This window comes from Quercus robur, chromosome 11 (genome assembly GCF_932294415.1).
Source record: "Quercus robur chromosome 11, dhQueRobu3.1, whole genome shotgun sequence".
In the NCBI taxonomy this organism is placed as follows: domain Eukaryota; kingdom Viridiplantae; phylum Streptophyta; class Magnoliopsida; order Fagales; family Fagaceae; genus Quercus; species Quercus robur.
The window spans coordinates 39,213,167-39,285,255 of record NC_065544.1 but is presented as its reverse complement, the minus strand read 5'-3'; the positions used below and the strand labels follow the sequence as shown (position 1 = coordinate 39,285,255).

The following is a 72,089-nucleotide window of genomic DNA, read 5'->3' as shown; positions in this document are numbered from 1 at the left end:
GAAATAATAATTTTACCATCTATATTTTGTGTGGGGGCAATAGTCTCAAATTGCCATCTGTCAGTCCATATACTATTAGTCCATGCATGTTGATTACAAAAGACTATATTCATATCTCTGTCTTTTATGGATTCTTCTGTAGATTGGACTTTATGTAAGAAAGCAATAGGAAAATAAGAACGTTTCTGTGTCTCTTTATCTTGTCTATCTTTCTTTTTGTCATTTTCTGTTAATTGAAAACAAAAGGACATAATCATTAAACTGATAGAAAATCTACCAAATCACTATAAAGCCAAGAAAGATTATTTATTAAAATTAAAAGACACTATAGAAATACCTATTGCTTGCATTAGGTGCAGGAAATATGGTCACCATGTTACGGATTGTAGAAAGAAAGAAAAAGACCAGAAAGAAAAGGTAAAAATGAAATTAAAACAAGATAGTGTAGAGATAAAACCAATAGCTCTACTGACAGAAGAAGAAATGGTAAAAAATGAAATTAAAGAAATTAAAGAAAAAAATCTGACAAACATAAATGAACATAATATTGTAGAAATAATAAAAGAATTCTCTAATCCCATGATAGAACCCCTTGTTCCTCCTACAGATAAAGAAGTTATAGATATTAATGTTTCAAACAATAGTAATAAATTTGATAGACAAAATTTCTTAAGCATAACTGATAGAGTACTTTTCAAAAAAGAGTTTTCCTTGACAGAAATTGCTTTGACAGATTCAGGTGCTGATATGAATTATATAAAAGAAAGATTAATACCCTTAAAGTATTATAAAAAATCATCTGAAAGATTAATTCAGGCCAATGGAGAAAGACTAATAATTAATTATAAAATACCCAATGTTCATATATGCCATGATAGAATATATTTTGAGACAGCCTTTGTTTTAATTAAAGACTGGTGGAACTATTACTAACCACTGGTATCCTTGCTATCGGGACCACCTCCTCGGGAAACTCCATTGCGGGACCACCCAAACAACGCCTGTCCGTCGGCTACAACAAAGGGGCTGACCAACGCGAAACTATGGTTTGCCAACGAGTCTGTAGGCTGACCAACGCTAACAAGGAGCAAGTAGTGGCTATGTAGTAATATAAGTTCCTAGTAACGTCTTAATTGCAAAGAAATAAAACTCATACACCTACCATCCATGGCTCTGATACCATTGACTACCCAGGAGTGAGCACAGCAGTAATATAGAAGCATAAACAATGATAAAATAGTTGATAAAGAAGGGAATAGCAAAATAGATATAGTCAAAAATAGAATTTGAGAAAGATATAATAAATGAATTAATGGAAATATTTAATGTTAGTCAAAAAGAAGTAGATCAAGTTAAGAAAAAGTTAAAATCAACCAATTCTAATTTACTAATTTGTTTAATAATTCTATTATGTCTGTCACATTGTTTTTTAGTATGTCCATAACCTTTGCATTTATGACAAATAATTTTGTTAACATGTCTGTCAGCTTTCTCAATATCTGATGACTCTGTAGTATTTAAAACTGTTATGTCTCTTTTTCTGTCTGTCTCCATTGGTAAACTTAAAAGTTCTATCTTTTTAGCCAATTCTATTAAACTGTGGTTTTCAAAACCTTCAGCAGGAAGGCTTATTGGGAAAAGAAGGATTGTTAAAGATCCCAGATTGATGACAGCCAAAGATCATGTTCCTGTTTTCGTTCCTATTTCATATTGTGCCCTATGTAATGATTATGGAGTGCTCCACAAGCATGAGCAGTATGTAATGGAATATAACTGGCATACAGGAGATACTTACTTACCACTTGATGATCCAGGTGCTCTGGCTCAAGAATGGTCCAATTTCATGAGTAATAAGATTTATGAAGAACAGAAAGAATTAGATAGAAGTTTTCATTTATATGACTACACCGACAGGATAGCTGTGTATGGCCCAAAACCTTCAGTAGGAAGGCTTATTGGGAAAAGAAGGATTGTTAAAGATCCCAGATTGATGACAGCCAAAGATCTTGTTTCTGTCATCATTATTTAAATAATGATCCCACCAGCCTTTCAACTGGCCAGTAAAACCAATGACTATTAAATGAGCTATCTGATGATCCTGTTTTCCATGATTTTTATAAACATTAGTGAGCAAAGTCATCTCATGTAAAAGGTTTATTATTTCATATTCTGACATTCCATCAATATTCCATTCATAAATTAAATCTGGTGAATAAGATGAATTAACATAAGTATGTCTTTCTTCAAATTGTAAATCAGGGGGAGTAGGTTTAGGATACCAGTTCTTTCTGGGGTATAAGTCGTCAATTCTTCATTTTTTACGATCTTGTGATGAAGATGCTAAAATTAATTTACTAATTCGTAATTTATCTGTAAATTGTGATTCCAAATTATTTATGTCTGTCAAATCCGTCAATTGATTGTCTTCTGATTCTTCATCCTTTGAAGAGTCAGTTCTTCCTTTTGTATTTAATGTTATAATATTCTTATTTTTTAATGGCTCCATATCCTTTGATGATTCTAATTTCATTAAGTCTAATTTTTTATTTATTTCATTAAGTAAATTATCAGTTTTTTCTGTCATTACTTGTTTCAAATGTGGGAAAAAGGGACACACTAGCAGATACTGTAACTTTCAAAGACAGATAAATAAACTCGATATATGAAAAAAATTAAAGGATAAATTAATGAGTATAACAGAACTGACAGATAGTGATGAAACAGATAATGAAATTCACCAGATAGATAATAGTAACAGTACTTCATCCTCCTCTACAGATGTTTCTTCACATGATAGAAATGTTCAATTATGTAACTGTAACAATCCTGATAATTGTTATTGTAAAAGAAAATTAAAAATATGTGTCTTAACAAAACAAGAAGACATAATAATGGATTTGATAGATAAACTTCCAGACCTACAATCTAAAAAAGACTATTTATCTAAATTAAAAGAATCTTTAACTGAAACTGATAGATTTGAAATAGATCTAAAAGATTATAAGTCAACTTATAATTTTACTGAAATTACTAATAGATTTAAACCCAATAAACCTATAACTGTGACATACCTACAGATAGACATTAATAACCTAAAAAATGAACTGAGAAAATTAAAATCAGAAAATTTCATATTAAAAGGCATGGTTGAATAGATAACTGCGCAGGTAATTAGCATAAAAGATAGAATTAAATATTGTAATGAGCCTCTAACAGACTCCTCTCTTCTTGACAGACATAATTATATCGGTGAAAGTTCTCATAAAGAAGACGATAAAGATGAATTTTTAAATATAATTGACAGAATGATATTTCAAAAGTGGTACACAGAGATAACTTTGGTAGTTCATAAAGAATTTTCATTAACTGTTATTGCCCTTGTTGATTCAGGTGCTGATATGAATTGCATACAAGAAGGATTAATACCCTCTAAGTATTATGAATCAACAACAGACAGATTAACTCAGGCTAATGGTGATAGACCTAAAATAAGTAATAAACTAACTAAGGCATACATATATAATAATGGAATCAAGTTCAGAACACCTTTCTTCTTAACAGATAAGTTATCTTCTAAAGTTATATTAGGAAATCCTTTTTTGGCTTTAATCTACCCTTTCTTCACGACAGATAATGGAATATGTACTAATATTTTAAAGACAGAAGTTTTCTTTAAATTCCTCCTACCCCCATTCCCCAAAGATATACACTTATTGAAAGAAATTTCCATCTCAAAAGATAAAAGTGATGATGAGATTCCTACAATGGCAGACTTAGTGATAGATGATGATGAGATTCCTACAATGGTAGATAATACTATTCTACCCAGTAGCAGTAGTACTTAAGTATATATATACTTAAGTATATATATATATATATATATATGTATATATATATATATATATAAAATTTTTCCTACTTTTGTTGACTATTCTAGTCTTTCTTTTGTTCCTACGTATCTTTTGTTCCTATGTATCTTTCTATCATTTCTCCTATCCATTTGCCAGGATATTTGTCTTGTACTATAGGTTCATGACTTTAGTTTATTCTTGTCCTTTCTCATCATATATTATACCATTTCATAATAACCTTTAAATAGTTAATTTTAAAATTAACGGTCAATTGCCTGGCAAGCAAGATAGCCATTCTAAGGCTAAAATCTCAGACCAAATTCTGCCAAAAATAGAAATCTTTAATACAGATTTCAGTTAAAGAATGAAGGTGTCTCAATAGAGATAATATCCCTTCAGAATACAAGGTCAAAAATGATAGTGTATTCAAGTGGTTAGACAAAATTACAGACAAGATAGACACTGTGCCCCTGCGCCAGAATAGTTTCCAACAGATACAGACAGATGGAATCCTCCTTTATCCTCCTTTCCAAACTACAGGACTCATGTGACAGAAGGAGACAAAAAGAAGACAAGAGACAGATAAGGAGACAAAAAGAAGACAAGAGACCAAAAGATAAGATAACAGAATGCAGACAGAACCAGAAAGATATTTTAGAAGAATATTATTCATACGGAGATTCTCACAGATAGAAAAGTTACTATTCACCAGCATGCGTACCTGGACAGACTGCCAGATAGACTTTTACTGTTCAAGATTCTACCGACAGAAAGACTATTACTGTTCAAGATAGACTTTTACTGTTCAAGATTCTACCGACAGATTAACTTGAGTTCACTTCACTTAACTCAAGTTACTTTTAAAGACTTACCATGGTTCACTTCATCTATAAATAGACAGACTCCGAAGACAGAAGACAGGTCCATTTCCAAGGTCCAGATTTTAGGTCCATTTCCAAGGTCTAGTTTTGACAGAAGACAGGTCCAGATTTTAGGTCCATTTCAAAGGTCCAAATTTTAAGTTTAAGTTTCCATTCCAAGGTCCAATCCTCAGAAAGACTTTTAGCTTTCCTTTTCCCTCTCCGAAAGACTTTGGTACTTTACTTTATCTTTTTGTAATCTTGTAACCTTTCCTTCAGACAGATAATCTTGTAGCCTTACCTTTCCAGACAGAAAATCTTGTAACCCTTTACAGATTTTACTTTGTAATCTTGTAACTCTTCAGACAGCTCTTATTTTCAAAGCTTGTAAGAAAGACAGTTTGTTTTCAAGTATAATCAAAGACAGAAGTATTTTCAAGTAAGATTTTATTTGTTTCAGTTTTATGTTCCATACCCTGTTTTAATCTATTTTTGACTATATCTATTTTGCTATTCTCTTCTTTATCAACTATTTTATCATTGTTTATGCTTCTATATTACTGCTGTGCTCACTCCTGGGTAGTCAATGGTATCAGACAAAGGAGCCTAATAGAGACAGACAATAAAGAATCTTTACATGAGAAGTTGATAGACAATGAGAAAGAAATAATAAAAAAAGGAATGGTAAAAGAGATGAAAGAAATGTTTGAACGACAGAATAAAGAAGATGTAGGAAAAGTGATAGACATAGTAAAACAAAGAAACATGACAATGCAAGAGAGAAAAGATGATAGTTTAAAAGATGATAGTTTTAGAAATAATGATGATAGCTTGAAAGAAATGTATGAAAGACAAAACAAAAGACAAAACAATGAAATGGTACGTAGGAATTTAGATACAAAAGAGATAGAAGTAGAAGAAAAGATAAGACATGAAAGAGACAAAGTCAACAATGGTGGGAAAAATGGTATCAGAGCCATGGATGGTAGGTGTATGAGTTTTATTTCTTTGCTATTAAGAAGTTACTAGGAACTTATATTACTACATAGCCACTACTTGCTCCTTGTTAGCGTTGGTCAGCCTAGAGACTCGTTGGCAAACCATAGTTTCGCGTTGGTCAGCCCCTTTGTTGTAGCCGACGGACAGGCGTTGTTTGGGTGGTCCCGCAATGGAGTTTCCTGAGGAGGTGGTCCCGATAGCAAGGATACCAGTGGTTAGTAATAGTTCTGCCAGTAATTATTAATTGCTTAGAAAGAGAATAAATACATTTATCAGTTCATCATCTGTTTGCTTGTTCACACTTAGGCTAGGCACACACTAATTGAAACATGGACTATGATGATATAGTTTATGATGAAGGTTGTAGCATGAAAGATATAGATGAAAATTGGTCAAATAGTGATATGGAATATGAAACAGATTATAATCAAAGACATAAGTATTTTCAAGTAAGATTTTATTTGTTTCAGTTTTCATATTCCATACCCTGTTTTAATCTATTTTGACTATATCTATTTTGCTATTTTCTTCCTTATCAACTATTTTATCATTGTTTATGCTTCTATATTACTGCTGTGCTCACTCCTGGGTAGTCAATGGTATCAGAGCCATGGATGGTAGGTGTATGAGTTTTATTTCTTTGCAATTAAGAAGTTACTAGGAACTTATATTACTACATAGCCACTACTTGCTCCTTGTTAGCGTTGGTCAGCCTAGAGACTCGTTGGCAAACCATAGTTTCGCGTTGGTCAGCCCCTTTGTTGTAGCCGACGGACAGGCGTTGTTTGGGTGGTCCCGCAATGGAGTTTCCCGAGGAGGTGGTCCCGATAGCAAGGATACTAGTGGTTAGTAATAGTTCCACCAGTAATTATTAATTGCTTAGAAAGAGAATAAATACATTTATCAGTTCATCATCTGTTTGCTTGTTCACACTTAGGCTAGGCACACACTAATTTGAAACATGGACTATGATGATATAGTTTATGATGAAGGTTATAGCATGAAGGATATAGATGATAATTGGTCAAATAGTGATATGGAATATGAAACAGATTCTGATTCTGACAGTGAAATGGATAATTATAACTATAATGGTAACACAAATAATTGGTGTAATTTCACAAATGATAAAATCAACCGACAGACTAATAACCACAATAATAGTTTTTTAGACAGAATTAATAGAAAATTGGAGTCCTTGGAAAATATTGACAGATCTACTATATATACTAAAGTTGAAAAGAAAAATGATAGCTTTTTGGACCTCTATGAAAGAATGAAAGCTTTAAATTCACATTTTAAAAAAGAAATAGAATTTGAACCCCATCATAGATCATCTTTTACAGAAACCATGACAGAAAAATGGTATATAAATAGTAATTCAAAAGATATAGATAAAAATTTACAGATGTTAAAAACAACTGACAAAAGAGCTGAAACAGAAATTAGCCCTATTAAGGAAAAAGTAACATGTATAAAAGATAAAAGTACTGTAGAAAATGACAGACTAAAAGAAATAGTGAAAAAGCAAAATAATAGAGAAGTTTCAAGTTCAATACAAATCATATGTAAAGAGCTAGACACAGATAGACAAAAGAGCCTAATAGAGACAGACAAGAAAGAGTCTTTACATGAGAAGTTGATAGATAATGAGAAAGAAATAATAAAAAAAGGAATGGTAAAAGAGATGAAAGAAATGTTTGAACGACAGAATAAAGAAGATGTAGGAAAAGTGATAGACATAGTAAAACAAAGAAACATGACAATGAAAGAGAGAAAAGATGATAGTTTAAAAGATGATAGTTTTAGAAATAATGATGATAGCTTGAAAGAAATGTATGAAAGACAAAACAAAAGACAAAACAATGAAATGGTACGTAGGAATTTAGATACAAAAGAGATAGAAGTAGAAGAAAAGATAAGACATGAAAGAGAAAAAGTCAACAATGGTGGGAAAAATAGTTATGCTAATTTAAAAGAAAAAGCAAATAGTGATAGTGTAGTAAAAGCAAAAATGGAAGTAAAAGACAGAAAGAATTAGATAGAGGTTTTCATTTATATGGCTACATCGACAGGATAGCTGTGTATGGCCCAAAACCTTCAGCAGGAAGGCTTATTGGGAAAAGAAGGATTGTTAAAGATCCCAGATTGATGACAGTCAAAGATCATGTTCCTGTTTTCGTTCCTATTTCATACTGTGCCCTATGTAATGATTACAGAGTGCTCCACGAGCATGAGCAGTATGAGGATAACACTAATCCGCTAGATTATGATAACTACACGGATACAGATTGATAGACAGATAGACAGAAGGCACAGACAGACAGAATACTCTTTCGACAGACAGCGGCGACAGATCACTATTCACCAGCGACAGATCACTATTCACTAGAGACAGATCACTATTCATCGACATGCATGAATAGCTTCCAGACAGACCCATTACAGTCCAGACAGACCCATTACAGTCCAGACAGATACAGACAGATCCAGAAAGATATTTATTTGGACAGAATATTATTCACATGCAGACAGACTATTACTGTTCAAGAAAGACTTTTACTGTTCAAGATTCTACCGACAGATTAACTTGAGTTCACTTTACTTAACTCAGGTTACTTTTGAGGACTTACCATGGTTCACTTTATCTATAAATAGACAGACTGCGAAGACAGAAGACAGGTCCAGATTTTAGGTCCATTTCCAAGGTCCAGTTTTAAGGTCCAAGTTTCCATTTCAATTCCAAGGTCCAATCCTCAGAAAGACTTTTAGCTTTCCTTTTCCCTTTCCGAAAGACTTTTGTACTTTAGTTTCTTTTGTAATCTTGTAACCTTACCTTTCCAGACAGACAATCTTGTAACCCTTTACAGATTTTACTTTGTAATCTTGTAACTCTTCAGACAGCTCTTATTTTCAAAGCTTGTAAGAAAGACAGTTTGTTTTCAAGTATAATCAAAGACAGGAGTATTTTCAAGTAAGATTTTATTTGTTTCAGTTTCCATATTCCATACCCTGTTTTAATCTATTTTGACTATATCTATTTTGCTATTCTCTTCCTTATCAACTATTTTATCATTGTTTATGCTTCTATATTACTGTTGTACTCACTCCTGGGTATGTGCTCACTCCTGGGTAGTCAATGATTCTTTTTGTTTTGAAATTTCAAAATTTATGCAAGAGAGACAAGTAGACAACCCACTTTCCTTGGCTTGATGCAGTATTTAAAGTAGGGTTGTGTCAACGGGTACCGTACGGTGGTGCCCGTTAACCAAATAATTTTTTTACTTTTTCCTGATATAATTTTTTTCTTTTTTTTTTTTTTTTTTTTTTTTTTTTAAATTTATGTCATTTCTTCAGTTTTGCATGAACTATTCAGAGTTTTTTTTACTTCTTCTGACAATTTTTTTTTTTTTGGGTCTTTTCTACACTTAACCAGCACCACTTGGTGCTGGTTAACATTCTCCTTTAAAGTATTATGTATTTGCAACATCTCTCTCGTTTAGTGTGGGCCTTCCATGTGTATGAGATCTACAGTATATAAGAAATGTGCTACATGTAGTGGATATATAATATACTTTTCCTTTCACTTTGCATGAAAGTAAAAAATCTCATGATCCATATATCTTATTTTACAATTTAAAAGATTTTCTTTATTAAACATTAATTTATTCAAAGGGGTCAGATGCCATTAAAAAAAAAAAAAAAAACAGCACAATATTCTTTTTTTTAGAGACAACATCACATATAATTAATGGTGGACTTTCATATTATAAAATAATTAGTATCATAGCTATACAAAGAAGCATCCACTGTTGATTCAATTGGGTTTAAAAGTTACCACTGGGCTTGCTGGCCCAAGTGGTATCTAGTCAACTAAGTGACTTTAAGCTCAGGGGTTCTAGCCCCTGTATAAACACTTACCCAGCCAAAAAAAAAAAAAAAAAAAAAAAAAAAAAATTGGGTCTAAAAGTTGTTTAAAAAAAAAAATTAAAATAAAATGGAAGAAGAAGAAGGGTCTGAAAGTTTGTAGAGTTGCACTTGCATGCATTGTAAAGTGCAAAACTTAATTTAGTGCCAGTTGTAACTTGTAAGAGCTAGAAATGTAAGCTGTAAATCTTTAATTATAGAGCTTTTCAACTAAATAACTTTAATTGAAAACGTTTATATGACACTTTTGTCAGGTTCTCTTTTGTCTCTTGCCTCTTTGGTAAAAGACAAAAGAGAACCTTACAAAAGTGTCATACTTTTACAGTTTAACGTGAATCCATTTAACTATTACTATTACTAACGTGCAACTCCGTGCTTCATCAAATGATGGCAGACTGTTAAGCATAACGGTGATCATCAAAAATGGTAAGGGAGAAGCATGGTTTTAAGCATAGGTTTATAAAATATAAATTTTATTTGACAAAAAATAATAATATGAATGATCAAATTATATAGATATTTGTGAATAAATGTTTGTTACTTAAATTGGATAATTTTTTTGAGTTTTTATTTGTTAAAGAAAATATTAATTACACATTGAATTACCTAAGGTAAACATGAAGTGTAATATGTACATTTTACGAAGTTTAAAAATAAATTATAATAAATAATCAATAGACCAAATGATTTTTCCAAGTCTTGACAATAGAAAAGATGATAGATAATTTCATCTGATTGGGTGTCGTATATTCCTATAATTTAATTCTAAATAATTTTTTTTATAAATATTGTTCAAGATAATATATGTTCATAAATTTTACTTTAAATCATGAATAAAGATGTAAAAATTGCACAATTTTGATTATGAAATTAGGACAAAAAATTATAGAAAATGTAATTAATTCAAGGAGGAATAAATAAAATAATTAGCATAATTATATAACTTTATATTTATAATATCATGTTAACTTTTATAATTCAATTTCTAATATTTGACTATCTCACAATAACATTTGTAATTACTTTGTAACAAAGTGTTTGCATATCGTAAGAGAACCACTATGAAGATTTGTGTACTTTAGTATTATATGATTCTCATCTTACTAATTTACCAAAATGCAAAGCTCAACACATAATTTACCAAAATGCAAAACTCTCTATATAGAATTTTACTAACTCCATCACTCAAATTCCTTATATATTGTTGATACTGTATTTTATCCACCCTCGATTTGCGTGCGGACCCCGAAAAATTCAAAAATATTATTTTCTCTCCATGGGGCCGCGAGAACATCCAGAATGACGTGACGCAACCCATTCGGACACCGGAGCACCTAGAGTGCCTCTTTTAGCCAAAATGACTAAAACGCCCCTAGTGGGTCCAAAAACCCTAATTTTGATCCGACCGTCGGAACGGGTTGAAACTAATGCCATTGTGAAGATAATCAAATTCTCATTCTAAAGAATATTCACAGGTTGAAATCGGAGTTAGAAGGGCTGAGATATCATGAAAACCAGGATAACGCACCGATCGATGCACCACTAACTTCCGAAAGCTATAACTTTTGATCCGACCGTTGGATTTTCTAGTTCCATACCTTTTCAAAATTAGGAAGTCAAGATATTTCCAACCATGTCAAGATTAACCCAATTAGAAGAAGATGAGGCTGGCGGCCCCGCCACCTCGAAAAGCGTGTCGGGGTAATAAATAGCCCCAAGCACCCCTTAGACCAAAAAAAGGACTTTTAAGAGGTCTCCCTATGTTCTGCTCTCTGCCTGGATGTTTTCCACTCTCTTTTTCTCTCTTCCAAACACAAAAAACACAAAAAAAAAAAACACATAAAAGCCTTTTCATTCTTGCTTCTTCACAAAAAATACAAGGTAGTGTTCTCGCATCCAATCTTTTTTTCCTTGGTTCTACACCTTGGATTTGGAGTTTAGGGGTGTGGATGTAGCTTTTTAGCTACTATCCACACCCCTAACTTCTAAATCTTTTTCTAGCATGTTTCTTGCTCTTTTTGCCATAATAACATGATTTGTTGCTTTATCTAGAATGATTCTTGCTTTATCTTGTTTCTAGCATGTTTTTAGCTTAGATCCATGTTCTTCATGCTTGTTTACATGCTATTTTTGTTGACCTGGATGTTTTATACTTTACGCCATGCTTTCCATGCTTAACATTTACAAAGAATAGGAAAACATGGCATAAAGCATAAAGCATGCTGTTGTCGACTATGTCTCGCTTGGATCTATGTGTTTCTGTGTTTATTTCCATGCTATATGGTTATATCCTTGTTTTCACATGCTTATATGCTTGGATTCATGTTCTTCCATGTTTATGCACTAGGATCTACATGTTTACATGCATGTTTCTATGCCTATATTACTAGATCTATGTTTTCACATGTCCACATGCTTAGATCTATGCTCTCTAAATGCTTTATGCTATATTTCATGTGCTTGTGCGCTCCATGCCATGTTTGTGTGCCTAAATCTAGGCTATGTTTTTCATGCCATGTGCTATTGTAGCCCTTTTGTCGCTTTGGTCGCATTTTCTTGTGTTTTGGCCCATTGTTTCGAACTTGATCTAGACCCTATGGTCTTTGTCATCGTCCATAAACCTTTGCCCATATCAAAGGGTTTGGATCATCCTTTTTGCATATCTATGCTTGCTTGCTTATATGTTTTATCTTCCGTGTTAGCCTCTCTGGTTCTAGGCTTTGCCATGTTTAATGCCCTTAGCGGGTTTGTGGTTGTGTGGTTACATCCAACGCCATGTTTGGATGTGACCACTTGGGATGCGTCTCCAGATGCCAGGTTGCTTCGTGCATACCTTTCCCCTTTTTCGCTCCATGTGATGATATGCTTACCATACTTGTTTGTGCCACTCGTTGGCTTTCTATGCATCTTTACATGTTTGCTTACATGTCCATGCATGAGTCTTGCTTGCTAGTGTGTCGTCCATACTTCAACACAATGAAGTTATGGATATACGATCCAAACCTAAATTTGTCCCTCGCGGACACCATCTTTTGTTTGCTTTTTTGCTTTTTTTCTCCTTTCTTGTTCGCTTGTTTGCATGCTTCCTTGTTCTTGTGCTTGCCACGTCTACCATGCTTATCTGCTTTATGCCTCTTTCATATGCACTTTGCATCATTTCCCTTCCATTGCTTGTCTGTTGGTTTATTGTCTTTGCCTTTGCATGTATACACATGGAGCAAGGACACTTGGAGCTAGGGCACAGTCTCACAGGCACAAGAAAAAAGGGTGTAGAGGCAAGCATGTAGAGTTAAGCGGCTGTGTTCAGTAGGTTTAGGAGTTTAACTTATCCCATTTAGTATGTACTCTTTTAAACCCCCTTCCTTCCTCCCTCATTTCTCTCTTAGATGGGTTGTATTAGGTATATCATGCCATGTACCATTCGTCCTCATCTCTAGAGTATGGCGACCCCTATTTATTTTCCTACACTTATATATTGGGCCATGCTCTAGGGACGTAGGCATTTACTTTCCTTCTCTGTGTGTTTGCATTGTGCATGATGTATGTATATATATATACTTGCTAGCCCCTTCTAGTGTGATTGTCATAGTCCATGTCACCTAAGGCAAGCATTGCCTAATTTCCGCTGCGAAAGAAAGGTGACATATCATAGAATTTTCATCTAGTATTTGCCTGAAAGCCATAGGAAAGCATAGATTGGGACCATACTCATTCAAAAGCCAAACCTCAAAGCTCCCATGCATGCTAAGTCCCGAAAGCCAATGCCAAAATCATGTTATTACTACCAATCTCCAAAAATTAAGGTTTTATTGAAACAAAGGACTGTCCTTGGATAGGCGTTGTGGGGTGCCTAACACCTTCCTCACACATAACCAAACTTCTAGACTCAAGAATCAAGATTTTTTGCCATCCACATTAAATTAGGAAAAATGTCATTATTCTTAACCTAGGATTCGTAATAAAATCAACTAGAAACAGGTGACCAATCACACCTTAGAAAAACCCAATAATTGGTGGTGACTTCACTTACATTTGGTAATCACCTAAAATTTGGCCTAGATTCCTACCACACCGCCAAAGGTAGACACCTACCCTCCTCTGCACAGAGAGAGAGAGAGAGAGAGAGAGAGAGAGAGAGAGAGAGAGAGAGAGAGAGAGAGAGAGAGAGAGAGCACCCGAAGCTCCGTGCAAACACCAAGCGCCGATTGCATTATCAAGAGGGGCCTCCAACGAGCCCCTCGCACGCAGGAGCTTCACCATGGCAAGTGGTCAAACGAAGGCCCACGGTTCTACTATTTCAGGCCTAGGTGTCGACACATATTTAGCAACCAAATGCCTATAAGAAACCAAAATCATATAAAAATTGTGAGAAATCATTAAACAAAGCCTAACTCTGATTAACCCGAAATAAAGAGAGAATGGCAAGGAAAAAAGAGAGACAGAGAGATGGCTGACAATTTCTCTGCTGTTGATGATAGAGCATGCCAAAATGGTATCTCAAATATAAATTTGAATTTGAAATAAATTAATAAAAACAAAATATATTTTTTTAAAACAATAAGAACAATTATATATAAAAAAAAAAGAGTATATAAGAACAATCAATTTCACCTTCTTCTTAAAGGTGAAGCCATTACTGTCTGCTCTGAACATTATGAAAAAATTTTAGAGGAGCGCTCTCTTAGTCTCATTTGTCGGTTTCTCACTGCAAAACCCATCAATCTTTGAGCAGCCAAAAATCTTTTAAGGGGTGTGTGGAAGTTTGGACAAGATTTGAGGATTACTGATGTTGGAGAAGGGCTTATCCAATTTAAGTTCGCATTGGAGAGTCAGTTAATGTGGGTGGTGAATAATGGTCCATGGAGTTTTGATAACGATCTCCTACTTCTCAGGAGATGGGAAAAAGGGATGACGACGTTTTCGGTTAGTGTTTTACACATTCCTATATGGGTGCAAGTTTGGGGACTTCCATTTGATCTTATTAATGAAGAGGCTGGCCGGGATATTGGCAGTGGCATTGGAAAAGTTGTTGATGTTGATTGTAAAGCCATATCATCTAATCAATCTCGCTTCCTACGAATAAGGGTTGAGATGCCTTTGGATAAACTAATTCGAAGAAGAGCACCAGTCATTAGTCCAGAAGGGGATAGAGTGTGACTTGCTTTTCAATATGAATGCCTAGTGGGTCTTTGTTTCAATTGTGGACTCTTAGGACATGAATCGAAAGTCTGCTTAAATGTAAAGCAGAGGGATGGGGAAGATAGCCCGTATGGTGACTGGCTAAGAGCAGGCTTTCGTAAGCCAAGGGATATAACTCGACATAAATCACCAAGCCCGCTGAAGAAGAATATGGAAGAGAATGATTGTCACCGTGATAGAAGCCTGCCGCCACAACCACCAAACAATTTTGTTTCAATACCAGAGAATCCATAAGCAAACACTGATGTTCATGAGATGGTTATGGAAACTGTGGATTAGCAGTTAACTATTTTCACAGATTTGCGCGAGAATGAAGTGACAATTCCTAATCCATCGGGGAGTAATTTTGAAAACACAGTTGTCATGGCACTTACGGATGATTCTCCAATTGATCCTGATCCCGTAATAATTGGTGATAACTTGTTTAGTGTTCCTATCTCGGGTAAGCAATAGAGTTTGGATGCAACTATATCTCTCACTACCGAAATTCTGGGTGACATGGATTTGAATGCCTTACCACATGATCAACAAGAAGTTGTCAAGCCTAAGAAGCGTAAGTGGAGAAAATTAAAACACTCTGAGGCAATATCCAAGCCACATGTTAGGGTGGGAGAGAAAAGAAGAAATAAGGTTGAGGTTCATGCTAAGGAGACTATTGGATTGAAAAAACGTTCTAAGGTCTCTGATGCTATTTCAACAAGCAAAACGATGGAGCCGAGCACAATGAATATTATAAGTTAGAACTGCCGGGGGCTTGGGAACCTTTGTGCAGCCACTATTCTCTCTCATGTGGTGAGGGAAAAAGCTCCTAAAATTTTGTTTCTTATGGAAACAAAAGAAACAATAGATGAGACGAAACATATTTAAGCTAATCCACATTACCAATCGATGTTTGTTGTCCCTTGTGTCCGAAAAGCTAGTGGTTTGGCCATGTTGTGGAAGGAACAAGTGGACTTACATATCCAGACTTATTCCCTTAATCATATTGATGCACATATTATGAATGATTTGAATTCACCATGGAGGATTATAGGTTTTTATGGGCGACTGGAGGAGCATCGTAAACATGAATCTTGGGGATATTTGTGACATATACACTCTAAAAGCACGCTACCATGGTTATGTGTTGGTGACTTTAATGAGATTTTAACCTCTAATGAGAAGCAAGGCAGAATTCCAAGGCCAATACAACATATGGAGGAGTTTTGCAATGTATTGCTGCAAAGTGATTTAATTGATCTTGGTTTCTATGGGAATAAATTTACATGGAGGAATAGTCGGTCTGGAGAAGCATTTGTTGAAGAAAGGTTGGACAGAGCATGTGCTACAATTGAGTGGAGGGCTTTGTTTCCAAGCAGCAAGGTTGTTCATCTTCAAGCATCTTATTCGGATAATGTTCCAATAATGCTCACAACTAATGTTGATACACAAATAGCTTGTAGGAAAAAAATCCCTAGGAGATTTGAGGAAAAATGGGTAACACATCCAGAATGTGAGGGTATTATTCATGAAGCTTGGAATGGTGAAATTTCCATGGGTAGCCCGATATATAGATTATTTGAAAAAATCAAGAAGAGCCATATAGCTTTGGTGGGATGGAGTAGACAACTAGGTTACTCGAAGACAAAATTAGAAGAGAAGGAGTCAAAACAAGAGACTCTTATAGCAATGAATTATGTAGATAATCTTGATGTGATCCAAAGAGTGAAAGATGAAATAAATGCTTTACTTCTTTAGGAAGAGCTGTTTTGGAGATAGAGGTTTAGATCAATTTGGTTACCTACAGGGGATAAGAACACAAAGTATTTTCATCAGAGAGCAAGTAAGAGATGGAGGAAAAATCATATTGTAGGAATTTTGGATGATTAAGGGAGGTGGTGCAAAGCCAAAGATGATGTTGCAAGGATAGCCGAAAATTATTTCAAGAATTTATTTACTTCTATTACTCCAACTAATCTGGATCTTGTCCTGGACTAGGTTGATAGAGTGGTTACCCTTGACATGAATCATACTCTCCTTCAACTGTTTACACCAAAGGAGGTTAAGTAAGCTCTTTTTCATATGCATCCATCCAAATCACCTGAACTTGATGGTATGTCTCCATTTTTCTTCCAAAATTTTTGGCATATTGTGGGTAATGATGTAACTAATTTTGTGCTTTCTGTTTTGAATTCGAGTCATATGCTCTATAAGATGAATTATACGCATATAGTCTTGATACCTAAGAAAATGATCCAAAAAGTGTCTCTGTCTATAGGCCTATCAGTTTAGGCAATGTTATTTCCAGAATTGTGTCCAAAGTCTTGGCTAATCGGTTAAAACTTATCTTGCCCAATGTCATATCAGATTCACAAAGTACTTTTTTTCGTAACCGGTTAATTACTGATAATACTACTGTAGCATTTGAAGTATTACACATGATGAGGAATAAAAGAACAGGGAAGAAAGGGTAGATGGCTATTAAATTGGACATTAGTAAGGCTTATGATAGGGTTGAATGGGATTTCTTTGGCATATCATGCTCAAATTGGGCATTGATACTCAATGGGTGCACCTAGCAATGGAAACAATGATTGTTGCTTCTTATTTAATGCTTATAAATGGGGAGCCTAAAGGTTTTGTCACCCCTAGCAAGACAAGGAGATCCTTTATCCCCATACTTGTTTCTACCATGTGTTGAGGGTCTCTCATCTTTGATAAGAAAGGAAATGGCATCACAAAATCTTCATGGTATTCTATCATGTACAAATCGGGTATGTATCTCTCATCTCCTTTTTGCGGATGATTGCTTTATTTTTTGCCAAGCTATTGTGGAGGTATGTCAGTATCTCCTGACCTTGCTTGAGTACTATGAATCGGCATCTGGTCAAGCTATTAATAGACAGAAAACTTCTATCTTTTTTTAGCAAGAATACAAGAGCAGAAGTAAAGCATGATATACAAGCTTTGTTGGGTGCAAGAATTATGGAGGATTGTGAAAAGTATCTTGGCTTGCCAATGGTTGGATTAAAATCTAAGGTCAATACTTTTAAAGATCTATGGGAAAATATTACTAATAGAGTGATGTGATGAAAGGAAAAATTTATCTCAAAAGCAGGGCAAGAAATTTTAATCAAAATTGTGGCTCAAGCTATTCCCACCTACTCTATGAGTATTTTTAAAATCCCATAGGCTTTATGTGATTCTATTAACTCCATAGTAGCAAACTATTGGTGGGGCCAGCCTAAAGATGAGAAGAAAATCCATTGGATCAATTGGAAAAAGCTTTGTACTAATAAAGAAAGAAGTGGAATGGGTTTTAGAGATATCCAAGCTTTCAACTTAGTTATGCTAGCTAAACAAGCTTGACGCCTGGTTCATAACACTCACTTTTTGTTCTATCGGGTATATAAATCAAGATATTTTCCAAATTTCTCTTTTATGGATGCAGAGATAGGCAACAATCCTTCATATGTTTAGAGAAGTCTTTTAGCAGCTAGAGATATTATTAAAGAAGGATCAAAGTGGCAGGTAGGGGATGGAAGTTACATTGAAGTTTCAATGCATAAATGGTTGACACACAAACCGGTTTTCCTGGGAGAGATTCAGCCTAATTTGTATGTGAAAGACCTGATTGATAGTGCCACCGGACAATGGGATAGGGAGAAGCTGTTTGATTTTTTGCATATAGGACACGTATGGAAATTTAGTAGCTACCTTTGCCAAGGTTGTCTTCAAGGGATGTATTGGTTTGGAAGGAAAACAAGTCCCAAAAAATTACAATTTAATTAGCTTACCAAGTAGCACAACAGATGAAAGAGTAATCACAAATTGAACACTTAAGGATGGTGGTTGACCGTGGAATATGGAGAAGGCTGTGGAGTTTGAATGTACCACCAAAAGTACATATATTTGTATGGAAAGCATGTTCAAATATTTTGCCTACTAGGGACAACTTGTATCACCGAAAGACAAAAATTGACCCACAATGTGAGTTCTGTTGTCAACAATTGGAGTCTGCTACACACTTGCTTTGGGAATGTCCTTTTGCAAGAAATGTATGGGCCCTTTGTCGAGGAAAGATTTAGAAATGCTCTAACAATGCTCAAGATATCTTCATGTAATTTCATTGGTTGACAAATTAACTTTCACAGTAGGAATTGGAAAGACAGGCGGTAATTGCTTGAGCAATTTGGAATGCTGAAAATAAATTTTATTTTGAACATACCAAACTCACCCCAAGTCTATATTTGATAGAGCAATTGGATTTCTGCAAGAATATCAAAGATTGGTAGCTGCTCAAACAAATAATTGAATGGTCTGCTTGTGTATTTCTTTGTGGATTTTTTGTAATGTATGTCACTGGCCTCTGTGTTTGTGTTTGTATTTTCTGCATAATTGCTGGACTAAGAACTAGCTCCTGCACTGTGCATTGTAATGGTCATAGGCAGTTTATGACTCTGGTTGTTTGTATTTTCTGCGGAATTGCTCGAATGAGAATCAGCTTCTGCTTTGGTGTTGCCACGGCCTTGTGTTTTTTTCTGCATAATTGTTTGGTATGCAGATGGCATTGTGTTATTGTAATGGTCATGACCATTTAGCAGAATTGCAGGAATGAGAACCAGCTTCTGCTGGCCACGGCCTTGTGTTTTGTTTTTGCATAATTGTCTAGTTTGCAGACCAGTTGCTGCTTCCCTTGATGGCCTTGTGTTATTATATGGTTAGGGTTGTCACATGTCATGTATATTTATTATCAATAAAATTTCTTCCTCTTACCTCCAAAAAAAAAAAAATTCACCTTCTTCTTCTATTAGACCAATCCCATATCGCATGATCTATACCACTTCAACCTCTATTTTCAGATGACCATGGATCTTGTTTCAACACTTCATCTTTCAAAGCCCCTTCCGATGAAGATGATAATGAAGAGTTAGATATGTATGATAATGGTAAATAAGATATTAACATTTTTTTTTTTTTTTTGGTTATCTTAGTGATAGGTCAAATGAGAAGGCATGCAGGTTTTGGGAGATAAAGCAATTGAAACGGCTGAACATATATATTAATTTTGATACCACTTTTATAGGAAATATAAAAAGTTGTCAACAACATTTATTGTTTTATTCTTCTCGCAATAAAATGTTTCTAAAAATAACTCCTATTAACATTTTAAATTAATTTTTATACATTTATTATTATGTTTAAAGTAAGGGCAAACTACATATTTGGTCCCTAACTTTTACTCTAAATGTCAATTTGGTCCCTAACAATTCAAACGTGTCAATTTAGTCTCTAACCTTTTGATATTGTTTCAAAATGGTCCATGCCATTAAGTGATCGATGAAAAATGCTGACGTGGCTAACTGCCAAAATAAAATATTATTTCATGCCACATAAGCTGTCACATGTATTCCAAGATGACTAATTAAAACTTGTGATCTCAATTAAAAATCCACCTTAGATAATATTAACAAAGCCCAAATTTTATAAGCATCGTTATCTTTCTTCTCCATTTCTCCTCTTCTCTCTCTTCTTCCCTCCGTGAAATCACCTACATCCTGCACCATCCTCACCACTGGCAACCTTATGTTCCTAGACTTTGGCATGGGATCTTGCAAGAATCCAAGGAATGACGCGGACGGGGTCGGATCATGGAGTGGGAATTACCGAGTTACCATATAGGGACAAGAGGAAGCAATGTTCGGTGGATGCGGTAGCTGAGGAGATCAAGTCGGGTGGAGTCATAAGGGAGTGGTCAAACAATGTGAAAAGCTCAAATTGGCAAGCCTATGGGTCAATGTGTATGTGTAGCTCATGGCTTGTGAGAAAATGAAGGTTTTTAAAGATTTTTTCTGTTTTTATTTTGATGGTCTGGACAAATCTATCATTGATGTTATTATTTGGTTTTAATGAAGATCTGGCATTACGGTCTTGATAGGAGAATAAAAGCTTTATTTGGGAATTTTACTTTCCTTGTGATATTTAAACTTTTCAAGTCTCGGATATGGATCTCATAATCTCAGGCAATCAATTTTAAAAGCTCTTCACCTTTGCAGGAGGACTAAAAGAAAAGTCTGGCTTAGTCTGCTTAATTAGAAGAAGAGTGTAGGTGTAGGGGCAATTTACATTTTGAAGTAACTCAAGTAACTGTAAGAGCATTCTCACTAAGGATGTTAAAAATGCTAAAAGTTAAATTTTACCACCAACACATAAAAATATCCACTACATTAAAGATTTCAAATGTCAAAAATTTTGACACATAGGCAAAAATCTTAAACCAAATGTTATTTTTTTATTCCCAACAGTCACTTTTTCTATTTCTTTTTTTATTTTTTATTTTTCTCTTCTTTCTTCTCTCGCCTTTCTCACTTTCCTCTTCTCTCTTTCCTATAGCTTATGTTTCTCTCTATTTTATAGTTTGAGCTCCTCCCCTCCAAGGTTCATCGGTCGGGAACTTCAAAGCCCAAACATCACTGGACACAAAATCCACTTCTCCTTTGGAGTGTTGCCGCCGATATGGAGGTAGAGCTTGACAGAGGGGTTATTTGATTTTGTGGGTCTAGGTTCATGGGTCTCTGGCCGGCATGGGCATTGACATTGAGGGGAGATCGGCGTGGGTCATCGAGTTGATCGAAATGGGACCCTGATCGGCGTGGTGGTCATTGGAATTGTGGTGGTTGGTGGCTGGCAACCTCACTCAACTCCGACCAAGCCAATTCACTCGCTACCTCACTCGTAGGGGCGGTCATGGTTATGGTTGTGGGTGGTGGTGACAATGGTAGTTGTTGTAGCTGTGGTGGCGCCGACGGGTGGTTTTATTTTTATTTTTTGTTTTCAATGGTGGTGGCCAATAGCAGCTAGCTGTGGGTGTGGATTTGCAAAGAAAGTGGTGGGTTTTCAGAGAAAGGGAGAGACACAGATAAGAAGAGAGAGAAAGAAGAGAGAGATAAGAAAAGAGTGAAAGAAACATACAGAGAATAAAAAAAAAATTTAAATGAAGTGGTAAAAAAAAATAGAATCTTTGATGTATGATGTATTATAAAGCGAGGTGTTAAAAGCTAAAAAGTAGTGTTTTGAAATGGTAAATGCTAAAATTTTGACTCCCTTGATGGGAATGCTCTAAGAGGGATAAATGATAATGCCATAACAGAGAGTTTGATAAAAAAAAAAAAAAAAGTTCCATTAATCTAATAAAAATCCACCTCACCTTCAGCTAATGTTGTTGTTGTTGTTGTTGTTGTTGTTGTTTTTTTTTTTTTTTTTTTTAATGTTGAGGTGGCAAAACATGAGGTAGTTTATGTTGCAACTAATGTAGAGGCAGAATTCTGGGCTTTGAGAGATGGTCTAATATTGGCATCTCAAATGGGAATAAATAACATCGTTGTGGAACTTGATGCAAAAGTAGTCATAGACCTGGTTTGTGCTATTAATACTCCTAACAAATATTATACTCCTCTCCTAAATGACTGCAGGACCTTGCTCACCCCGTTTCAAGGCAAGAGGATCAGGCATGTGTACAGGGAAGGGAATAAATGTGCGGATATGCTTGCTAGGGAAAGCTGTTGGTTAAATGATGATTTTGTAGTTCTTGAAAGTCCCTCGTCAAATGAACTATGTATTTTGTTAGATGCAGATAAGGGTGGCATGTACTCTGTAAGGCTTGTAGCCAACTCTCAGCCTACGTTGGCGAGTTAATTTATGGAATTATCCTCTTAACCAAAAAAAAAAAAAAAAGGTAAAAAAATAGAATCTTTGATGTATGATGTATTATAATTTATAAAGTGAGGTGTTAAAAGCTAAAAAGTAGTGTTTTGAAATGGTAAATGCTAAAAATTTTGACTCCCTTGATAGGAATGCTCTAAGAGAGATAAATGATAATGCCATTACAGAGAGTTTGATAAAAAAAAAAAAAAGTTCCATTAATCTGATAAAAATCCACCTCACCTTCAGCTAACGTTGTTGTTGTTGTTGTTGTTGTTGTTTTTTTTTTTTTTTTTTTTTTTTTTTTTAATGTTGAGGTGGCGAAACATGTGGTAGTTTATGTTGCATAAAAATAATATTTTATTTTTGCTATTAGTCATGTCAACATTTTTTATCTATCATTTAATGGCAATGACTATTTTGACACAATGCTAGAAGGTCAGGGACTAAACAAATACATTTGAAAGGTAGGGACCAAATTGACATTTAGTCTAAAAAATAGAGACCAAATATGTAAATTACCCTTAAAACAATTGATTTTTTTTTTTTTTTTTTTTTTTTGGTGAGAAAGAAAACAATTGATAACTTCAATGTTTACGATGCAGGTTATATATAGGAAATTAGTAATGGCTGCTGACTTCCATATATGTTGAACGGTTTAGGTGAATTGAAGTAATAATAATCATTATAACAAAGAGTTATGGGATTGATGTCTTCCTAATTTATAGCGTCATGCTTTCTTTGAAAACAAATTGAAAATGGAAAAGAAAGTAAATAAATAAAGAAAGAAGAATTCGACAACCGTATATAGAAGAACAAAAATGGTGTTTTAAAGCTACGTAATAACTTCTATATTTATACTGACTGATGACTTCCATATTTGGTGAATGGTTTTAGGTGAATAAAATTCATAATAATTAGTGAACATTTAAGGGCTTATTGGCTTAAGTAATAGTGAACATTTAATTGCATACAATGTTTTCTCAAAAAAAAAAAGAAAATGCACACAATTTTTTTGTAAAGACAATTTTTTTTTTTTGGAGAGAGTTTCAACCTATGACGTCTGCTCCTGATGATAGTTCTTTATCATCAGACCAAGACACCAATCAGTTTTTGGTGTAGGCAGGGATTAAACCCCAAATCTCTTATTCAATCATCATAAACTTTACCAGTTGAGCTAACTGGAACTCACTTGTAAAGACAATTAGATATAACATTTAATCTTAACATTTGTTTTTAGCTAACCTATCATTTTAGAAAGCAATATCTTTATTTATTTATTTATTTTTGATGAAGCAATATCTTTATTTTAATTAGTATATATAATTAAATGTTTCTCCAAAATAAACATATATAATTAGATAATTATAAAAAAATTAAACATTTTAAAAATATTTTATGCAACGTTTATGGAGACTACAAATGTAAGTAATTGTTTTTTTTTTCTCGAAAAAATTATTTACTTTTTAATTACATTGTTCATCATCAAATGATCAAATATGAATAGTAAATAGCAAAAAAAAAAAAAAATAATAATAATAATTGTAAGGTCACAATTTGGGACCCAAGCCCAAAATGTATGCAGTCTTGGTCCAATGAGCCCGATACAATGAATTTGTAGAGAATGGGTTGGAAACTTGAGCCTTAGCAAATCAGACGAGCGACCAACATGTCTAAGTGATAAAGAAAGAAAGATAACATCAGTTTACTAGGGAGAGTCATCCTCGGATTTTATCCAAAGGAGGAGGTTGATTCTTAATATGTTGTTCTTCCTCTTTTGTTACTAGTCCGGTTTCCCCCCCACTCTTGTTTTCGCCCTCTCCTCTATTTTATACTATCTTCCTCCCATCTCCACTGTCCACGTGTAGATTTAGATTTATGGTACTGATACTTGTCCCATCAGCCCCTCCCCAAAGCCGTTGGGAGTGGTTGTAAAGGCTGGAAAGTAGGGTTCAGTTAGTTGCAGAACACTTAATGCATTGGCAGCAGTTTTCTCTTAGATATTTCCATGCCTTTCTTTGTCCTTTTCTTTCTTAATACTTATCCTCTTTCGTGGAGTGGCCAGATGCATCACTTTCAGATGGTTGATCATCCCCTTTCTCCTCGGCCTAGCCTATCCAAGTAGGAGTTCTTCCTTGGGTTGAGCCCCTAGCCCAACATATACATTGGTATGGGCTTCTCGGTTTATCACCCCCACAATAATAATAATAAGCAAAAACACCATTTTAGTCCTTACATTTTGGAGTCCCAGTCAATTTAGTCCCTACATTTTAGTAGCAATCAATTTAGTCCCTACTATTTTCAACTTGTAGTCAACATAGTCCCTACCGTTAACTCATTAACAGAAAATGCTTACGTGGCTAACAGTGTGAACAGTTGACACATTTAATATTGACATGGCAAATAAAATAATAAAAATAATGCTTAATAAATATTTTAAAATACCACGTTGGCATTTCTCCAATTTTAATACAAATAATTTTAATTTTAATTTTAATTTTAATTTTAATTTTGCAATTTTAAAATTGGAAAACAAAATTAGGAATCCCAGATTTTCTTCCATTTTCATGGCTACACAAATCACCTTCTTGATTTTTCTACCTCAAATCCTTGAATTCATAAATATATTCCACATCATCTCACCTCTATACAATTGAGAAACATCCTAATCAGAAATAACCAATAAGAAATTGAAATTTTAGAATACAAAAAACTCAACAAATTTTCCCCAACAAACTTTCTTGGAAACCAAACAAAAACCAAAAAAGAAAAAGAACAAGAACAAACCCAAATGGAGACAAATCCAGTGGCTTTGATAGGGACAAATCCTACTAATTTTGTTTACACAAAACCTAGATAATCTGGTGGCCAAATTTCCCCTTGAAACCTCAAAAAACCAAATCAAAACACCAAACCCACGAATCTAAAATCAACCTCAAAACCCCATTTTCCAAACCTTAACACATAGAAGAAAATCCATTACAAAAGAAAGCAATGAGATCTCCATTTGACATTGGGATTTGATGGCTAGTGACGGCTCAAGGCAGGAATGGTGATAGCGATGCAAGGCAGGAACAATCGAATCGTCTTAGGTCGGAGCACGCGCGGAGCTTCGGTTTGTGTCATGGCGTGGTTGGTGGCGGTCCGATGCAAACCCAGATAACGAATTCGTATCCAATGACGGAGCCTTTCTCATCGATTGGGCATGGTGATAATCATGGGATTTATCTTAGCCACCATGTTTTTTCAGTTCGGTAATTGCGCAAATGGTGCCATTGCACACCTGGTTTTTCTTACCGAAAGATACATTTTCTTGAGGAAAACCGCTTACAATGAAAAATATCACCGTCCGTGCTTTCTCAGTGATTATCTGGTAACCTAGAAAACTATTCCTATCATAGTCATTACAGAAAATGGCTCTAATTGGCGTGTGGGCCTTTTTAGTCTCAAAGTTTGTTTGGTGATATCAGAGTGTGGGGGGTTTTTTGAGTTTCAAAATTGGTTTGATGACAACAGAGTGGGTCTATTGGCTGTAGTTTTGGTTGTTTACATTTGTAATTGAATTGTGAGGGATAAACTACGTTAGAAGGTTTATGAATGTTGTTCTGTCTCGAATGAACTGAGTCTTTGGGTTGATTTAGTAATATGATATTTGTATTTTTGTGTTTGGTTGTCAAGAAAGTGCATGAAGATACAAAGAAAATCTGAGATTTTATTTTTCATTTTTAAAATTGAAATTATTTTTATTTTATTAAAATTGGGAAAATGCCAACGTGGGATTTTAAAATATGTATTAAACATTATTTTTATTATTTTATTTGCCACGTCAGTATCAAATGTGCCAATTGTTCACACCGTTAGCTACGTAAGTATTTTCCGTTAGTGAGTTAACAGTAGTGACCAAATTGACTACAAGTTGAAAATAGCAGGGACCAAATTGACTGTTACCAAAATGTAGGGACTAAATTGACTGTGACCTCAAAATGTAAGAACCAAAATAGTGTTTCTGCCTAATAATAATATCTTTAAATGTTTCTCCAAAAATAAACATATATAATTAGATATTTATAAAAAAATAAGCATTTTTTAAAAGATTTTATGCAATGTTCATGGAGACTTCAAATGAAAGTGATTGTTTTTTTCTTGAAAAAATTATTTACTTTTTAATTACATTGTTCATTATTAAATGGTCAAAAATGAAGAGTAAATAGCAATATAAAAGTAAATAATATATAAATTAACCATCACCTTTGACAGTATTAAATGCAAATATTTATAATGTACCATTAATTTTGGATTAAATGTATTGCTACATGTCATATATAATTTGTTATGGACAAATTGCTACATGATATATATAATGTGTCATATAGATTATAAATCTCTCTCTCTCCAAAAGTGTCATATTTTTACAATTTTACACATGAATCCATTTAACTATTATTATTATTATTATTATTATTATTATTATTAGTGTGTAATCTTATGCATATGCACGAGTACAATTAAAAATATTCACAATCATACAGTTCAAATTAAACATTTTTTTAGAAGAGGTTCAAATTATATATGATATTAACTTAATTTTTTTTTAAACTATACATTTATATATATATATATATATATATATATATATATATTGACCCGATGCACCCGAGAAAACTAACTGTTATGGTATGTCCAACATATAAGCTTTATGTCAAGGGCTCAAGGCACTGTGCAATAGTTTTTAATTGCTAAGATTGAAAGTTAATAGTTTATTTTTAATTTCAGCCCCTGGATAATTTTTTTTTTTAATTTTTATTTTTTATAACTTCTTACTTTTTTAAACTTTCCTCACAATAATATATATGTATATATATGTATATATATACACATAAAGCTTATATATATACATATATATTTTATGGCATGTCCAACATATAAGCTTTATGTCAAGGGCTCAAGGCACCGTGCAATAGTTTTTAATTGCTAAGATTGAAAGTTAAAAGTTTATTTTGGTTTAAAAATAATAATAAAAAAGTTAAAAGTTTATTTTTAATTTCAGCCCCTGGATAATTTTTCATTTTTTTATTATTTTTTTTTATAACTTCTTACTTTTTTAAACTTTACTCACATTAAGAGGTAATTGCATTACATCCATATCCAATCCAATGCAATACCCATTGAGACACATGAAAGGACAAATGCACGAAGAAAAATTCCTATGTAATAAGTTAAAGGATTTCTACTCAAAAAAAAAAAAAAGTTAAAGGATCCATGTAGACCCTTGCATCTCTAGTAAATTCTTCATTTTCTAACATAGAAAAAAACTATTTTCTTATTAAAAAAATTAATTTCACATACTTACTTTTTTAAATGTACTTTCCAACTAGGGTCCTTTTGGATATACACCACTGTAAGTTTCTTTAAAATCTTCTCCCCTCTCCCCATGTGTGTGTTAAAAATATTTTGTATTCTAAAAAAAAATGTACTTACAAACAAAATTTATATTATGACTCTGTTCCATTTAAAAATTGTTCTTTACTTTATTATTTCATAACAGCTACAATATATTTTTCAAATTTCTCGATCAATTATATTTTTCCAATTTTATTGAAATTTAAGATTTATCAAATTTGTATTAATCTTTAAATTTCCATGTAATTTGAAACTTACCAAATGCATCCTATAATTTTAAAATATATATGATGGGATTAACAAATTCACCTATCTTGGATGACCTCAACAAACATACTCGTCCACCTTGGCCGGACACGGGCGAACACAGAGTAACCATTAATGAGAGCATTCAATGCCACAGACAGTTACCAATCAGTGAGCAGACCGTTGGAGCCTTATCAAAACTCATATTCATGAGCCCAGAGGTGTTACAAAAAAGGCACTAAATCCACAATTAAGGCCCCAACGGCTAGGAACCATGAAACCATATATATATACATTGGTCAGAGACAAACCAAGTACATAGAATTTCACCCAAGAAATATTCTTGCATCGATATTCTGATTTCTAAAACTTCCTTATCATTTTCATACACTAACTTTGACATCGGAGATATTATGGTAGGCACCACACTGGTGACCACCTCAGAGGAATCTTTATTCTACATTTGCAGGACGCAGATTTAGCTCCATCGGGACAAGCTTACGAAGCTAAAGATTTACGCTTCATCAGTTTGGCGCTGTCTGTGGGGACGACATTTTCACACTTAGGTTCGAAAGCATAGTTTCCAATCAGTTCCTATATTAAGATGGAGTCCAACCAAGATCCTGTAGCATTAGCCCTTCAAGTCCAAGCTCTTACAGCTAGCGTCAAATAGCTCACTAGACAGAATCAAAAGATGAGGTTACGGCTTCAACAAGAAGAGAACCTGTAATACCTGGGGGAAAAAAAAAAAAAAAGAAGAAGAAGAAGAAGAAGAAAAAGTAAGGTTATTTAAGTAAATTTGTTTATGGGGTCAAATTTATAATTAATATTTCTAAGGGGTTTCTAGAAAATAAGGTTGAAACTCTAGCTATATATATAAGCTTATTATGTCAACGTATATGAAGAGATGTTTTGAGAGAGGAGACTACTGAAGTTACTCTAGAGGAGAAGGTTTGACTGCACAATTGAGGTAAGAGCTTAAGAATTTCTTTCTTGTCAAATCTAAGTTTTATTTAGAATTAGAGTATTTTTTTATGTGGGTATTTTGGCTAATAATGAGACTAATAAAAAAAAAATCCAATGAAATATGATGATGTAAATGAAGAAGGAATTAGATCTATTTTTTCCCTGCCGGTGTTGCGTTAACCATAAGTGCTGCATAGGTTTACCGAATTGAGTTTTGGTGAATAGCAAAAAGTTATGGTGTAGGCCGGTAGTCTGATAATTACGGAGGTAAAATATATGTGTCAAATAGTATTTTTTTGTAAAAGCATGTCAGGAGCTTGATTCTGGTTTGATATAGTGCTTTTCTTAGTTTTGTCCTCATGCCAAAAGAGAACTATGGTCGGCGGCACTGGCAGGAAAGAAAAAAATATACATTTATATATGTATATATGATAAATGGAATTACCACCTTGAGAAAGCAACACCAGCTCCTTTTCTTTATTGTTATTATTATTATTATATTTGTTTATTTGGTTGGTTGAGGTGTAAAAGGGAAATCAGTAGCTCTAACATAAGTGATTATATATATATATATATATATATATCAACTCCCGAATATAATAATGGGTGATGTACTTTTGGCCCTTTATGCCTGTAGGTATGGTGTAGCTATAGACTTGATTCCTAGGACCTATTAGTGGTAGAAATAAAGAGAGCATAAATATTGTAAATTACGTGGGATTTTGGTGTGAGTGGATAATGGGAAATTATTGGTTATTTTGAATAATCTCTCTTCTAGCGGATACTGTTATAAGTTTTCTTGAATAATTTGATTATTGAGTATAGTGTTTGAAAATTGTTCTAGGTGATATCTAAAGATTTTAGAGGAATTGTTAAGGAAAAGTTTCTTTTGGAATAGCTTTTGGAGGTAAGTAACCTTATCCTAATTGGTTTTATTTTGCGTAATTCTAATTACTGAAAATTGTTTACAGTTGTTATAATTTTATTTCCATTGTATTATTGATTTCAAGTAAAGAATTATCACAAATATATCTGACTACTGAATATATGATGTATTTTATTTAATTGTTTTTTTGCTATATTGATTTTAAGTAAAGAATATAGAAATATCACAAATATATTTGAATATTGAATATATGATTATATATACGTATTTGAATAAGATATATTTTTGTTAGAAACTATGATTTGATATATATGATTATGGACAATCTGACTATGAATTTATTCTAATACCCAAACCAATGCGGGTTATTCATTGGTACTCTGATACCCAGCCAATAGGGGTTATTTATTGGTACTCTGATGCCCAGTCACGGGGATATAGCGTGACCATAGTCATAAGATTGTTAAGAATATGAATTACGTTTGAATATTTGAACTATTTTGAATCCTTAAAACTACATATGTGATTTTGGAAATGTTTGAGTATTTAACTATTTTGAGTCACTTAAATTGCTTATGTATTTTTTTGGAACCTATTGTAAGTTATAGCTTTTGATACATGGAAAACTAACTCTCTTCTAAACCATCTATGATGTAGTTGTAAGATTAAAGTATGTGATTTATGTGCAACTTATTATTTTGAGACTACAAAACTTCTTCAACATTTTGAAAACACATAGAATATTATAACTTTGAAAACACATATTACATCTTATACTTTACAGATCTATTGCTTGATAGAACTTATTAGGATTTTGGTTACTTATTGAGTTATCAACTCACCCCCCTTTTTCCCCTCCAGTTTCAGATTGTGAAGAATAGCAAGTTTTGGGAGTTCTGATGTTGTGTTGTGAGCAAGAAAAGAAGCTTAGTGATTTTGGGATTGGATGGTCTTTTAATTGTTTTATATTTATTGGCTAATTGGCATTATGTACATGAGGTTTGGATTTTGTTCCTATTAAATTATTGGAGATCTATTTTATAAAGAAATTGTTGAGGTATTTTGGATTTATTTGATTTAATTTTTGAGGATAAATTTTAGTTGCTAAGAAGGCCTTGCACACTTGTAGGGTGCTTACTTTATAAGCATGTGGCAGTTGTCACGTGCCTATCTTTATACTTGGGTTCGAGGCGTGACAGAATCGGTCCAGGGCCAACCAAGTGGATGAGGGAGATAGCCATAGAAGGAGCGATCGTCGAGGGCCAACTACTCCAGATAAGCCAAACTCAGATCTTCTCCGGGAGATGAGAAAGGAAATGGACGAACTGAGGAATACCATTAGAGGGAAAACAGATTGAAACCTGGATAGAATGGACAGGACAACAAATTCACCTTTTACTACGGCAGTCCTGGAATGCCCAGTGCCGTCAAAATTTCACCTACCTCAGCTTGAGCCGTTTGACAGACTTAAGGACCCCCTGGACTACCTCAACACATTTAAGATGACACTAGGCCTTCAACAGCCTTCTGACGAAATTCTATGTCGTTCTTTCCTCACCACTCTCAAAGGAGCTGCAAGGGAGTGGTTCATGAAGTTACCAACATCGTCCATCGACAACTTTAAGCAGTTGGGCAACGCCTTTTTGCGCCACTTCGTTGGGGGACAACGCTTGAAGAGGCCAGCAGATCACTTACTCACCATTAGACAAGGGGAGAAAGAGACCCTGAGGTCGTATATGAAACGCTTTACTCGGGAGACTTTAGAGGTAGACGAAACTGGCGACAAGGTGCAGTTAACGACCTTTAAAGCTGGATTGAAATCTAGGGAGTTCGTGGTTTCACTCGCGAAGAATCCTCCTAAGATGATGGTAGAGATGCTCCTGAAGGCACAGAAGTACATGAACGTTGAAGATGCTTTAGCCGCGATAAAGGATGTGAAAAAGACCAGCGACAAGGGAATGAAGGAAGACGATCGCAGAGGAAGAAAAAGGGAGCGCCCAAATCGTCAGACTAAAGATGAGAGTAAAAGGAAGGATGAGAAAAATCCTCAAATGGTAAAATTCACTCCTTTAGTTATGCCTGTTGACAAAATTTTGGCTTAGATTAAGGATGAGTACTACCTCAAATGGTCAAGGCCATTGCATTTGTCACCCAACGTGTGCAACAAAAAGAAGTACTGCCAGTTTCATAAGGATCACGGCCACCATACCGAGGATTGCAAAGACCTAAAGGAGTAGATAGAGGAACTTATACAAAAAGGGAAATTGCAAAAATTTCTGAAAAATGGGGAATCTAGTAGGTTCGGAGATGATAATAAAAACCAATGCAAATTCTCACCCAAGGACGAGGATCACACGTCCCAACATCCGCCGAGTGTGATCGAGGAGATAAAAACGATCATAGGTGGGCCGTCCACACCCAGGTCGTTCAAATCCCTCAAGAAAGCATGTCAGAGACAGGTGAACAGCGTCCACAGAATACCCCCGTTTAAGCAAAGACAAACAAACCGGGACATGTTTTTCTCGAAAGAAGATGCTAGGGGAGTGAAGTAGCCTCATGATGACCCCCTGGTCATAATGCTCACGATGGAAGGATTCAATACTAGAAGAATCCTCGTGGACAATGGAAGCTCTACAGATATCATCTACCTCTCCGCTTTTCAACAGTTAAAGCTAAATCCAGGAAGGCTATGCCCATTTGACTCCCCCCTCGTCAACTTCAGTGGAGACAGGGTGTATCCTAAAGACATAGTGACACTGACGATCAGAGTAGGGACTCGCCTGAGGCAGTTGACTCGTCAATTGGACTTCTTAGTGGTGGATTGTCCTTCATCTTACAATGTGATCATCGGAAGGCCCACACTTAACCATTGGAAAGCAACCACGTCCACCTATTGCTTGAAGGTAAAGTTCCCAACAGAAAATTATGTAGGCAAGGTAAAAGGAGATTAAGTGTTAGCTAGGGAATGCTACCAGGCCGTACTAGCTACAAAAGAGAATCATACCTGGATGATCTAGGAGAAGGAAGAAGATAAAGTGAAAGCCCTGGAGACAGTGGAGCTGGTCGAAGGAGAAGCAGCAAAGACGACCAGAATAGCGACAACATTGAGCCCCGAGATGAGAACGAGGCTCGTCCAGTTTCTTAAAGAGAACATGGATGTCTTCACATGGAGTCATGAGGATATGCAAGGTATATCCCTAAAGGTCATCCAACACAGACTAAATGTGGACCCCAAGAAGAAGCCCGTCCAGCAGAATCAAGCAATTATGGACAAGGTTAACAAGTTGTTGTTAGCAGGCTTTATTCGAGAAGTTTACTACCCAGATTGGCTCGCTAATGTCGTCCTAGTGAAGAAAGCGAATGGAAAATGAAGGATGTGCATGGACTTCACGGACCTAAACAAAACTTGCCCAAAAGACAGTTTCTCTCTACCAAGGATAGACTAGCTAGTAGATTCTACATCAAGGTATAAACTACTAACGTTCATGGATGCATTCTCGAGATACAATCAGATAAAAATGGTAGAGGAAGACCAAGAGAAAACTACTTTCATCATGAGTTAAGGGCTCTATTGCTATAAGGTAATACCCTTCGGACTGAAAAATGTAGGAGCAACCTACCAGAGATTAGTAAATAAAATGTTCAGCAAGCAGATGGGAGAAATATGAAGGTATATATGGATGACATGTTCGCCAAGAGCAAAGAAGAGCTTGCTCATCTGGACAACCTCAAGAAACATTTGTCACACTTAGATAGTACTAGATGAAGTTAAATTCCAGTAAGTGTGCCTCTGGAGTAGCATCGAGGAAGTTCTTGGGGTTTGCTTGTTCACTCCCAAGTGCAGGAGATCATAGCAATATAATTCTCGGAGTACCGAGGTCGAACCACAAGGAGCAAGATAGATTCAAAGACAATATAATTAAACAAAAATTTGGGTAAAGAAGAAAAATACTTTTGCTTGGTGATTGTTAACAAGAATAATAATAAAAACTTATTTAAATAAATAATGTAAATACTAGGGCATCGGGGTGTTTCCTTATATCGATATTAAATTCTTTGTGATCTAAGAAATTATATATTTCATAATTAACTGTTCTTATACAATTAAATACTTATGATTCGGTTGAACAGAGACAATTCAAGAATGCATGATAACCTAAATTAACAATGCGGTTCTAAAAGTTTTCAGAAAAACCCATTCACTTTAAAACCTGATTTCTATTTGAAACTATTAGAAATTCATTTAAACAATAAGAAAAACATGATTGAACTTATTGAAAGTATGGAAGAACTAATACATCAAAAGAAATCTAATTGAACAATCAAATATGTTGTTGATAAAATCCTAGAAAGAATCACATTGAATATTCATACTGTATAGAAGAAACATAACCCCTAGCCCTAGCAAATAGTTTAGGCTACCATTAGAGAAAGGAAAATACAAGTTTTTCTCTGCCAAAATTCGTTCTACACAGCCTCCCTTCAAAACCCTAATGTCTAAGGTTCCGTTTGGGAGTTCATAAGAGAATGGAATGAAATGGAATAGAATAATAATAAGGAAATGGAATGGAATATAATGTATTTAAGTAAGGGAAAAGAATGGAATGGAATGGAATGGAATTAAGTAATCTTGATTGGATGTTTTAAAATAAAGGAATGAAAATGAATGGAATGTAAGTAATCTTGTTTGGGAGCAACATGGAGGAAATTGAATGGAATCATTTTATGACAATATTACTGTAGGGACACGATTATTTAACGGCCTAAGAATGACGTTGGGCTCGTACAAAAAAGATCCCTCACAATATGATTTGTAGAGAGTGGGCTTAAAAGGCTTGCCTTTGATTACGGGGCGATGATCCGGACTTGATTTTAGGCGAACTCAAGTAGAAAAAGAGTTTGACCTAAACATCCAAGCTCTACAGCTTCGTAACCTGAGGGATTGGACTCCTCAGACTTTGTCCGAGGAGCATTAGGCTCTTCCCTCGGTTACCCGGCGGTGGGCTTTTTGCGGTGTGCATACATTGTTAAAGTGCTTTCACCCCTGGAGTCTTTCTCCCGGTGGCGGGATGGGAGGCTCTACTTTTTGGCCATCCTCTCCTTTCCTGATTACTTTACCTTTTCTTTTATACTAGCCTACGTTCGCTGTCCTTCGTCCACGTGTAGGGTCAACCTTTCTAAAACTGATATTTGTCCCGTTAGTCTAATCCCAGAATCGTTGGGGGTGGTTGATAAAGCCGAAGAATTCGGTTTTATTAGGTGCAGAGTCTTATCTGGGAGGGGTAGTAAGGGTAGCTTTCCCGAGATATTTCAGATCCTCTTTCAAGTTTGTTCCTATACCTTTTTTACCCTTCTTCTCAATGGAATTTTGGGTCTGCCGAGGACTGAACTGTCCTCGGCTGCATCTTCGGGCCATTTTGTGCTTTATATTTTTGAGCTTGGGCCATAGCCTTCTTCGGCTTGGGCCTTTGGACTCCCCTTGAGCAAGTGGGCTTGGCCCATAAATTATTGGGCCCCACAATAGCCCCTCAAAACCCTGCCGTCCGACCTCCTGGTTGGAGAGGGGGGTTTTGGGTAATACCGAGCCTTTATTATGGCTCATTTAATTCAGCCTTTGACTGACGTTGGCGATTCTTCACCTGCCCAGGAAATGTACCGGTCTACGAGATGTTCCTCTTAATTTGTTCGCGATGTGCTCATGCCTTTTGGTTATCCGAAGCGTGTCTTTAATGTTTTCCCTTCACGAGACCTTTCAGATTTAATGGTTGCTAATGGCGTGGGGGAGCGGAACGGGTATATTCTTATTGGCGGATTTCTTTGGAGATCTGAACACATTAAGTACCTTCCTCTTCGTCCCTCATATAAAGAGAAAAGACAAGAGCTGGTTCTCTCATACCTGAATCCCTTAGATTCCTCCCAGAGTTTACTTTTACCCTTTGGTTATACTTTAACTGGTAATACGTTCAATGTGCATGAGGTATATATAGGGAATTAGGGATATACGTAGCGTGAAAAATGGTGTGATGAACATTGGAAGTAATGGTTGAATGTTCAAAAACACAATGTGGAAAACGTTTAGAGGAACTAGAATAGTATTTGCTAATGACGGAATAACTATAATTCGTTTGTTATCCAAATTACTTTCAGTTAAAATATTTCATTTGAAGAAAGCATAAATTTTTTTTTTTTTTTGAGAAGAAGAACGAAAGTATAATGACTTCTACGTAGATAATGAAATACCATTCGAATTTCAGTCTTGATTCTTGACCTTGACTATAAACAAGAATATACTTTGGGCTGCCCAACTCTCTAGAGACTAGAAACAAATGGTGGTAGCAAAAATTTTAATTTTCAAATTGAAATAACATAGCATCACGTAAAGTCATAAGATATTATTCTTAAAAGGCAACTGATTATGTATTTAATATATTACTTCCATTATTTTTTTTAAATACTTTTCTACATTTTCAAGACCATCAACAAACAAAATTATTTACAGTCTAAGTTTACCAAAAAACTTACTCGCTTTTTTTTTTTTTTTTTTTTTTAATATATTACTCTTTTTTTTCTTTTTCTTTTTCATTTTTTTGATACCCTGATGGTTGGAATTAGGGGAATTTCAATCTTAAATATTTCTATTGAGTATAATAAAAGATGTAACTAGTTGAACTAAAAAACTTTTGACAAAAAACTCTCAACTCCAAAGGATGTTGATTAATGTTTGTCAAGGTATATGATTTTTAAAATGAGCATTAAAATATATGTTTTGTGATACATTGGAGCAAAATCAATGCATTTATTGGTTATTACCTCATAGAGTCATAGCTTGTCATACTTTTTGACCTGCATAAAATCTTACCTAGGAAGTTTGTCTAATAATTACAAGGAAATAACAGCGCATTTTGTTGCAGAAAATGAGCCGAGTCTGCTGTAAACAAATTCTCAGTGCATGGTTCAGGTTTTATAACATTGCTTGGTACTAGTCTACTAGATATGGAAAAGATACCCTCCCATGATTAGGGATTTTGACAAAGCTTCAAAGATACCCTCCCATGATTAGGAGTGGGTTTCAATTAACTTAATCGGTAAAATCTTTTGTCATTGAATAAAATCAATATACTTGTTTGCCTTGCTGCGTGCACCAATGCAAAAGTCATGCATGGTTACGGATAGCTCCATCCATCCACCACCATGAAAACAAGTGAATTGAAGATCTAGGTGAGAAAGGGTTCAAACTCCAGGATTAACAGTATATTATAACTGTCTAATAAAAAATAGGTGTCTTGTATTTCATTTACTAGAACAAAACTTTTCAAGTATCAAATTACGAGATTTAAAAGTCCTAGATAAAATGGAAGCAATTCACCTTGACATAGCTACTTAATGGTGCCCTCGGAATCCAAATTTTAAAAACAACCATAAACCACTGCACTTCAAGTTGAAAGCAAGTACGTTCAAAATCACATAAAGATGTAAATGAATTGCCATCCAATGAAAGATGAATGACTTTATAATTTATTTTAATCTTTTTCTCCTAATTAGTTTATTTATGAATAAAAACATTTGGTTTTATTCATAGAGCTTTAATTAATTTCTATTTCACCAATTACAGTATGTCATATCTACCAAAAAAAAAAATCCATTTAAAAAAAAATTAATTAATTACCTAACAAAGGAGGAAAAAAATGACATCTCAGTATATCACAATATATGGTATAAATGGTGGAGCATAAACCGGAATATTAAGAGTGGAATTGAAAATTTTTATTCCTTATTTATCATTAAACCTTTTTAGATCATAGATGGAGATGCTTTATTAAACATACATAGCCCTTAGTAAGGTTTCTGGCCAACATAGTTGCCAGGAGGATCATAGTTGCAACCAATGAATGTCCCACCATTGTTGCACCTCACTTTAGCACATCCAAGACGAACCGAGTTGCGCCAAACCACCTGAGTATAGTGCAGGCACTCCCCACCAACACAAGAGTTAGAGTTGTAGTCATAGTTGGCTTTCTCGTCGACCCACATCTTCACTGCATCTGTGCCTGAGAGGTCAGCGCTGCCCCATGCAATGTTTTCACCATATTTTCCACCGGAGTGCACAAGATTGCAATCTCCAATACGCTGATTAGCATAGTTCTGTGCATATGCCGCTACAGTGTCATCCCAAGTCAGAGATGGAACTCCCACGTCTGCACGGGCTGCATTGTGGGCATTAAGGTAGTCTTCTTTGGAATCTTGGGCAAGGGTGAGATGGACTAGGGTTATGCCGATGAGAAAAACAAAAGCTAGTGAAATCTTACACAACCCCATTTTAGTGCAAAGCAAAATCTTAAGTGATTGGTGGAGAAATAAGGTTTGTGGATAAGGTATATATAGGGAATTAGGGATATACATAATGTGCAAAATGGTGCGATGAATATTGGAAGTAATGGTAGAATCAATGTTCAAAAGCACAATGTGGAAAACGTTAAGAGGAACTAGAATGACCAAAACAACCCTTGAATAGTATTTGCTAATGACAGAATAGCTATATGATAGTTTTTTTTTTAGCAAAATATGCCGTCGGCATAGATGATTTCCTTATATGGAGGGAAGAGAATCCTTACTTTCTTAAGTAATCTCTTTCACATGATGTTCTTTCTTGATTTTTTTAAATAAAGTTTAAAGTTTCCCATTCAAAAAAAAAAAAAAAAAAAAAAAAAATATATATATATATATATATATATAAAATAGTTGGTTAAAATATTTCATTCGAAGAAAGCATAATCAATTCTACATAGATAATGAAATTCCATTCGAATTTCAATCTTGACTCTTGACCTTGACTTTAAACAAGAATATATTTTGCGCTACCCGGATCTTTAGAAACAAATGCTGCTAGCAAACATTTTAATTTTGAAATTGAAATAACATAGTACCACGTCAAGTCACAGTTCGAAATTTCATAAGATATTCTTAAAAGGCAACTAATTAAGTATTTAATAATATATTAAGTCCATTATTTTTGTTTTAAATAGCTACATTTTCAAGAGCAACAACAAACAAAATTATTTATTTACACATATTATTATAATTTATGTAATTCTTTTTTTTTATTTGATAGATACAAAATTATTATTATTATTATTTTTTATTTAAATTCTAATACATCCTGTATGTGCATGTGTGCATCACACACAGAGACAGAGAGAGAGAACAAAGACATGTTTGTATAAATAGTAACATTCACATGGAACTAGAAAATATTGATTTAAATTATTTTATTGTCATGGAGTATATAATAACATTAAAATAGTTAGTAAAATAGTTATGTTATGTTATGTTATGTTATTTATTTATATCATTCTCAAAAAAAAAAAAATGTTATTTATTTATTTTTAATGTCCATATAAAATATCATTTATAGTACCCATATTTTACTAACTATTTGTAAAGTAAATTGAATTAAAGACTTTCAGTTACTTATACATACACACAATATCAGATGTTATACATGTATGTATGTTTCTAAAGAAACCACATTTTCCATACACACGAAAGTACTCTAAACTTTTTGTATTATACTTGTATAAAAATAATTTAACTTTACTAAATTTCAATATTTTTATTATATTCTTTATTCTTTTTAATCTATTAAGGTTTTGTGTAAATTGAATAATTAGATTTTACTGTCCTTTCCCTCAAAAAATAAAAAGATAAAAAGAAAAGATTTTACTGTCCATATATAATATGTATGCATGCATGTATATTAGATTTTAGATGAACAAAAATAAAATCATATTAAATTATAATAATTAATATGATACAATAAATAATTTTTTTTATTTTTATTTATTTCTATAGCTAAGTGACAAGGAAAACATGAACCATGAAACTCCTTCAATAACTTGTTATATGTATTCCCATAAATTAAAAAAAAAAAAAAAAAAAACCTTTTTATATGTATTGCTTGAAAACGCAACTAAAAATTGAGGTGATGTATATATTAAATGCTTAATTAGTTGATTTTTATATAATATCTTATCAAATCAAATTAAGATAATATAAGTATATTATTAAGTATTTCAATAGAATAAAATAAATAACTTTAACATTATATAACTATTCTTTTAATTAACCTAAAAACTCTTAAGAGTTTTTTGGGCATATGATTTTTGAAAGAGTAGTTCTACTTTTAGAATATATTCAAAACAATTAAACAACAAATCATAGGTGACAAGTTATTATTGGTAGGTAAAAAAGTAATATTAATGGAGTCTCCAGATTATAACCAATAATAGTCCACCACTTATACTTTTTTGTAAAAATATTATGTAAATAGCATTACTCTTTTTAAAATAAGCCATTAAAATTTGTGTTTTGGGAAAATGTAAAAGGTACTACAAATTTTATTACATAAATAAAACTCACAATCTTATTGGTGAGTTTCAAGCACCTCATAAATGAATAGTTGAATTGTTTATTTGTGTGTGATGCATACATGCACATACCATAGAAAAATTCACATTTAAAAAAAAAAATTTATTTATAGAATTTCAATCTATGGCTTCCGCTTTTGATGATTGTATTTTTTATCATCAGACTAAAACAACAATCAATTTTGGTGTAACAGGGATTGAATTTCAAATTTTTTATTCAATCATAAAAAATTTTACTAATCGAGCTAACCAGAACCTAAAAAAAAATGGTTAGTATTAAAAGAATTTTTTATTTGTGTTTTGTAACAAATCAGCTTGTGAGAAATCAATGCAGTTAACCTAAATAAATTTTAGGACAAAAACGAATTCCACAACTATTCGATGTGACTAGCTTTGAGTGGTAAAAGAAACATGATGGGCTCGTATAAAAAGCAACGTTAGCTAATTGCAATCTATTACATATATTATATAGGGTAGTTGTGAAAATCTAGCATAAATTACCTCACAGTCGTACTTTTTGACCAGCATTTAAAAGCTTACCTAGAAAGTCTGTCTAATAATTACATGGAAGTAACAGCGCATTTTCCTGCAGAAAATGAGCCGAGTCTGCTAGGACCAAACTTTTCTTAGTGCTTGGTTCAGGTTTCATACTAGAACTTGTTGCTATCTTGTGATCAAACATTGCCTTCTACCAACCCAAAATGTGTCGTGTTACACATACTAACTCGGCTCAGTACTAGACTCGACTAGTTGGGACCATGAGAAAGCTTCAAATTGCCGTGTTCGAAAGGTTTAATATAAGGATTCATTATTACACAGACAAACCATGACCACCGGTATAGACTTGATATTCTCCTCTCTAGCGATTACGGTCATTACCTCCAAATCTTTGTAGCTAACTTGGAACATTTCTCAAAAAAACAAAAACCACAAAACTTGGTACATTTCGGGGCTGTTTGGTAATATTGTTCTAGTAACATTGTTTATATTTTTTGTAAATACGTGTGAGTGAAAAAGTATGTAAAAATATGTGTAATGTTGTTTAAAAACTAAAAATATTTGTTTAAACATATATACCAAACGGTGCCTTCTTGTTTCACAAACCACATCATAATGTCGTAATGCTTATGCAACCATTTATGCCTTGAGAAATCTTCATCATCGTTTTGTATTTGGGTCAATCCCAGTGGTTTTTTAATTTTAAATTAATACTACCGATTAATAATAATAATAATAATCATTTTGTTTTACTTTTCTATTTGGAACTATATATTAGGTGAGTCTAGAAAGCACATGCTTCTCCGTTAGGTCGTTATCCAAGACTTAAAAATGGTCAGGCCGATTCTCCAAAAAGAAAGAAAGAAAGAGGTCGGTTCAATCGCTAACCACCAATCACGGGAAACTGAGTGATCATAGACTTAGGACCTAGCCATGTGGATATGACTGACTTTTTTTTCCTTCTACATGATCCATACAATTGTATATGATGAATATATATAATTTTTTAGTTGAAATTAATTGCGTGATTCAACGTCTTTCAGTTGTTAGATAATCGCTTGTAATTGCATAAATTAATAATTTATAATATTAGATTGGAATAATTGTTGTCCTAGAAAGGAAAATTAGGCCCGTTTAATAGAAGAACTTGAGTAATGTTATTTATAGTATTTTGAAATATCTATGGGTTAAAAAGTATATAAAAATATGTGTAAGGTTATTTAAAAACTGAAAATAAATTGTTTAATAATTCTATCAAATGTGCTTAAATGCACTACTTTTAAAACTAACATCACTTTTTTTTTTCTTTTCTTTTTTTTCTTTTTGTTTTTTAGCGGGAAACAAACACAAACATCACGTTCTAAAGGGCCCTAGGCTACACGCCATATTGAAAAAAAGACAAGAATGCATAGTAGGTACAACGTAAATATCTCACTTGAAAAAGTTAAAGAATACACGAGTGATGATGGCAGCCCGATATTTTTTTTATTCTCTCCTAATTTTCAGTTGAAAAAGTTTACTAATTTTTCAATAAACTATGGCTACAATTTATGGTATCAAATCATAGCCACATGTGAAGGAAAAAAAGAAAAAGGAAAAAAAAGAGGTATTTAATAAGATATTCAACTTAAAATACAAAGGATAAATAAGGAAAGGAAAAAAAAAAAATCTTGGAATTTTGTATGCAACTTCTATAACGGTTGGGAGCAAATCTTGAAATTTTGAGGAATATTGTAGTCATTTTAGATATTTTCATCATTTCAATATTTTTGGAGGAATAATTTTGATATTTTTACAGTTTAGGATCATTCAATCATATTGGATAGATGGAGCATGATATTCAATTTTGTAAGGGTATTTTGGTATGTAATTTCAAGATTTTACTAAAATTTCTATCATTTGGAGCTTTTAATTTAGATATAGGTGTAGCATGATGTTTTATTTCATGCAAAGTGAATAACCGGACCAAGGCTTAACATGTTGTAAATCCTCTTGAATGAGAGGTATTTTTAAGGCATTTTTGAGATTTTTGAATATCTTTGCCATTTTGTATGTTATAAGGCTGTTGTATGTTTAGGTGTGTTATCTAGTCGAACCTGTCCTTCAGAGGTGTGTAAAACATTTTCAAACCTTAGGCTTTGTTTGGTTGGAGGAGAGGAAACATGGAAGGATGGAAAATTGGGAGGATAGAAAAGTTTTGGTTTTCCCTCATGTGTGTTTTGGTTGGAGAAGTGGAAAAGTGGGAGGGTAGAAAACTCTTTTGTTTGGTTGGAGAGAAAAGTAGGAGGATGGAAAATGTAATTTATATGAATTGAGTATTATGTCCTTCTTATAACAAAATACCAAATGGTCTAATAAGTGTGAAAAATATGTATAAATTATAAATAAAAACCAAATATGAGAGCAAGCAAAAACTAGGTGTAATGAATTAAAAAAAAAAAGAAAAAAAAAAAGAGAAAAACTTATAGTTGTGAAGAACCTGGAGACCTTTCCTTGTGAAGAACTCTGAGAATATATGGGAAAAAATAAATAAATAATCAAATAGCAAAGGGTTTAATAAAAATAAAATAACAAAACACCAAAGGGTCTAATAAGTGTGAAAAATATATGTATAAACTATAAATAAAAAACATAGCTGTTTAGAGCAAGCAAAAAATGGGTAAAATGAATTAAAAAAAAAAACCAAAAAAAAAAACTTATAGCTGTGAAGAACCTAGAGACTGTTCCCTGTGAAGAACTATTGGAGTATATGGAAAAAATAAATAAATAAGTATTTTTTTGAGAATCAAATAAATAAATAAGTAATCAAATAGCAATGGATAAGGTGGAATATAATGAGGACAAGGCACCAAAAAAAAAAGAAAAAAAAAAAAAAGAAAGGAAAGAGGAGAACGTGGAGACGTGTTGTGTGTAAAGATGAGGGTATTTGTGTAATTTACCACCCATATAATCTTTTTTCCTTAGTTTTCCTCCCAAATTGGGAAGACAAAATTTTGTGGGCCTAGAGGGAAAATTTTCCACACCATTTTATTTCCCACTTGTTTTCTTTCCTGAACCAAAAAAGAGAAAATTCCATTTTCTATCCTATTTTCCTCTCCTTCTTTTGCATCTTCCCTGTTTTCACCCCAATCAAACAAGTCCTTAGAGCAAGTATTTTTCTTGATCAAAAGAAAATGATTTCATTTTACTGAAACTTTCAACCAAACCAAATTCCCCAAAATAAGAAATACATTTTAAAAAAAAATTACGTCAAAACAAATGAACCATAGAAAAAAAAAATGCTAAAGTCCATGAATTGGCATATCAAATTGTAGGGTAAATTTTTTCAATTTTTGGTAAAAGGAAAATGATTAGAAAATTCTTGTGTCCACGCTACGCATCAGCCTTAGGCTGATTTCAAGTCATATCACTATGAGCTGGACAAATTTGTTTCAAATTTCAAAAAAAACACAGAAGACATGCATCATTCTTAAATCAAAAACTTCATGCACTAGTTTGACAAGATATTATTTAGTTTATTATAGATAGATTTTTATTTTTATTTTAGGTAGTCTATTACAACTAAATAAGTTTTCAATCCCGAACTCGCTTATTAAAAGCCTTCATGTAAAATGGGAAAAATTATCTAGTCGAACCTGTCCTTACTAGCAATGCTGAAAATAGAAGGCCTTAACAAAGCCTAGCCCTGGAATGAAATACATTTTTTTTTTTTTTAAGTTATCTGATGCATCATTGAAAACCAGTCAAAATTCTTTGTTTCCTCCATGATCTCTTGCTTGATTCGTTCTCATATTTTTTATATTTCCCTTCTCTGTGTATCACCTCTAATCCACCATTCGATGTTCTCTAGGTCAAAAATATAATTTAACCTCATACCTCTTACAATCCAAGCCTAGGGATGTTACACTAGAAAGTGTCATGTCAAATATGAAGTCTAGCTCCGAATATACTTATAGATATTCTCACTAACAAACTTTTCACTTAAAAAATGAAAAAAGAAAAAAAGAAGAGATCTTTTTATAACTCTCGCACATACCAATTAATGATAAATAGTGATAAATTATCTTCCTTTCACATAAAAGGATTTTTATACATTGTATCCCTATCATACCAATTGTAACTTGCTATTGCGTCATGATGCATGTGTTTTAAGTACCAAAGATTTTAATTAATAATTTCATCAATTTGGTTTGGAAATGTTAAAACACTCCTAACTATTGCTTGTAAGCCATTGAACCAGGTGCTAAAGCATGGGCGTCCTGTATTCATTGAGCAATAATGGTTGTAATTGTATAGCGGTAAACATATATATCTTTGGGACACCAATCAAGACTGTTAAGCCCATAAGTCCGCACAGTTGTTTATGTACCCGTTGAAGATCTCTTAGGTACTGCCTACTATGACATCTACTTCTTCGATTGGAACTTCAGGCTAAGGAGTTACTTAGAAGGCTGCCAAGATATCAATATCATTGGTTGAGAAAGTAATCCAAATACAAAATATATTAATTGGGAAATTCTTAACTTTTGTTTAAGAACTTAGATCGATGTTAAGGCCTAGGTCAATATTGTTAACATCACAAACAATAACAAAAATACCAAGACAGGGTGAATAATGATAAAATAATCCAGAAAAAATTAAGATTAAAAAAATTAAGCCATCTCTATATCTACTTATTTTCAACTCCCCAAGACAGTTTGTCACTTATTAAGCCCTTTCTAGTCTCTAGTGCCTAGGTCGTTTATATAGGTTAATCAATCTTTAGCAACAGTTAATGTGACCTTGTTCAGGGAGACAGGGACAGAACTAACTACCTTGTCACATGAGGAGGAATAGATTTTTTTTTTTTTTGGGGGGGGGGAGGAGGAGAGGAGCAGGGGTTCCTCTCCGTCCAAAACTTAGGGAGCTTCTTGTTTTGCCTTTTCAAATAAGCCAAAATGATAATATCCAAAAAGGTTGCTTATAATTTACTGTTGCACAAAAATTATTATCCTTTTTATACTTGTCCTCTCCCGTCCGCTTTTTAAGAACTGTGGTTCAAAGCTTAAGTTAAAGCAACTTGTTAAACAATCGAGGTATACATTCTAAAAAATAGGTTAACCAACTTTGTGGTTGTTCAAAAGAAATAATTTCTAGCATATCCCTTTGCTTCATTGAGACTTGAGAGTCACACGACAATAGTTCAAGAATCAAGTCAAAGCTAAGGCAATGCTCGTCAAACCAAAATTTTATAGGCGGAGCTTTATATTAAGAATGAACTTGAGCTTGAATTGATTTTCTTAGACTCTTACTATGTTTAGGGTGTGTTTGTTTGGAGGTGAAAAAGGTGGTTGAAAAATTTTGGAGAAAAAATGAGAAGAAATTTTTTTTTTGGAGTGTATTTAATTGGGTGAGAAGAAGAAAAATAAATTGTGGGGCCCAAGTGTTTTTTCTCTAGGCCTACCAAAATGTTTCCTCCTCAAAATAGAGAGAAAACTGAAAAAAGAAAATGAGGCTGTTTAATGGAAAAAAATGTTCTTATGCACTTGCACATGAGCTTTATCCGTACATTGCTCTTCCTCACTTTTTTTTTCTCTCTCTTGGACGTTGTCTCCTTTTATTTTTTTTCCTCCCTCCTAGACGTGCCTCTTCTTCTTCTTCTTCTTCCTTTTTTTTCTTCCCTCATTGCACGTTCTTTCCTTTTTATTTTATTTTATTTATTTAAGTGTACGTTGCTCATATATATATATATATATATATATTTGCTTTCTTTTGTGTTTTTTTTTTTTGGTCACTTTTTTTGTTTTAATTGGGCATCATTTTTAATAAGTATACATGAGTAAATTTATACAAACTCACTTTTTCCATACCTTTATTTTTTCACTCCCAACCAAACAAAAATGAGGAAAATAAAAATCTTTTCTATCCTCCCACTTTTCCATCCTCTCACCATTTTTTATCCTCACTTTTCCACTCTTCCAAATAAACGGGCCCTTAAAGTTAACTGAAAGGCTAATCTAATTGATTATACCACATTTATATTAGACATACTCACAATATATTTGCATAGTTGATGTGATTCCAATCTGACCACCAAAAAAGAAACAGAGGATGGTTTTGATGCATATGTGTGATTTGTGGTGAGTTGGGAACAATAATATATGGAAGACAAAAATACACTTTTAGTCCATATATTTTGAGCCTATTCTCATTTTGGTCCCTAATTTGATTTTATGCCTATGTCAGTCCCTGAAATCAGAAAATCATTTCCGTCTTGGTCCCTGCCGTAATCTTAGAAATGGAAAAAGTATACGTGGCAAACAGAATGCACAGTTGGCACAGTAAATGCTAACATGGCTAATAAAATAAAATAAAATATATATTTAGCATTTTTTAAATGCTACATCAATATTTAAATTAATAAAAAAAGCCAACTCAGAAAATTTAAACCAAAAATAAAATAAATTAAAATTAGTTTTTTTTTTTGGGTCAGAAATCACATTTTCGTCCCTACATTTTTAGGAGATTCCCACTTTGGTCCCTAAATTTTATTTTTACCGCTTTTAGTCCATATCCTGAAAAACGTTTCCTATTTTGGTCCATGTTGTTATATCAGAGACGGAAAATGCACACATGGCAAACGTCAGAATTAAAAAATATTAAAATAATGTCCAAAATATTAAAATAAGGTTGGCATTGGAATCAATAGGCTGATCAAACTTAGCAAGCCAGAGCTTCCCGCTCACTGAGCAGATCAGTGGCATCGTTGGTGACGTAATCGTAGGTCAAGCAACATCCGCACACATGAGTCCTCGTTAGCATCGTGGTGGTGAAACTTCCCTGTGACTTCACATCGAAGAGCGAGCCAAAGTAGAGCAGATTTAAAAGATCCTCCACAAGGCCAAGGTCAGATTCGTCATTCCGGTTCTGCTCATCGGAGGAGGAGGCGGTGGATTTGTAATTGTTGTTGTTGTTGTTGTCATCGTGGTTGTGGTTATTATAGGTTTTGGTGTCGTTGGTGGTGGAATCGGAGGGGGAGAGGTGGAGGCGTTGAGTGGAGAGAGAGAGCTCTTCGGCAACAGCTTAGGCAAGAGGCTGGTGGAGTTTGTCGAGCTCATCGATGAGAGCTAAGACGATGGGTTTCAAGCAGAGGACTTCTTCTTGCTCCTTGTTGATCGGTTTGCCTTGAGCGATGGCTTCTTCCATCTGAGTTATGTGGTTGAGCTTTTTGCACAGCGTGCGGAGGCACTTGTTGATTAGGTTCTGGACATTATTTTAATATTTTTTTAATTTCGCTGTTTGTCACGTGTGCATTTTTTGTCTCTGATATAACAGTAGGGACTAAAACGGGAAGTGTTTTTCAGGATAGGGACTAAAAGCGATAAAAATAAAATCTAGGGACCAAAGTGAAAATCACCTGAAAATGTAGGGACGAAAATGTGATTTCTACCTATTTTTTTTTTCTTTCATTATTTTTTCCGTAAGAACATGTTCTTGCCAAATCCAAGAAATAAACCCAGCAGCCAAACCAATCTCTAGCAAACCTCAACTCCAAATCCAGCAACCAAAATCTAATCTCCACCAAATCCAGAAAAACAAGAAATAAATGAAAGAAACCAAACCAAATCATAAGTAAACCGAATAAATAAACCCATAAAACAGTAACTAACTCAATCTCCAGCAAACCTATAAACCCAGAATTTTTCTTGGGAAACAAACACACAAAAAATACATAAAAACAAACAACTCCACGTTCTCTCCAAAAACCAAAAACACAAACAAACCCAGAACAAGAGTAAGGATACCCAGCACACTTCACGTTCTCACAATCAAACCCACCACTGCCATCAACTAAGAGCAAGTCGAACCCAACACAAACAAACCCAGAACAAGAGCAAACCCAGGGATCAAAACAGAACAGATCAAAGTCAGACCACCAATCTGCAATCCATATGAATAGATCAGACCACCAATCACCACCATTGCCACCGATCAGTCACCAATGGGCACATCAAGCCACCGCAACCCACGCCAACAACAAACCCAACCAATGATCCACCCCCACCACCACCGGATCAACCACCACTTCACAACCACTACACCGATTTGAGCCCATCTCTTTCTCTAAACCCAGATCAAAGCTAGATCCCAAAGAAAAAGCTGAAAGAGAGAGATCTTGTCTGAGAAAACGAAGATCGGTCAGACCGTTTGGATCTTTGGTTTCGTTAATGGGTTTTGAAAATTGGTCACCACAGGCAGTGGCGGCGCCACGTACAACTCAGGGTGTTCCCAGGAACACCCTGAACTGAAAAAAAAATTAAAAAAAAAATTTATATTTAAGCTGTATTAGGAACACCCTGATCACAAAATTAGGAACACCCTTAGTCACAAAATTAGAAACATCCTCAAATTAAAAAAAAAAAAAAAAAAATTTATCTGTTCTGCTTTCAAGCAAAAAAAAAAAAAAAAAAAAAAAGCCCAAAAAAAATTGAACTACAATCTGAAAAAAAAAAAAAAAAAAAAAATTGTAACCGAGCCAAGCCCACGGTAAACCAAGCCCAATAGATTACAGAGGTAACAAACCGACCCACGGATTCTCAAAAAAAAAAAAAAAACCAATGCAAAGAATCAGAAATCAAACCCTTACCCACGGTCACGTCGCTGGCAGAGAAAACCAAGCCCTAATACAGTCAGTCTATAAAGACCAGAAGCAAAACAAACTCCAATACAGAGGAGGTGTTTTAGTGTTTATCAAAAAAAAAAAAAAAAAAAAAAACCCCAATACAGAGCAAACCAAAGGTCCAAAACCAAACCCACGGTCACGTCGACGCCATCGCCGTAGATCGATCGCAGATCGCTCGCAAGTCACGTCGTCGTAGCCGTCGCTCGCTCGCCCCTCATCGCAGATCGCAGATCGCTCTGCTCCGATGCTCGCCGCTCGCAGCTCGGTGCTCGCCGCTCGCCGCTCGGTGCTCGCCGCTCGCCGCTCGGTGCTCACCGCTCGCCGCTCGGTGCTCGCCGCTCGCCGCTCGGTGCTCCCTCCCTCAAGGTATTTCTCTCTTTTTCTCTCTGAATCTCTCTCAGTCTCTCAGTCTCTCTCTCTCTTTATCTCACTGAAATGAAAGTAATGAATGGTTCTCTCTCTTTTTTCTTTAATATCTAACTTTACTCAGTATCTCTCTCTCTTTTGAATTCTCTAATTGGCTGGCCGAATTACCCCTATTTATATTTTGCTTTTTATTTGTTTTTTGTTTCTTTGAATTTGGCTGTATCTTATCTGTTGGTGTTGGTTTTGGTGCTGCTGTTGGTGAAATATTGGTGGTCTCTTAGTATAATGTGTACTGTGTATTGTGATTGTGAAATTTTATTATGATTGTGAAATTTTTTTTATTGGCAGGCTATTGTGATTAGGGCATTAGAGCATCCACACCAGTGGATCTATATTTTTAGCTTTTTAGCTATACAAAAAGTCACTTTATCTATTTTAGCTCCACACATACTACAGCAGTGGATCTATTTTAGCTTCTAACCCAATAAAATAATATAAATATCCCAATAAAATAATATAACTATTACAATAAAATAATATATCTCACTAAAAAAAAACCTCCACACAATCATCCACAACCACCTCCATCATCAGCCACACCCACAACCACCACCACCACCACCACCACCACCGGCCACAACCACCATCTACTTTGACAATCACAACAGAACACAGAAAAAAAAAAAAAAAAAAAAAAAAAAAAAAAAAAAAAAAAAAAAAAAAAAAAAAAAAAAAAAAAAAACAAAACCATAACCACATTCACAAATTCCACAAACACGATTTCTATTCTCAATTCATTGAATCAATCACTTCTAAACAACGATTCCAAGCACCGAGCTCCCGGCCTGAGCTGTGGGACCCAGATTCTTGATCTTAACCGTGGCGGAGGAGCTCAGATTCTCCGTCTTGATCTGCGTGTTTCGAGCTGAGCCGAATCAGAGCCTCCACCTGCGTTGGCGGCGTCGAGGCGAGCTGTGGTGAAGGTGCGAATGGAGGAGTCGTCTTCATCGGAGTTTCAGTGTTTGCAACGTCGGGGGCTTCCTCGTCGGAATCGTCGTTAGAATCAATGTGGGCGATGGGGCTTGGGGTGGGTCGACGAGCTGAGTCGGCGGAACAGATCGGCGATGAGGGAGTTGGCCGGCGAGCTGAGGGATGAGGGAGATGAGGGAGCTGGCCGGCGAGAAAGAGAAAAAAAAATTGAGGAAGAAAGAAGAAAGAGAGAAGCCGGAGAGAGAGAGAGAGAGAGAGAGAGAGAGAGAGAGAGAGAGAAAATAGGAAATGTATATTTAATTGGAGAGGAGAGAGAATTGTAATAAAAAAGTATTTTTTTTTTACCTGTGAGCTACAGTGCACATCTAAAAATAGATGTGCACTGTAGCTGAGGAGCTAAATCTTTTAGATTTAGCTCTATTGCTGCATTGTGTTTTTTGTGATAAAAAGCTAAAAAAATACCATTATACCTATATAGCTCCACTGCTGCAAATGCTCTTAGGCTTGTGCTTGTTTGTTGAGTGGGAGGAGTAGATGGGCTGATGGGCTGGCCCACTGGGGTCAGGTAAACAATAATTAAAACAGTGTAATGTGCTGCACATTATACTGCTTTAATTATTGTGCTACACATGAAATGTGTAATGTGCACAAGGGGCTAAATAATATAACAAATTAAAGCAGTATAATTAATGACAAACAAATTAAAGCAATATAATTTATTGTTACGCTAAACAACAATAATTAAAGTTGTATAATTAAATTAACCAATATATTATAAAAGACAAATAAATTAAATTATGTTAGGCTAAATAACAATTAATAATTTTATAATTAATGAAACAACAAATTTTATAATTATAGTTTATAAAAGATAAGCAAATTAATGAAACAACTAAACAACAATAATTAATAATTTTATTAATATTTCAAATGAACTTATAGTTTATTATACGGTTACATTTGTTCATTTCTTTTCTTTTCATTTTTTTTTTTCCTTTTAAGGTTTTTCGGTGTACAGAATGCAAATTTGTTTTGGTTTTAAGAACATTTTTTTTTTAAGCACAAGCTTCATGCCGGCCAAATCTTAAATTTCGGCCGGTATTTACCGAAACGTTCCAAAACACTTGAAATAGACCGAAATGACCCAAAATTTTTTCAAAGTAAAATAGGAACACCCTGGACAAAATTCCTAGAGTCGCCACTGACCACAGGTCCACAGCTCCCAGTATAGTTTTTGATCCCAGAGTTTTTGTGAATGGGTTTATTATTTGGATGTGGGAACCAAGTTTATTTGATGCTAGAGTTTTTGTTAATGGGTTTTATGCATGGCTTGTTATCTTCAGATTTCAAAGTTTATTTTTTAATAATATATTTTATTTTAATTAAATTATTATTTTTAATTAGATTAATGTTTATTTTAAAATTTTAAATTATTTTAATTTTCTGAGCTGGTTTTTTTTTTTATTTTTTTTTATTAATTTAAATGTTGACACGGCATTTAAAAAATGCCAAATATAATTTACTATCTTAACAATGCATTCCGTTTGCCACATATGTTTTTTCCATTACTGAGATGGCGGTAAGGACCAAAATAGAAATGATTTTCTGATTTCAGGGACTAGGGTAGGCGTGAAATCAAATTAGAGACCAAAATGAAAATAGATTCAAAATGTAGGGACTAAAAATGTATTTTTGCCTATATAAAAATGCTGAACCTACAATTTTTTTTTAATACAAATTACTAATGTGATAAGTAATTATTGGTAAGTAAAAAAATTATTTAAGTAATTGACCTAGATAAAAAATAATAAAAAAAATTTACTGACTCAACGGTATGTAAAAATATTAAAAAAAAGAAAAAGAAAAAGAGGTTGTTGTAGCATTACTCCAATAATATATGTTTTTTTTTTTTTTTTTAATGATCAAAAGAGGGGCGGGAGCGACTATATGTGACCTACTCTCCATGGCGTGACCTAATAAAGGCACTTCCGCAAAGAAATGTTAGATTAAGTTATAGCTACTATGACTAGGGTGCCATAGATCTCATCCTAGCACCCCAAGAGAGTCAGCAGATGAGATACAATGCAAATTAAGAACCCACTCCCCACTTGGTAGTTGGTACCCACTACAACTCAAATGAGAGACCTTGTGCTTGCATGCGGGGTCTCACCCACTGGGCCACCCCTCTTGGGGCAATAATATATGTACTAGTATCCGTGCTGATCACTCCTGAACATACACATGGCACCATAAAATTCTATTATAGTAGACAGCGGCTGATATAATCACATGGCAAAGTTTGTATAGAATAAGACACGCGTTGTCGTAAATGGCAAGAAGCACCCGTCTTGACATGATTTGCGGAGAACAGATGCCCTTAGAAATGATTAAGTACCCTACTCCCATGCTTTTTTCCTATCTTTAATGTAATTATTGACGTTCACGTGATAAAAAAAACATAATGCTTTTTTTTTTTTTTTCTTAGATTATCCTATCTTCTTTTCTTACCATAAAAGAAAAGCTCAGCCATAAACCTATACAGTCATATATGGTATCCAGTATTCACAAACGGGTTATGTGCTAATTATGTTTTCAAAGTTAAAAGGAAGGCAATCAAATTACACGTATCAGTTAATTTCTTGTTCAATATATTGACTTTATTCTTATCTTTAATGTGCTTAAATATTCTTGATTTAATTCCATATGCTCTTATATATCTACCATTTTGTGATTTATATTTCCTTATTAGAAAATAGACTCATTACCTTCGCATGGCCCCCCATGGTAAGTTGTTTTCAGGGAATTGACTTATATGTCTCTACCTCCGGACCCTTCCATGTTCAATGAGTGGGGAAAGTCTAACATATGTCAGAGAAACTTATTCCAGTGACAGAAACGTCATAGCAGTGATCAGCTCCATTGTATAAACGAAAATTAACAAAGTGAAAACAAATTTCTTCTTCATGATAGTAAAAGTGACAGAAACATATTTCATTATATCCTTCAGAAGGTATGCATATATATTTGGTTACTACCACATACACTCTTTTTTTTTGAAAGGTACTACCACCACATACACTCCTGATAAGGAACAACATAATCATAATTAGTAACTAATGAAACCACTTAAAAAGGACGTTCGCCTTCATAATTACCCGGAGGATCATAGCTGCAAATGACGAACATCCACCCATTGTGGCACTTGACTCTAGCACACCCAAGATGAACCGAATCACGCCAAACAACCTGAGTATAGTGCAGGCACTCACCACCGACACATTGGTTGGACTTGTGGTTATAGTAAGGCTTCTCTGCTATCCACAAATTCACTGCATCCACTCCGTTTAAGTTATCATAACCTTCAGCAAGATTTTCTCCATAGGGCCCTTCTGAATGTTCCAAGTTGCAGTCTCCCGATCTCTTATTAGCATAATTTTGAGCATAGGCTGCAATTGTGTAGTTCCATCTAATTGGACCAACACCAACTTTGGCACGAGCTGCATTGTGTGCATTGACAAAGTCTTGGTGGGAGCTTTGGGCTAGGGAGACATGAAGTAGGGCCAACCCCAAGAAGCATATGGCTAGAAAATACTTGATAAACCCCATTTTATCTCTGTGCAAGGGAGAGCTAGTTTTTAGTCTTCTGGTTCTGAATGAAGATGGGATATGTGATTGAGGTATTTATAGGCAAGAGCGGTAATCATTACGTTATAGCTCAAGCGGGGTGCCTAATAAACACAAGCATTTGGGTCAGGTTTCTTATTTTGGGTAAAAAATAGTTCACCACACCTATTATACATACTTTTACACACCCCCAAACTACACGTAAATGGTGAGAGAGCGTGCATAATAAACACTAAAATGCTTTCTTATATTTAGGCAAACACTATTTCTTCCCAAACTATTTTTTTACTATTTTTGTGTCATTGTAACTAAAATAAAAAAGAAAAATGCTATATTCGCAACAGTTTCATAATACTTTTACAACAAATTAAATTATATTTAACAGATTATTATGGATTATTATTAATAGAAAAGAAAGTAATTTCAGTAGTAGATTTAAATTTTAATCAATGATATCTTACAGCTTATGATTTATTGTGAAATTGTTGTGAACGTAACACTTCTCAATAAATTAAAAAAAAAATGTTTTGGAAATAGAGAAATAAAAAAATTAAATAATTAAAATAATGCCTAGAATAGAAAATTTGATATGAGTTTCAAAAAGAGATTAGGTAGTAGATTATTATTCTAAAATATGGAGAAAAATAGGAATATGATGTTTTTTTTTTTTTTTTTGAGAAACAATAGGAATATGATGTGAATGCTCTCTATAATTATTATTCAAAAATAAATAATATACAAAAATCATAGTTATTAAATCTGGATTGGCCATGATCCATTACCTAAACCGTTTTGAATCATCAATTATTATTATTTTTTAAATGTTTTTTTTAATGGTATATTACTATATTATATGGTCAAACCCAATTAAACCATGGTACCCGCATTTCTTTCTCTCTTTCTATTTTCCTTTTCCTTTTTGGAACCATCCGTATTTTCTATATACGGAAAGATGCTATATTAAAGAAGAGATCCCCGAATACAATTTCCATTATTCAATGAATATTATTTCTATAAAAGCATCTCTTAATTTATATAAAGTGGAGTACTAAAAAACCTATGAATTTTCAAAATGATTTTATTTTATTTCATTTAATGTTTTTAACTTTTTTATATATAATTTTCTTTGAATATAGTGAATTATTTCTACTTCTATTTGTATTAACATTCCCCATATATGTCTATTTTTTCACTTCAAATTTTAATTATATATTTTATCAATAAGATAATTACATATTTATGACTTATCATTTAAATATTTATTTGAATATTTAATTTAAATATTTATATAAAAACTTAAAGATCTGGTCATTTAATCTTTTTACATTAAAAAAAAAAAGATTGCATTAAGTATGAAATTACGTACTTAATCTTTAATTTCTCTTATATATTTTTTAAAATTTATCTATCAAATTTTAAGCCTTTAAGAGTTTTTGTATTTTAGAAAATATTATTAATTTCTATTAAATTTTAATTGAAGATACAGTTCCGTCAATAACCCTATCGTTAAACAAGTGGGTAAATTACATACCAAATCAAGTGCTAAAGCTGTTTGATAATTACGTTGTGTAGTATCCAACAATCCAAATCTATTTGATAATTATGTTGTGGAGTATCCAACAATCCAAATCTATTTGATAATTATGTTGTGGAGTCTCCAACAATCCATTTAGAGATAGAGAGGTTTCCAAAACGTGTGTAGTCTGCCATGCATGCATCTATGCAAATGAAACAATAAATGGTTTACCACATTATCAAACATTTCTCTGAAATATAGATCCTTTATTTATATATATATATATATATATATATATAACACTTTGCAATCTATATCACTTGATACTAGGACGGAGCTAGAACTTGAGTTAGGGATGGCTCTACTACTAACTGCGTGTAACGACTCTGGTCTTCAACTCTACTGCTTAATCATTGTAGGTTTTTTGTGTGTGTGTTGTGTGCATGCTAGATAAGGAAAAAAAAAATTAATTTTGTTTAAATTTTTTTAAAGAGTTGGGTAGTTTATTTTGGATAAAATAGATTGGTCGTTTTTTTTTTTTTTTTTTTTTTTTTTTTTTTAAGCTTTACTATTGGTAATTCTTGTTGGGCTTGTATATTTTGTTTTAGATTTAGATCTATTAAATTTTTTTATGGCCTTTGAAATGAGGAAAATGCTAGAGTTACAAACTCTTTTACAAATTGCTTATGTGGTAAATGATTATTAGTAAGTAAAAATGTGATGCAAGTAATGGGCCTATATGTGAACTAATAAGAGTTTGCTACCTCAATAGTTAGTAAAAATGTTGTATAAAAGTTTGTGACTATAGCATTACTCTTAAAAGAAACTATGATATTGTTAAGGGGTAAAGTGTAATTTTATAGGAAAAAAAATTGCTTAAATTAAAACCTATATTTATACTAATATTAAAAAAAAAAAAAAAAAATTGTTGGTGCCATTGCCCCCAAGTCCATATCTAAATCCGTCCAAATCCATATCTAAATCCGTCCATGCTTGGTACTAGCAAGAACTTCTCATGTGACAGAAGGGCCAGTATCGATCGGTTCACAAAATGGAAAGCTATAGTGGCTTTCTATATGGAACTTGATTTGTTCTTATCGAATAAATTATACAAGCGAAAATTAATATTCATTCTAAATTTTTTTAAGAAGAAAATTTATGTACTTGGCGAAAAAAATTTCATTGTAGATTTTCTTTTTAATGGTCAATATTCCCGCCTCTATATTCTATAATTTCTAGTTCAACTAGCATGAGAATCTCGTTGCAATGATTAAGTTACTTTATTTTCCATCAATCTATATATAGTCCATTTGGAGAGAGCTCAATCATCGCCACAAGTAAGCCCAACATCAAAGTTTCAAATTGAAGTAATCTCTTTGAATAATATATGATAAGGTTAGTCCCAACTTCTTTTAATTCTATAATATTTTGCTAGGTCAGTTCTAAACTTCAAAATTCAGAGAGAAAGAGAAGTCAGCAATTTCAGCTGCGCAACCTAAGGTCATTTTCCTAACAGTATTCTCGTGAACATAAATACATGTACATTCCCCTATCATGTGATATTTAATTAAAACAAATTAACATTGATAAGCTATATTAATTTATTATTGAGGGCGCCAACATTTCACGGATTATTATCACCATGACTTTAGGCACCATGTTACTATCTTATATTAGACTTACATTCTTTATCAGAAAGTTAAGAAATTTGGAAACAAATGCTTGGAACATACCCTCTTTTTTATGATTGATCATTCACCTTAGGAAGGAATAACCTAAGACTCTAGGAACATGCCTCTTTTTCATGCTTGATTTCCAAGCATAAAATTGTTTTGATAGACTAATCAGATTAGGGAGGAATGACCCAATAATATATTTGAGTACCTGGGCATTGCGTGGTCCAAAGTTCAAACGACCTAGCTTTTTAAGTTTTAACCATTATTTGTTGAAACTTGTGTTAGGACTTTGAGTGACATGTAGGAACTCACAGGATCCGGATCAGCGGGAGGTTTTCAGGAAATAGATTGACCGCAAAATCAGCCATCGATGGTAGGAAAGGAGTTCTACCATCTCAATATCTCTTTTCATTCCTTTCAAAATGTCTACGGATTTGAAATCCTCTACAAAAGTATCTTATCATAGTGTTTTAAAAATTTTAATTATTCATTTATAGTTAAGAATTTTGTTACAATTAAGGGCCTTATTGTTGAATTGTCATTTTCTCATGCACAAAGTGATTGGAGGTTTAGGAAGAAGAAAGGGTTTGAGTTGAGATTAGCAACATATTGTAATTATCTCTAAAAAAATAATTTGCTACATTGTTAAAACATGGTACTAAGTTTGACATGATTAATCATTATTAAATGGACGGTTTAAATTTTTACAATGTCAATGTTTAAAAAAAATATAAATGGATTTCAATTTTAAATTTATTTTATTTTAAAATTCTTGAAACTTTTTGAAATAAAATTTTGGTTGAAAGAATTTGCAATTTCTTGAAACATAGCTAATAGAGTTTTATCTAAACTAAACTATAATTGGAGTATAATTTAAAATTTCTAGAAATATGACTAATAGGATTTTCTTTTATAATAATAAAAAAAAAAAAAACTAAAAGTATGTTTCGTAACTGTTTTTTGCCCTTATTTTTTGTTTCCAAAAACAATTTTATATTTTTGAGACTAAAAAACTTGTTTGACAATCCAAAATATAAAGAAAACAAAAATTAATCTCAAAATTCAATTTATGAAGGAAATTGAAAATATATAAAAGGCTGTTTTCAGTTTTTAATTTACAAAAGTTAATGAAAACATGCATTTAATTTAATGAATCTATCTCATTTAATGAATTAGCATTAGAGTTCAAATTATAGTAATAACATATTTTAGTATTTTCTTCTCTTTTTTTTTTTTTTCAAAAAACTATCTTTTTTAATTTCAATCAACTAAACATGTTTTTTACTTCAAAAATACAAGAAAATTGATTTTTCTTTATATTCCTAAAAATAAAGTTTTGAAAATAGAAAACAAATTTATATAAAGTTTTTTTTTTTTTTTTGATCTGATAATTTATATAAATTTATTGTGAAGAACCGTGTAAACTTTCAAAATATATAGTTTAAATTATTTCCATTTCATAGTAAAAAAAAAAAAAGAACTATTTCCATTTCTAAATTTTAAATATTTCTCATAATAGTTTTATTTTAAATGAATTATCTCTATAAGATAATTCCATACTTTTTTGGCTAGATTCCATATTTTTTAGGGATTATTATTCAGATATTTATTTAAATATTTACTCTATATCATATCATAGCATATAGTATTATATAAAAATTTGGACTTATAGCTCATGGCCACGTCAAGTGGCTATCTTCTCCTTGTGACAAACGTTACATTCTCATTAATTAAGATGATTTACAAATAAAAGTCTATTAGCTAAGTTTTAAGAAATTAAAAATTCTACTTCAACAAAATTATATTTTAAAAAATTTTGAATTTTTTTAAAATAAAATGTAAAATATATTATAGTTATTTTGAATCTTTGATCATATATCATAATAATTTTTTATTTCAATATAATGAAATTTACACATTAAATGTTTTCCTTACGCCATGTAGGTGAAAATATATTTGTATTTCAATAGTTTAATCTAAATGAAAATCTACTAAATTCTTAATAATATTTTTAAAATATATATTTCTTTTATATAGAGTTTTTAATTAATTCATGTGTTTCACAAGCATACTACTAGTATTTATATTTAAAAACTTAAAGCTTTGATCGTTGAAATTTTTTGTTTGCAAAAGTATTTGTTGAGCCGGTTATGTTTACTGCATACAAAGAATGCATAATAATTACAGACTCTTGTAGATCATGCTAGCCAACACCTCCTGATATTTCTATTGAAAACATTAAATTCTTCATCCCCTAACTATTAAATTGTCAAAAAGAAATCTCAATAATAATATAAACAATAGAGTTTCTCTGACCTAGAGTCTTGGCGGCGCCAAACTCCTCGTCAGTAGAATTTTGTTCCTTCCATAGGAATTAGTTCCCTTACGCAACAACGTTGTGTATAGGGCTTGTGGGAATTCTTTCGTGGGACCAGGGAAACAGTGTGTATTATGGATTCCTTAACTAGAGAATGGAATCGCTTGTCTCTTTCTGAACAAGAGGGGGATACGTTTGACTTTGAAAACAAAAACATCAAACCAGGAAGTATGCTAGCGGCTAAGTTCTTCACTAAGAGAGCCCTCAGTATTGAAGTTGTGGCTCGGACTCTTCGACCATTGTGGAAAACAAAACATGAGTTTCGCATGAAAGATCTGGGGAACCATCTAATTCTTTTTACGTTTGAAGACGAGTTGGATGCTGAGAAAATTCTATTTAGAGCACCATGGAGCTTTGACAAATATTTGGTTGCTCTCTGTCTATACGAAACCGACCAGTCTCTAAAGGAGCTTCGCTTTGATACGGCGGAGTTTTGGATTCAAGTGCATGACCTTCCTGCGAGACGAATGACGGTTGATGCGGCAGAAGGTATATGTCAAACATTAGGACGCGTAATCCACTGCAGCGATGAGGAGGAAACGGATGGAGGGGAGTTCATGAGAGTGCGCGTGGAATTGGATATCACAAAACTGCTCAGCCGTGGACGGAGAGTGCGGTTTGGCCCAGACAGTGATGGGTGGGTTTCGTTTCGGTATGAGCGACTCCCAATATTCTGCTACTGGTGTGGGAGGTTAACGCATGTTGCAAAGGAGTCTGACGTCTGGATTCGTAGTAAAGGGACGTTACATGCCCAGCAACAGCAGTTCGGAGACTGGATGCGTGCGCCTCAGATGAGTATGTCCAAGCAGAAGATAATATCGGTGGCTGGGTAGGAGGCTCGGAGAACGGGTAGTGTTGTGGAAAAGAATGGTTTCGCTACTACTCTGGCGACGGTGACTGACAGCTCGGTGATGATGACTAGGACGGATGGTAACACGAGAAAGGAAAGTACGAATCCCAAGGAATATTCGAATTCGAATGATAAGGCGAAGATCATGGACATACTTACTGACAAGGAGAAGTTTAAGGCGCACATCCAGGAAATTGATGATGCGATCTTTAATGGCACTGATATTTCTTCGGTTACAAATGCTAATAATGCTGATCGTGATTGTAGGAATAAAGGAAAAACTGACAACACGTTGCTAGTGAGGAGAAGTGACGGACCAAACGTGGAAGGGACTTTGGACCATGGACCACAAGATATGGGCTGCTTGGGTAATGGGCCTAATGGGCCTATCACTAATAACCCAGCTCCTAGAACCTGGAAAAGAATCACAACTGGGCCAAAAATTATTAATCCAATTCCGGAGGAGGCACATGCAGGAACTAAACGTGGAGCACATGACCATGCAAGCACCGACCTGGTAACTACATCAAAGAAGAAAAAAAATGGAAGCTGAGGTGGTGGAAGTGAGTAAGATGTTGGCTATGGAGTTTATTGAAACGGCGGTGGCTGTGAGGCAGCACCGCCGAGATCAATGAATGCTTTAAGTTGGAACTATCGGGGGCTTGGGAACCTCCGAATAGTTCGACAACTCCAAGAGGTAATTGCCTCTGAAGATCCCAGTTTAGTTTTCCTCATGGAAGCTAAGCTATCCAAGGAAGAGACGACTAAGAAGAAGCGTACTTTTGGATTTACAGAAGGGCTGGTAGTGGCTAGCAATGGAAGTAAATGGGGGTTGGTCTTACTATGGAAGAAGGAATTAATGGTGGATGTCCAAACATTTGGACCGTGGCATATAGATGCAGAGGTGGGAGGGGTTGATGGAACAGGGAAGTGGAGTTTCACGGGATTTTACGAGCAACCGAAAACGGGTAGGAGAGAGGAGACTTGGCATATTCTAGAGAGACTAGGGAGCTTAAACCATCTTCCCTGGCTATGTATGGGGGACTTTAACGAGATCGTTAGTGATGCTGAGAAACTTGGGGGTAATCTGAGGTCACCTAAATAGATGGAAAGATTTCGGGATGCCATTAACAGATGCCGATTCAGAGACTTGGGTTATGTGGGCCCACGTTTTACCTGGAACAAAATTTTTGCAAATGGAGATAGTTGGTGGATTCGACTAGACTGGGCATTGGCCACGTCGGACTGGTTTTTAAAATTTGCAAATGCGAAGTTATACCATTTGTCGACCATTACGTCAGATCACTGCATATTAGCTCTTCGGTGGAATCAAGGAGAGAAACGACGACATAGAGGTGGGAAGCCATTTAGGTTTGAAGCTATGTGGCTTCGTGATCCAAGGTGTGCGGAGGTTATAAGTGATGCGTGGGAGTTTGGCCTTGGTGTCCCTACGGGTCATCCACTTCAGAACTGTATTTCCTCATGTAATGCTCGCCTTACTCAATGGAATAAAAAAGAATTTGGTTATGTTGGCAACCGGATCAAATCACTTTGAAATAGGCTCCAAGCACTGGAAACCGCCCCGGAGCATAATATGGAAACCATCCGGCAGGTCAGGCAGTCTCTAAACTCTTGGTTGGATATAGAAGAGGTCATGTGGAAACAACGATCTCGGAATATTTATCTGAAGGAAGGGGATCACAATACTAGCTTCTTCCATACCAATGCGTCGAACAGGAAGCAGCGGAATTGGATTCAGGGACTAGAGGATGAGAATGGGCTATGGCAGGAGGGTATGGATGAGATTGAGTATGTAGCTACGCAGTATTTCTCCACATTGTTTACTTCCACTCAGCCGGGAGATATGACAGAGCTTTTAAATGCAATCACACCTACAGTAACGGATGCAATGAACCTGATGTTAACCAGAGATTTTCAGGCCTCAGAAGTTGCCTTAGCACTGAAACAAATGCACCCTAATACTGCACCAGGACTGGATGGCTTGCCACCTCTTTTCTATCAGAAATTCTGGTCACTCACAAGCACCTGTGACACTCAAGCTGCGCTGGACTTCCTGAATCATGGTATTGTTCCTCCTAACTATAATGACACACAGATTGTTCTTATTCCTAAAGTCCAAAACCCTAGAAAAATTACTGAATACAGGCCAATTAGTTTATGTAATGTGGCCTACAAGATAGCCCCTAAAGCAGTTGCTAATAGGTTGAAAAGTGTTTTATCAACAATTGTCAGTGAAAATCAGAGTGCTTTTACCAAGGGGCGTTTTATAACTGATAATGTGTTAGTTGCATTTGAAACCATGCATCATATTAGCCAAAAGAAGTCAGGGAGGGTGGGGGAGATGGCTCTAAAATTGGACATGAGCAAAGCTTATGATAGGGTAGAATGGACTTGCTTGGAGAACATTATGAGGAAAATGGGCGTTCATCAGAAAATGGTTGAAGTGATTATGAGGTGTATAACTACTGTCACATATTCTATCCGTATTAATGGGCAAACCTAAGGTAGAATAATCCCTTCTAGAGGCCTTCGCCAAGGGGACCCATTATCTCCTTATCTGTTTCTATTTTGTGCAGAGGGTCTTTCAGCACTTCTTCATCGGGCAACAGAAAGGCAAAATATTAATGGTGTAGCTGTTTGTCGGAGAGCCCGAAGAATTTCCCACTTGTTCTTTGCTGATGGTAGCTTGGTTTTTTGTTGAGTATCATTGGAAGAATGTAATGAGCTACAGCGTATTTTCACTGTCTATGAAGCTGCCTCCGGTCAGCAACTCAATAAAGCCAAAACTACCCTATTCTTCAGTAAAAATACTCCACGGGCAATACAGGAGGAAATAAAATCTAGATTGGGAGCTCAAGTCATACGCCAGCATGAAAAATATCTGGGACTACCTTCGTTGGTTGGGAGATCCAAAAAGAACACTTTCCATGATCTAAAAGACAAACTGGGCAAAAAACTTTCGGGGTGGAAGGAAAAACTTCTATCGAATGCGGGCAAAGAAATTTTAATAAAAGCAGTTGGCCAAGCAATTCCTTCTTATACTATGAGTTGCTTCAAACTCCCAGATTCCTTATGTGATGAGCTTGCTGGTATGGTCAGCAAATTTTGGTGGGGACAAAATAATGGGGTTGACAAAATGGCTTGGCTTAGCTGGGAGAAGATGTGCACTCCTAAGGAGACGGGCGGTATGGGTTTTAGGGACCTCATGGCATTTAATGTGGCTTTACTAGCCAAACAGGGATGACGCCTTCAAACTTCTACAAATTCACTATTCTACCGTGTCTTCCATGCTAGATATTTTCCACATGGAGACTTTCTCTCAGCTACTGTGGGGACAAGACCATTATATGCCTGGAGAAGTATAATTGCTGCACAACAGATAGTTCGGAAAGGGAGCCGTTGGAGGATAGGAAATGGAGCCAAAGTTCGAATATGGGGAGACCGCTGGCTTCCTTTGTCTTCCACTTTTAAAGCTGTCACACCATGCCCGAGTGGTGGTGATGAATCATTAGTGGCTTCGTTAATCGATTACCAGAAAGGAGAATGGAACTTGGAAGCCCTACAACGAACACTCATGGCCAAGGATATTGAATCGACTCTCTCCATTGCACTGAGCCCGACTTTGCTTGACGATAGCCTCATCTGGGCGTTGACTTCTTTAGGGAAGTTCACGGTGAAGTCAGCCTATAGATTGGCACTTGATGAGAGAGCTGGTAACAACGCTGAGGAGAGCTAAAACTCAACACGAATGAAGGAGTTTTGGAAGTTTATTTGGCACTTGAATGTCCCTAATAAGATTCGAAACTTCACGTGGCGTGCATGCCGGAATATCCTACCCACAAAGGATAACCTCTTTCGGCGAAGGATAACGGCAGATAATACCTGTGAGGTATGTGGAAGCTTTGAAGAAACAACAGGCCATGCACTTTGGCACTGTCACCGTGCGAAGGAAGTGTGGAAGGAAGCAAGCTTGGATACGGATAAGGTGATGGACAAATGCCCGGAATTCTTGGACTTATTGTGGTATGCTCGAAACGTGAAGCAGTGGCCGGAGGAGGACGTGGGTCTGATGGTAATGACGGCATGGGGCATTTGGACGAACCGGAATGAGGTGCGCCACAGGAAGAGCAGAAAACCAGCATCTGTTCTCGTTCGGTGGACAAAAGAGCTCCTGGAGAACTTTGTGATGGCTAATCATTCCACATGGCCATTCAAAGATCCCGTGGAAGCAACGTGGCAACCTCCCAAGCCTCCGTGGTACAAAGCCAACATGGACGGTGCAGTTTTTTCTCAGCAGAAAGAAGCCAGGATCAGGGTGGTGATATGGGACCATCACGGGGAGGTGGTGGCAGCACTTAGCAAGAAGATAAAGGCTCCGCTGGGTGCTATGGAGGTAGAGGCCAAAGCAATGGAGGAAACAGTCTGTTTTGCATGGGAAATGGGAATCCGAGACTGCCTGTTCGAAAGCGACTCCCTCACAATGGTGAACGCCATGCTGCGACGCACAGAGGCTCCATTGTCTATTGTTAATGTTATTTCTGGGTCCTTGTCCCAGCTTTATAGGTTCAGAGAGGTTAACTTTCACCAGGTGGGTCGGTCAGGGAGTAAGGCTGCACACACGTTAGCCCAGTTTGCTAAAAGCGTGTCAGACCAAACTGCTTGGGTTGAGGAAATACCAGGCTGTATTGAGAGGCTGGTGTCCCAAGATGTAATGTCTTTGATTCTAGTTTAATCTAAAGTATTGAGTTTTCACATCAAAAAAAAAAAAAAAAAAAAAAAAGAAATCTCAATAAGTAACACTCTTTTTTTATTAAGTTTTAATTAAAGATAAAATTATTTTGCGGAGTATCCATTAATTTCCAGAGTATCCGTTCCGTGTATAAACGGCCATGCATGCATCTATATATGCAATTAAAACAATAAACAGGTTACCATATTATAAATATCAAACATTTCTCTATAATAATTAATATATTACTTAATACACCAGCAAGAAGTTCTCATGTGACATGCAGGGACAGTATTGATTCACAAAATGGAAAGTTGTAGTGGCCTCTATATGGAATAACATTTGTTCTTATCAAATGAATTATTAAAAAAAAAAAAAAAAAACTAATAAGATATATATATATATATATATATGTTTTTTTTTGGAGAAGAAAATTCATTCTAGACTTGCATGAGAATCTCTTTGCATTGATTAGGTTACTTTCTTTTTTCTTTTTCATTTTTTGCTGAGATTGGTTAGGTTACTTTCTTTCCATCAATCTGCTTCTCAAAAGAATAAAAAATAATAAAATAAAATAAAGTAAAAAATCATCAGTCTAAAGTGCATGCATTTGAAGAGAGCCCAATCACCGCCTATAATTCCTAGAACATTTTGCTAGGCCACGTTTAAACTCTTTTTTTACTTTTTTTTCAGTAATTTGCGTCTTTGACATAAATCAAAACTTGAAGAAAGAAAAGTCAAGGATTGGATAAGGTATAACAGTACGAAGTCTCGTGAATACATACATAAATTCCCCAATCATACTCTTTATTAAAAAAAGCAAAGATTGTATAAGGTATAATGTTTCTCGGATATGTATCTCCGTGACTTTAGGCACCATGTTAGCCTTTCGAAAGTTTCTCAGAAAGTTATGATATTCCGCTGAACTCACGAGATCAGTGGAATCAGTCACTCTCGAAGTACTATAAATGTGTATTTTTTCTTCTCATATGAATAATGGGTCCCACTAATTAAATTCATGGTGGGACCCACCATTCATGTGAGATGAGGGAGTACGCATTTACAGTACTTCGGGATAACCTAATAATTTCCCGACTAAGAAAAGGAGCAGCTGACTACTTTTCTAGCATCTCTTTTCACTACTGTCAAATGTCTATGGATTTTTTTTTTTTTTTAATTTTTTTATGCAAATTCTAATAAGTTTACTGTTGATTTACATTTTCTCCTTATACCCTCTATACTTACAAAATTTCAAGATTATCTGATATTAATAACATTATTTAATTTATTAAATATGATTTTATGGATTAAATAATATATAATATTCAATTGGCACAAACTATGGCATGCACATTAATAACATAGAGAAGATGTATTCAAATAGTAGGATTTTTAAAATAATGATTTAATAAAATAATTTCTAAATAATTCAATAAAAATTTTTAAAATTCATAGGTAGTGTAATATTGCTAACTAAATAATGTTATGACACAATTACTGAAGTGGTTAAAAGTGAGTGGTTTACAACACTAACATGTGTGGATCCACTATTTTTTCTCGACCAATCACAATTGAACACTTCAATAATTGTAAAAAAAAAATTGAAAAAAAATTGTGTACGTAGGATTATTTGGTGTAACTTAATCCTAATCTAATATAGATTAGTACTGCATAATATGAAATCTACTTTCTTTCTTTTTTATTTTTTTTTTATTTTTTAATTTTGATAAAGATATGAAATCTACGTAAGTAATTGATGATGTAATTTATGTCATGTATATGAACTACATAATTATTTTAAAATTTCATAGTTGAGATTTCAAAATTTTTAATATAAAATTTCTTTATAAATGTAAGGGATTCTAATCACAACGGTAGACTTAGTAAAGTTGACACAATACAAATTTACTTATTTTCTTCTGCCCAAATTAGATAGAAATGGGCTCACCCCACTTATTATATAAGTTGTTCAATGGATAACCAAAAAAAAAAAAAAAAAAATCACAATATTTTTACAATAGTTGTGATGTATCATAAGTCAAAATAAAATAATTATTAATAGATACGGATCCACAACTATTATGAAAATATTATGACATTTTTTATAAAGCTGAAACCAAAAAAATATCCTTCGCATGAGGCTAGAATTGTTTTAAGATTTCATCTATGATGTCAAAAATATTGTAACTCAATTAGTAGACACTTTTTGTATTTTTAAGATATTCAGGGTATACAAAATCGTTTCTTTTTTCCCTTCTTTTGATAGCATCGTGGTTTTATAAAATTCTCCTACAAATTTATGAAAACTTTGGTTGTTCTAGTCTCTTCTGTTCTTTCTTTCTTGAAGTGGATTGACAACCAAATAAGAGTCAAGTTGTAGAGCTTATTCTTGTTTCTCATATCATTCCATTTTTCTATTTTGCAATAACCACGGGTGTGACCTATGCGAGTCACATGCTATCACAGCATTACACAATGTATCACTTTCTTCTATTTACCGATCACTTCAGGTGCATGACAGTATCAACTAATTGGTAAATTTTTAACGAGAACCGTTCATGCTATTTTCATATTTATGATTTTTTTTTTCTCCAAATCTAAAAGATTGTGGTCAAAATCAATATACTTGTTTGCCTTGCTACGAGCACCAGTGCAAAAGTCATGTTACGGATGGTTCCATCCATCCACCACCATGAAAACAAGTGAATTGGAGATCTAGGTGAGAAAGGGTTCAAACTCCATGATTAACAGCATATTATAATTGTCTAATAAAAAATAGGTGTCTTGTATTTCATTTACTAGAACAGAACTTTCCGAGTATCAAATTACGAGATTTAAAAGTCCTAGATAAAATGGAAGCAATTCTCCTTTACATAGCTACTTAATGGTGCGCTTGGAATCCAACTTTTAAAAACAACCATAAACCACAGCACTTCAAGTTGAAAGCAAGTACGTTCAAAATCACATAAAGATGTAAATAAATTGCCACCCAATGAAAGGTGGATGACTTTATAATTTATTTTAATTTTTTTCTCCTAAATTAGTTTATTTATGAATAAAAACATTTGGTTTTATTCATAGAGCTTCAATTAATTTTTATTTCACCAATTACAGTATGTCATATCTAAAATTAAAGAAAAAAAATCCATTTTTTTTAAAAAATAATAATTAATTGCCTAACAAAGGGGGAAAAAAAGGACATATCAGTATATCACAATATATGGTATAAATGGTGGAGCATAAACTGGAATATTAAGGGCATGTTTGGTAGACTGTAATAGGTGTTATAATGTAATAGTTATTCTTATGGTTTAGTTATTCTTTAGTTTGGTTATGTTTTTATTACAAGGAATAATCATTCCTTATGAATAGTTATTCTTCAAAATGAGGAATAACTATTCCTCTTTAAAATGTTGTGTGGGGGCCGGTTAATCAATCAATTATTAAAATCGTGTTAATTGGGCCTGTAGCCCATCCGAGGACGTAAAATTGTCCGAGGAGGCCTATATCAGGTTATAAGGGTAACCAAATGAAAGGAAGAGTAGATATCACGTGAGGTGAGTTCAGTATTCGTCTGAGGACAAAATCCTTTTAGGCAATATGAGTCCGAAGACGACCTGAACGCCACATTATTACAAACACACTTCGGAGCTACGTTACCACTAAAAGTAGGACATGGGACCAAGGATAAGAAAGAAAAGGTAAACAAATATCTTTAACAACAGTTACCTTCGCATTAATTGCCTCTCAACCAACTCTCTGCCACATTAATGTGGAGGTGATACCTAAATAGTGATGAGGCAGCCTTACAGCTGCTAGTTGGAGGTTCCAAAAGGTGTTGGATGGGATAGGAAGGGATCCCCCGAACCCAACTTACACGTGTGTGGTGAAGATGACACCAAAAGGGCAGTATATAACATGGAAGAAGGCATTGAGAAAAGAGGGATCGGAACTTCTAAACAAAGAATACTGAGGAGAAAACCTTATGAAATAAAGAACTAAACTTGTTTCAAGGAGAAATTGATCGTTATATCAGTGCTAATCCATCTATAAACGTAAAGTTTAATCGGTTTTCTTTTGGAGTTAACCTAGCTCTTTGACATTCACGCTCTACAAATTTATTGTTCGGGCCTTTAACGTTCGAACCCAACACCAATTTGGGATTGTTACAAATTAAGTCCTTACAATTGGCGCCGTTTATGGGAAGAGCTTGATCTAACTTAAAGGAAATCCGGTGCAACGTTTATGATGGAGGAAGCAGGTCCGCATCACTACGTAGCAGGACCACTTCAGGTAGATGCCAACCCATACCAAGCAGAGTCAAGGGGCTCCCAATATGGTGATCCCCACCGGAGTCCCGGACGAAGAGAAAGCCGCGAGGGGAGTGTGCGCACAACTCATACCACTAAAAGTCACTCTCGTGGGAAGAGTCATGTTTCCCATGCAAAGCATGACAGGAACCTGCAACGTGAGATTGACGAGTTGAAAAGAGAGTTGCGTCATTCCCGGCGAGAACATTCCCCACCTTGCTCCAAACCATCATCCGAGGAGACAGATGGAGCTAGTTATAGGAAGAGATCCAGAACTCCGCCTAGTGAGACTTTCTCCTATGAAGAGGAGCACGACCATCGACATAGGTACGAAAGCCCGCCTAACAGGGGCTTGGGGAACAACGCCATGAATAAAGCGTTAAGCCAAGTTTCCAAATCACCTTTCACAAGGAATATAGAAGATGCGGTTCTTCCTTGGCGATTCCACCAGCCTACATTCACCCTGTATGATGGCCGGTCAGACCCAGTAGAACACACTAGCCATTTTAGCCAAAAAATGGCTATCTACTCCAGGGATAAGGCCTTGATGTGCAAGGTCTTTCCGTCAAGTTTAGGTTCGGTGGCGATGAGATGGTTCAACGGTTTAATGGCCAATTTTATTAAGTCCTTCAAAAAGCTTACCCGGGCTTTTGGCGCTCGTTATATCACTTGTAGTAGGATTCCTCGGCCTTTAGGATCCTTGCTGTCTATGTCCATGCGAGAAGGCGAGACTCTCAAAACTTATTCAGATAGATACTAGGAAATGTTTAATGAAATTGAGGGAGAGCATGATGATGTGGCCATAAGTACTTTCCAGGCTGGTCTTCCAACTGAGCATGATTTAAGGAAATCTCTGACTGGTAAACCTATTACCAGTGTACACCAATTGAAGGATAGGATTGACAAGTACAGAAGGGTAGAAGAAGACCAACTTTAGGGAAAAGGAAAGGCCAAGGTAATCCTTCAGGAGAGGAGGGATTTCAGGTCAGACCGTTACAATAGTAACTGACCTCGGAAAGACTTTGGCGGGCAATCAGGTTCTGCTGATACCCAGGTGGTTAATGTAGTGTTTAGGAAGCCGGTGCAGCAGGTATTGGAGAAGATAAAGAATGAGCCATTTTTTAAATGGCCAAACAAGATGGCAGGAGAGCCTAAAAGACGTAACCCGAACCTTTACTGCCATTATCATCAGGATCATGGGCACACGACGGAAGATTGCAGGAATTTATGGGACCATTTGGAGCAACTGGTCCGAGAGGGGAAATTGAAGCAACTCTTGCACCATTCTAGTGGTAGGGGAGGCCAGGCAGGCTCAGAGATGCGTGGGGACGCTTCTTCAAGACTCCCCCTTGGCACAATAAACGTTATCTTTGCCGCCCCCAGGAGGACTGGATCTTGTCCTTCCAGGGTATTGTCGGTGTTCCGACCTCCGGCCGAGGATCATTGCCAAGCATCGAAGAGAGCCAGGGCGGACGTCCCCCTGATTTTGGGCTTTTCAAGTGAGGATAAGTTTGGAACCATACAGCCCCATGATGATGCTCTGGTGGTCACACTGAGAATTGGTGGGTACGATGTTAAAAGGGTGATGATTGATCAAGGTAGTACTGTTGATATAATGTACCTAGATCTGTACAAGGGGCTAGGTCTGAGGCCAGAGGACTTAGCAGCCTACAGTTCCCCTTTGGTGAGTTTTGAGGGAAGGATGGTCACTCCAAAAGGACAGATCAGACTACCCGTGCAAAACGGTATGGATGTGGTGGAAGTGGACTTCATTGTTGTAGACGTTTTCTCTCCATACACGGCTATTATGGGCAGATCTTGGCTTCATACCCTAGGAGTAGTCTCATCTACTCTACATCAGAAAGTGAAGTACCTATCTGGAGGCCAAGTATTGGAGATAGTAGGAAGCTAGGTTGCAGCTCGACAGTGCCTGGTAGCAGCTATACAACATCGGCCAGAGGCAGAGACCTTGGCCACTACCGATAATGGATTATAGTAATTGAAACCCCCAGCATTACCCTTAGATGGACCA

At 34.6% G+C, this 72,089-nt stretch overlaps 5 protein-coding genes across 5 annotated transcripts; 3 read left to right on the top strand and 2 right to left on the bottom strand.

Annotated features, from left to right (window-relative positions):
- Window positions 1-16,030: 16,030 nt before the first annotated feature.
- On the top strand, window positions 16,031-16,573 carry LOC126705022 (uncharacterized). Its single transcript, XM_050403985.1, has one exon. It carries the CDS (start codon window positions 16,031-16,033, stop codon window positions 16,571-16,573), a length of 543 nt encoding a protein of 180 aa, XP_050259942.1.
- A 14,811-nt stretch (window positions 16,574-31,384) lies between these two features.
- On the top strand, window positions 31,385-32,116 carry LOC126705021 (uncharacterized). The gene has a single exon (XM_050403984.1). It carries the CDS (start codon window positions 31,385-31,387, stop codon window positions 32,114-32,116), a length of 732 nt encoding a protein of 243 aa, XP_050259941.1.
- A 5,640-nt stretch (window positions 32,117-37,756) lies between these two features.
- Window positions 37,757-38,380, bottom strand: LOC126706736 (basic form of pathogenesis-related protein 1-like). Its single transcript, XM_050406270.1, has one exon. It carries the CDS (start codon window positions 38,328-38,330, stop codon window positions 37,848-37,850), a length of 483 nt encoding a protein of 160 aa, XP_050262227.1. The 5' UTR covers window positions 38,331-38,380; the 3' UTR covers window positions 37,757-37,847.
- A 15,508-nt stretch (window positions 38,381-53,888) lies between these two features.
- LOC126706632 (basic form of pathogenesis-related protein 1-like) lies at window positions 53,889-54,628 on the bottom strand. Its single transcript, XM_050406166.1, has one exon. It carries the CDS (start codon window positions 54,558-54,560, stop codon window positions 54,081-54,083), a length of 480 nt encoding a protein of 159 aa, XP_050262123.1. The 5' UTR covers window positions 54,561-54,628; the 3' UTR covers window positions 53,889-54,080.
- A 5,593-nt stretch (window positions 54,629-60,221) lies between these two features.
- On the top strand, window positions 60,222-60,980 carry LOC126705020 (uncharacterized protein At4g02000-like). Its single transcript, XM_050403983.1, has one exon. It carries the CDS (start codon window positions 60,222-60,224, stop codon window positions 60,978-60,980), a length of 759 nt encoding a protein of 252 aa, XP_050259940.1.
- Window positions 60,981-72,089: the final 11,109 nt, after the last annotated feature.

What these genes read in the sequence shown, in the direction of transcription:
- LOC126705022 (XM_050403985.1), top strand. Translation starts at nt 16,031, where the DNA reads ATGGAGGAGTTTTGCAATGTATTGCTGCAAAGTGATTTAATTGATCTT.
- LOC126705021 (XM_050403984.1), top strand. Translation starts at nt 31,385, where the DNA reads ATGGACAGGACAACAAATTCACCTTTTACTACGGCAGTCCTGGAATGC.
- LOC126706736 (XM_050406270.1), bottom strand. Translation starts at nt 38,330, where the DNA reads ATGGGGTTGTGTAAGATTTCACTAGCTTTTGTTTTTCTCATCGGCATA.
- LOC126706632 (XM_050406166.1), bottom strand. Translation starts at nt 54,560, where the DNA reads ATGGGGTTTATCAAGTATTTTCTAGCCATATGCTTCTTGGGGTTGGCC.
- LOC126705020 (XM_050403983.1), top strand. Translation starts at nt 60,222, where the DNA reads ATGGATTCCTTAACTAGAGAATGGAATCGCTTGTCTCTTTCTGAACAA.